General features: G+C 37.8%; 1 protein-coding gene across 1 annotated transcript; it reads right to left on the bottom strand.

Moving 5' to 3' along the window:
- Window positions 1–39,317: 39,317 nt before the first annotated feature.
- LOC126198646 (coatomer subunit epsilon) lies at window positions 39,318–63,738 on the bottom strand. Its single transcript, XM_049935110.1, has 6 exons — window positions 63,583–63,738; window positions 56,599–56,762; window positions 56,365–56,517; window positions 56,079–56,214; window positions 43,003–43,227; window positions 39,318–39,521 (listed from the first exon to the last, which is right to left on the bottom strand). Exons 1-6 carry the CDS (start codon window positions 63,682–63,684, stop codon window positions 39,387–39,389), a joined length of 915 nt encoding a protein of 304 aa, XP_049791067.1. The 5' UTR covers window positions 63,685–63,738; the 3' UTR covers window positions 39,318–39,386.
- Window positions 63,739–72,089: the final 8,351 nt, after the last annotated feature.

The raw sequence follows: 72,089 nt of genomic DNA, 5'->3' as shown, positions 1-72,089 counted from the left end.
ATGTGAACTTAAAAATAAAGAAGTTCATAAAGAAATTAGAGTTGTGGCAAAACCGAATGGAAAATGGCGTGCTAGATATGTCCTCTACCTGTTATTACTGAGACGCCGCGGATAATCCCACACTTCTATCATAATCTTACAACACTAAAAGTTCACTTCGAAAAGTATTTCAGAGACGATTTTGAAAAATTGGATTTGATTAAAAATCCATTCAAAAATGCTCCTGGACCAGGATGTCTAAATATAAGTGAGCAACAGTAACTTATTCACTTCATTTGTGATACTTCACTTGACACGACGTGTGACTTGGTGCCGGGAGATGTTAAAGTTTTCTAAGCGACAGTCTCAGTATATGAATAACATCGTGACAGGTGACGAGACTTGGCTGTACTATTATGATGTGCCGACTAAGACTCAAAACAAACTTTAGATCTTTGAAGATGACGACACATGCCGGCCGCTGGTGCCGAGCGGTTCTGGCGCTACAGTCTGGAACTGCGCGACCGCTACGGACGCAGGTTCGAATCCTGCCTCGGGCATGGATGTGTGTGTTGTCCTTAGGTTAGTTAGGTTTAAGTAGTTCTAAGTTCTAGGGGACTTATGACCTCAGCAGTTGAGTCCCATAGTGCTCAGAGCCATTTGAACCATTTGACGACACATCCATAGCTGTCAGAAAATCCCGATCAGTAAAGAAGAAAATGATTGTCTTTTTTTTATATCAGGAGGGACTGTGGAGCGTGTTGTTTTGACACACAGAAGACAGTCACAGGTACACTGACCAATGCCTGCCCAAAGTCATCCAATCTTTGAAGACCTGCGACCGAAGTCAAGAATGAGCACTTGGTTCCTACATCACGATAACGCTTCAGCTCACCGCGCCAAGGCATGCACCGAATGCGTGTGGGGTACATAACTGAAACTTCTTGAGCACCCTCCTTACAATCCACACCTTGCTCCTTGTGACTTTGCACTGTTCCCGCATGTGAAAATGAAGCTGAAAGGAGTGCGGTTTTCAAGTGATGAGGACCTCACGTGGGTTTGGGACAACGAGTGTGGTTTACTCCCTACAGAAACTTGGGAGATCTGGTTTAGGGATTGGTTTTGGAGGCTGGAGAACTATATTCAATGTGGTGGAAATTACTTCGAAAAATTAAATAAATAAAGCTGTGCTGCAAAACATTACTAGTATCCTTTGTAAATATTGTTATCACATCACTGCAAGGTAATCAGGCAACTGTACAAACATGTGAACTTAAAAATAAAGAAGTTCATAAAGAAATTAGAGTTGTGGCAAAACCGAATGGAAAATGGCGTGCTAGATATGTCCTCTACCTGTTATTACTGAGACGCCGCGGATAATCCCACACTTCTATCATAATCTTACAACACTAAAAGTTCACTTCGAAAAGTATTTCAGAGACGATTTTGAAAAATTGGATTTGATTAAAAATCCATTCAAAAATGCTCCTGGACCAGGATGTCTAAATATAAGTGAGCAACAGTAACTTATTCACTTCATTTGTGATACTTCACTGAAGAGCAAATTTAATGAAGTGTCTTTCTTGGAGTTTTGGATATATATTATCAAAGAATTCCCAACGCCAAACCAAAACACAATCAATATTTTGATTCCTTTTGCAACACTGGTTTTTCAGATATGCACCAAGCGAGGTGGTGCAGTGGTTAGCACACTGGACTCCATTTGGTAGGACGACGGTCCAATCCTGCGTCCGGTCATCCTGGTATAGGTTTTCCGTGATTTCCGTAATTCGCTTCAGGCAAATGCCGGGATGATTCCTTTGAAAGGACAAGAACGACTTCCTTCCCCACCCTTCCCTAATACGATAAGACCAATGACCTCGCAGTTTGGTCTCCTCCCCAAATCAACCCAACCCAATTCAGATTTGCAGCTATGAAGTCGAACTACTGTTCGAAGCTAAATGTAAGCAAAGAACTTCGACTGGCTGTTTCTGCTGTTGCACAACGGCTTGAGAAAATTTCTTCTCAAATGCAAGTTCATCTATCACCTTGAAATTTATAATTCAAATTTTTTTGCTCTTGTAATCCTTGTTTGCTGAATTTTTAAATATTGTTAATTTCATAGTTTTTGAACAAATGAAAATGTGATAAAGATAATCAATTTGTTCCCTATTTTCAATATAATAATTCGCGTAGTTCTGGTTTCTGTTGCGTAAATTCCTTCTAAACTGAACACGGTAAAATATAGAAGAGGGCAAAGAAAATATAAAAGGTTTTTTTTATTAACAAAATAGGCTGGGAGCCTGATACTATTTTTGCCTGTGAAGGGGGGGCGGGGGGGGGGGGGGGGGAAGTTTGAGAACCGCTGGTCCACAGTTAAGAAGGTTGCTTTCTTGCTGAACAATTACTCAATTGTTGTATAACATATTGTGAAGGCAACGTGCATTAAAAGTGTAGGTGTTAACTATCGGTGTTTGATGTGATGATAAAATGTTTTCCTTATAATGCATTTACTGCCGAATATTAGTAAAGATATGTTTTTCACTGAGACACCACTTTTTAATACTACTGCTACAGTTGTGTAGAGCTGGGGGCATATGAGTTACGTTATTCGACCCCCCCTTGCATTTTTCAATATGTCGCTGACGTAAATATTACGTATCAGTGTCGGTCAATTTATTACCACAAGTAGATTTTCTGCTTTCACTTTCGTTGGCTTCGCCAACGCACAGCCAAACTGCAACATTCCAAACTAACCTAGACCTCAGGCTGCGTCGCAGATCAGTCTGTCGCCACTACCAAGTTATTTTTTACCGGGGGGGGGGGGGGATTTCAGAACGTAACTTTATACAGACCGGGTGCCAGGTGCCTCACCATGCAGCCATCTGTAGCCATCTACCCTGGTGGACCCTTGTCTAAATGCAAAGAAGATAATTTCTCTTCATACATTAAACCATTAAAAAGAAGTAGCTCCATAGTATAAAGGCCCTAGGGTAGTAAGCTAAAAGGTTGTGCATTCAATATCTACAGAAAGATAATTTTTTGAAATCCTTAGCAAAATGATTGTGTTCTTTATTTTTATTCATTTAATTTGGTTCTAAATATAATTCTTTTCTTAAATTTAATTTCTGACCCTTGAATACATCATTTCAATCATTGTATTAAGTTTATTATTTTGCACAAATTAATAAAGTGAATTTGTATTAAAAATATGTTTACAGTAAGTTAGCATTTTATTTTCTGATGGTTGCGAAAAGAATTTGTGTTTTAAGTGTTTGTATGATGATAACCATGCAAGAAAATGTGCATATTGCTTTTGGAACAATGCATGACAAATATACAGGCTGTAAAACTTGTAGTGGGCCTAGCCACTCTACTTCCACTTGAAACATGGAAGCGTACCATCATGTGACTAGTTATATGGAACACTTCAGCAATTTAAGTCTTTAACAGCAGAAGAGATCTTGTAAAGAACTCCAGTCATCATCAGTGCTTATTTGGAAAAACATCTAGGTGAATAACTGATGCAGTTTGTTGAGCTGCTCAAAACAGGTGTGGCTGTTGCAACTGATAGGAAAAGCACAAGCTCCTCGAACTCCAATCTGATAAACTTGTAATGATAAATTCATTAGAATCATGTTTCCCAAATGCAGAAATAGTCTTATGCATTTACTTGACTTTGATGATTAACAACTGCAATGGAGGACATTCTTCTTCAACATTAAAACATATTACAAATGGGTTAAGGAACAGTATGGGACAAGAACATCTAAACAACCTCATCTTAATGAGCATGGAATGTCATTAATTATGAAATCAGCTGAAGCTGAGTGCATTTTTAGAAAAATTGAAACCTCAGTCAACGGGTAATAAACGTTTGTTTTGCAACTGGTTGGCTGATTTTTTCAACCTCTTCAGATTTCTGTGTATGTTGCTATTTGACACTGTATAGTATTCATGTACAGTTTTGTTTCAAATAGATATGTTTTCCTTTTTTAGCATGTTTTTTTACATACATGACAACCTCAAGTATATAGACACATGGTAGGGGTAGGATCCAATGTTTTTTTAAATAATAGTTTACATGATTTTTGGCTGTTTGCATTTTTCATTATCCTCACAATCTTTTTTCGTTTCTGGGAAGTCGTTATGCTGCGAGGTGAATATCCCCAGGATATGATGTCACATTTCAAAAGGGAATGTATGCAAAAATAATACACCACTCTAACTGTTTCAGTACTTCTGTTGTTCCATATAATTGTTGTTGCATAGGTCATTGTAGATAGTGTAAAATTTAAGAATGTGCTTTGGGAATTACATTTAAGATTGTCTTGTAAGTAAATGCCAAGGGAATTTTGTTTCAGTGACACTGTTAATTTTTTTGGTTTTCCATAGACATAATTGGTTTTACTGGATTTTTATTTTGCTGTGTATGGAGGTGTATGATGACTATTTTTTGAGGGTTTATCAGTAGCTTATTCCACACGAAACACTATGAATTTTTTTCATTTGTGACTTTAGCATACAGACTAAGAGCCTTTTCATTTTCACCTTCAGTCAGACAGTGGTGATGTCTGCAAATAAGGCTGGTTCAAAGTATTGAACATGTAGAAGGAAGTCAGTTATGAAAACTAAGAAGGGAAAAGGACCTAAAATTGAGCCTTGTGGTACATCATGGCTTAATGGGGAAGGTTTCAAGTGCTAAGCCTGGAGTTAGTTTTTTTTCCATATGTTTGATCTCTGTTATCTGGGAGAGATTTTCTAAGTAGGGTTTCAACGACTCACTTGGCATACCTTTTACACCTCAGCACTCTAACTTTCTTAGAAGAATTTCATGATCTGTTAGGTCAAAGGCTTTGGTTAAATCCCTGAAACATTTGTGCCACTATCCACTGCACTTAAAACACAATTCATGAGGCTGAAAGTGGCTGTTTCAGTACAGCGCTGTGGCCTGAAGCCATGCTGACATCTTGAGATAATATTATTTTTGTTAAAAAAAGCCAGTTAATTGTGGCAGAACTAATTTTTCAATGATTTTTGAAAAGCCTGACAGGAATGTCTCAGGCCTATATAGTTGCCCATCTGTTGCCAATCACCCTTTTTGTAAAGCGACACAACTTATGAAGTTTACAGCTGCTGCAGGAAGATACCACTCAACAGTGAGGAATTGCAGATACGTAGCAGGGATGGGAGAATCCATTCCACCAATATTTTTTATAAATAGTCGGTTATCATCAATTCCGGCTGAATAGTTATTTTTAATGACTTAATGGTGTGTAACATTTTTTCCCTTTTTATTGGTCAAAGGAACATGAATGCACTGTTTACACCTATTTCAGAAATTTCCTCTAATAGTTAGTTTGATGTTTTTTCTCATTTGTCACTTCAATAAAACTAAATAAAATAGAAATAATGTTAAATGACCTAAATGGTATTTCTGTACTATTCTTTACAGAACACTGGGTCAAACAAGATATGTTAGAGCAAACATACATTCCTCAGTTCAAACTTGCAAGCATGTTCTGTAGGAAAACATCAAGTCATGGGGGTACCTGTGTATATGTTAACGAAAATGGTGTCTAAACACCATAAACTGTCCAGTGAAAAAGATATAAAACTCTGTATAGCTGAACTACCAAGTCAAAATACAGTTATTATTTGTGTATAGAGGTCAGCAGATGGAAACAAAAAAGTGTTTTACAATTGCATAGAGGAACTCTTAGATAAAATTCACTCACCCAAGAAAAATATAATTATATATAATGAATTTCATATTGATTTCTGGAAATCCAATAAATTCAGAGATGACATTATAATCATTTAGCGTCGGTGCAACAGTATCTGAACCAACTCGAGAAACACTGCATCTATAATTGATCAAATCTTGATAAATATGTGCAAATATGACTATAATATACAAGTTGTAAACAGGGGTTTTAGTTATCACAATGCTCAAATTCTTGCAATTAATATTTCAGACACTTAGTTCCCAGTAGAATATGACACACTGTAAGGAATTTCAGTACAAAAAATGTGGAATATTTTTGTTCTCTCATAAAGGGTGAAAGTTGGAAAGATGTATATGACTGTAATGATACCAATGAGAAATATGACAAGTTTATGGCTACATTCAAACATTTTTTGAAGTGACCTTTCCCAAGAAAATAACTTCCTTGAACTCTACTCAAAAAACAAACAAGTGGGATACAAAAGGGATAAGGATATCATGTCAAAATAAAAGGAGATTGTATGAGTACTTCAAGCAAAATACTAATCCTGACTTTGTTACATATTTCAAAAGGTGTGAAAGAATACTAACATGAGTTATTTCAAAAGCAAAAAAACTAGAAAATGACAAAATATTCTGTAATTCCAAGAATAAATCGAAAGCAACCTAGCAAGTTATAAAGAAAGGAATGGGCACCATGCCAGTTAATCACAGTAATATAGAGCTGATTATGAATAAAAATAAACTAACTGATCCCAAACATGTGGCTAGTCTTTTCCACAATTATTTCTCTAATATAGCACAACAGTTAATAAACACACACATTGTCGAATAGCCAGCCAGTTACTCAGACCAAAAAATTCATCCAAACACTTTATTCATGTATCCAGCAATACCTGAGGAACTCTCAAGAATCCTAAAAGAATTACCTAATAAATACTCAGTGGTTGTTGATCATATACCAGATGCTATTATCAAAGCTAGTGCAACATTTATTGTGGAACCATTAACAGACATAGTAAATGCATCTTTTGAGAGTGGTGTATTTTCAAATAATCTAAAAGCTGTAAAGGTGCAAAAAGTGATATTGCTATTATAGGCCAGTTTCAGTATTGTCAGGCTTCAGCAAAATTATGGAAAAAATGTTCGTTAGAAGAGTAACAGTTTTCTCAAATAAAGAGAGGCTGATAAGTGACCCCAACAAAGGTACAGAGCTGGAAAGTCAACTCAAGACAGCAAATTTTGCCTTCTTAAATGAAGTATTAAAAGCAGTGGGTGATAAGCAACATATATCTGGGATATTTCTGGATCTAAGTAAAGCCTTCGATGTTATTGATATGGCATTCTCTTGTGTAAATTAAGTAATTATGGAATGAGAGGCCAGTCTGAAAGGTGGCTCCAGTCGTACCTCAGCAATCATCAGCAGATTACAGAAATAAAACATAAGGATAGTGAAACAAAAAAAAATTTCTAGTTGTTACAGTGATGAGGAGAAAATGAAGTAAGGAGTCCCACAAGGGTCAGTTCTGGGACCTGTCCTATTTCTGCTATAAAACGACTTGGCTAATAAAATACACGATGGAGCCACTGTAATCTTTGCAGATGGCGCTAATATTCCAGTTAAATCACAGAATGAGGAAAATCTGCAGAAGACTGCAATATCAATTATGCATGCCTTAATACAGTTCAGAACCAATAGGCTCATCATAAATTCTGAAAAAACTGTGGCAGTTAACTTCCACACCGCACAAAACCTCCAGCCTGCAAACTCTGTTTTCACTATTGAAGGAATAAAATGTGTCGAAGGTCAGTCAAAAAATTTCTAGGCATTCATATTCAGGCAGATCTGATGTGGGGGGTGCACCTAAACAATTTAAATAAGAAACTGAATTCACTTGCATATGCTGTTAGGATCCTCACTCAGAATACAAGCTGTTCAACAGTGCTGACAATGTACCATTGTGGTATACAGTCGCTACTTATGTACGGAATAATTCTTTGGGGGATTCCACAAATCCTACAAAAACATTTAAAATAAACAAAAATATTATCAGGGTGATAAAAAAGCTAAATGGAAGGATTCCTGTAGACCCCATTTTAAAATCCACAAAATATTGCTGCATCCTTGCTTGTATATATACAATATACTAATTTTCACAAAAGGAAGCATATTAATAAAGGAAAATCTCTTCAGACACAACTATGATATACACACATACGAAACAAAGCAGAAGAGGAATCTACACATGAAAACAGTAAATACAAACTTATGCAAAAGAGGAGTGTATCATACTGGAGCTATGTTATATGACCATTTACCTTCCTACCTAAAATGCATACCAACATTAAATGCATTTAAAATAAAGTTAAAACAGTTTTTGCTTGAACACTGCTGCTGTTCTTTGTCAGAATTTATGGAACATCATAATAAGTAAACCTCATTTACCAAATTTTACTAATTGTCAATTCATAATAAAGTTTACATTGTGCTTATCATGTCATCTCACTGCTATAATCACATGTAGAAGCAATGTAGACACCAACCTACATTATTATGCATTTTGATTATGTCAGCAATGTAGTCAAAATGACTGCTGTATTGTAAATTAACTAGGTTTACCACTGTACTATATCGCATGTGCAAAGAATGTACTAAAGTGATTCTTGGACAAATAAATGAATAGACAATAGCTCACCAGCAATTTTGGTATAGTAACTACTCAAGTGATTAGAAATTAATTTTGGATCAGTGCTCTCATTGACAGCATGTGACAGTGCAATATTTTTGTGTATTGCTGCCGTCCCAGTAAATCTCTGTACCATGGTCCACATAGTCCAAGTTTTGTTTCATGACTCCATAATAAATTTGTCGTTCTCTCTTAATTTTCCTCCTTTACGGCATGACTCAGAATTAACTCATATTTCATAAAGTAGTGAAAAAATTCAGGGCTCCTATCTTTTTTTGTTAGTGCAAAAAGTATTTGTTTTGCTTTACATGGTACCGTGATCCCTGATGTGATTCGTGTTTTGTATCTTCTGATGCCTTTACTAATTATTTTCTTTTTTGGAAATGCCATTTCAAAACAATGCCTGTAAATTTCCAGGAAGTTATCCAGTTTTTATCCATGTTGTAATGGTTCTAGATTTTATCCCATGAGTTTAGCATATGTTTGAAGTGTTCAGTATTTTGTTCAATATTTTGCTTACTATATTTCCTTTTGTAGATAACACTTCCATCTCTATGCAAGACATTACTTCCACATCTTCTTCTTCTTCTTCTTCTTCTTCTTCTTCTGCTTTTTCTACGTGATCAGGCCCAGTGGACCACACACTGCTACAAGTTCCCTCCGCAATTGTATTCTGTCCATTACTGCTATCCGCATTCCGCCCACATCTATTGATGCTTGGCTTAAATCTTCATGAAGGCCATCCCTCCAACACTTCTTGGGTCTCCCTGGGGGTCTCTTTCCTGTAGGTGTGAAATCCAGGAGCTTCCGAGGCCATCTGTGATCTTCCATCTGGGCCACATGGCCGGCCCACTGCAGTCATTTGATTTTGACAGTTCCTGCTATGTTGAGCTGCTGGTATAGTTCCTCAAGCTCTTGGCTGTGTCTGATCCTCCATTCCACGGTGTCTGCATCCAGAACCAAACTGAAGATCTTCTGAATCACTTTTCTCTCAAAAACAAGAATTACTTCCACATACAGTCAGTACTTGTGCACTGTGGTCACTGTAGCCAGTATTAAAGTTTTCTGAGATGTTTATATCTGTGTTTACAAAGATCTGATCAATATTTTAGCACTAGTTTTTGCTGTGCCGTACAGAAGTTATACTCCTTAATAATACTAAAGAATTTTTCTCTTGAGGGCTGTGAGTTAAAAGATCAGCATTAAAATCACCAAAGAGAACTACAGTTTTGCAAGTATTTTTAAGTTTTCCTAGTGCAAGGTGAGGTTTTTTTGTTTTTAAATAAGATGCATAAATTGCTATCAGGGGATATGTAATCAAATATTATTATGAGTTCCCTGATGTTACTTAAAATGATTCAAAGTATTTTTCACTGCCTAACTGTATAACATAGTCTAATGTTCCTACTATACTGACCTAAAGAGCAGTTAGTTAGTTAAGCTTTTACCTGATGATTTTTGGAAAAAAGTTGATAATAAGATGATAGTTTAGTTAATTGCATGTGTTGTGGGTCATAATGACAACCTCTTGCTATGATCTGGAATGAGTCAGCTTTACAATTATAGTTTACTTTCTCAATAAAAAAAATGCCAACATGTCTTAACCTAAGTTTCCTTTTTACTTCTTTTTTATAAGCAGATATTTCCACAAGACTCAGTAGTGAGACCCATTCCTTCCTGTCTACATAGGATGTAAATGAAGAATGCATACACTGTACAACAGAGGTGTAGGTGAAATAGAGACTAACAGTTTGATATAGGAGATACTGCCTCAAATTTGCTACAAAAGTCACCCTAGCTACAGTATATGTGTGCCCCTCGAGATTTTGACTGAAATTGTCCCTGAATATTAAAAACCCCTTGTTCTTATGCTTAAAAAACATAAAATTGATATTTATGTAAATCTTGCCTCAAAAGTATTGTGAATTTTAACAGTACAAATTAACAGTTAAATTGTTTTGTTTGCTGGCATCTTACTATAAATAATCCAATAGACATATACAGTCTGACTGGTCACTAATAACAGATCCTGGGTGTTCCATAGAAATGTATTGAATCCAAACTCTTAATTACATGCTTCAGGTATGGGCCATCATGAGACAATCTGTTAAAAAACATTTACATCATGAGCACAAAAATACTTCATGATCCACAGAGTAAGGTAAAAAAAGCGACAGTCAAATTCACTGATTACATACCAATGTACATAATGAAGAAGGGTGCATAAGCACTGACACATAGTGCATGAGATTCCACACAGAAAAACTGTCAGATTCAATGGCTGAACATGAAAGTAAAGTGAACAAACCATGCTAACCAGAGCAAAGTAAACTAAATTGGGTGAAATTATGTATCTGGTTCCCCAAAGTTCAACCTTAGGTCCACTATTGTTCCTCATATATGTAAACAATCTTCTGTCTGGTATACAACAAGCAGAATTATTTCTTTTTGCAGATAACACTAGCATTGTAATCACTCCAACCACATGTACAAAAACAACAGAAATGGTAAACGAAGTTCTTAAAAATATAATTGACTGGTTTTCTATGAATGGTCTCACCCTCAATTTAAAAAACACGACTTATTCACTTCTGCACATCTAGAGGTATTACTCCAGTGATAAGTGTAACACATGGTGAGGAAATAATAAATAGGATGGAAATGTTAAAATTCTTAGGTGTCCCTATTGATGAGAATTTAAATTGTAAAAAAAAATATTTTGGAACTCTTAAAACAACTTAGTTCACCCACAGTTGTGCTTAGAATCATTGCAAATCTTGGGGAGATACAAATTAGTAAGTTGACAAATTTTAGTAACTCATCTTTAAGCAAGAATGTCTTCATTGCACAAAAACATGCTGTAAGAATAATATGTGGTGCTTACCCATGATCATCTTGTAGACATCTCGTTAAGCAGTTGGGCATTCTGACTACTATTTATTCTCTCATGATGTTTGTTGTAGATAATCCTCTAAAGTCCAAAGGGAACAATTAAGTACACAATTACAATACCAGAAGGAAAAATGATATTTGTTACTCCACAGTAAGGTTGTCTTCAGCGCAAAAAAGGGTGCAGAATGCTGCAACAAAATTTTCTTTCACTTACCCAGTGATACAAAATGTCTGACAGACATCAAAGTAAAATTTGGAAACAAACTGAGAACCTCCTTGTATTCTGTGGAAGAATTTCTATTTCTGTACTGTGTAAAAGATGATGGATAGGACTATCTCACAACATCTGCATATCTTCTTTCTTGCCATTTTCTCACATGATATATTGCAAACTACGCAACAGGTAGATTCGAAATACCTACTTTTCTGAAAAGCATTTGACCTGGTACCCCATTGCAGACCATCAATAAAGTTACAAGCTTACAGAATAGTTTCCCATATATATGAGTGGCCCAAAGACTTCTTACGTAATAGAACACAGAATATTGTCCTTGATGATGAGTGTCCATCAGAAACGAGTATTTTCAGGAATGCCCTAGGAAGTGTGACAGGACTGCTATTATTTTCTATACATATAAACGATCTGGCAGACAGAGTGAGCAGCAACCTACAATTGTTTACTAATGATGCTGTGGTGTACAGAAAGGCGTCGAAGATGAGTGACTGTAGGGGGATACCAGATGACTTAGACAAAATCTCTAGATGGTATGATGAATGGCAGCTGGCTCTAAATGTAGCAGACTGTAAGTTAATGTGGATGAATATGGAAAACAAACCTGTAATGTTTGGATACACCATTAATAGTGTCCCACTTGGCACAGTAACTATGTAAAATGCTACAAACATGTGAGGATTGTAGTTGGGAAGGTGAATGGCTGTCTTTGGTTTATTGAGAGAGTTTTAGACACGTGTGTTTCATTATTAAAGGAGACCACATATTGGATGTTAGTGTTATCTAATATTGAGTACTGCTGGAGTGTTTGGGATCCACACCAGGTCATATTAAAGGAAGACACTGAAGAAATTGAGAAGCAGATTACTAGATTTGTTACTTGTAGTTTCAAACAACACACAAGTGTTTGAGCACTCAAATGGAAATCCCAGGAGGGAATGCGATGGTCTTTTCGAGGAACGTTGTTGAGAAAATTAGAGAACCAGTATTTTAAGCTGACTGCAGAACGATCCTACTGCCACCAACATGCATTTAATGTAAGGACCACAACAATAGGATATGAGATATTAGGGCTCATATGGAGGCATATAGACAGTAGTTTTTCCCTTGCTCTGTGTGCGAGTGGAACAGCAAAGGAAACAGCTAGTAATGATACCCTCCAGTACACACCATCCAGTGGCTTGCGGAGTATGTATGTAAATGTAGGTTAGATGTCTTTTGTAGCCCAATTTTAAGTCATTTCCTGGTTTGATAGACCCTAAGTTTCCAACATCAAACTGTTCATCTTAACTTCCCCTGCTGTTATATGCTGTCAACTATTATTGTTTAAACCTTGTATGTTAAAATTTAACACATAAATACAAATGTACAATAAACTGTCATATTTAGTGTTCATGCAACTGTTATGTTGAAAAGGAGATAATAGAGAGAAAGTTAGCAAATTCTATAGGCTTACTCTGTCAAAGATTGACTTAGTATTTGGGAACATAAGACCAACAGCAAGAAATTTATCTTGGTGTATTTTCACGATCAGTCTGTTGTTTATACGTTTATTCACTGCCTAATGCCCTCTGTATGGGAAGTGGATGTTTTTTACCAATACTATGGTTTCTTGTCCACCAGAAGCTTTGAACATTTAAATCTGCATCACCATATTTCTCATGATCTTATCTAGCAATACTGACAAATCACTTAGAATCACTACAGACAGATTCAGAGAGGAAACTGTAAACAAAGCTGACAATTCATTGCTGTTTTCTCTTATTGTATACCATGACCATGAGTGACTACAATCTCTAACATTCACTTTTAATTCATTCTTACAAAAATCTTCCATATATGGATGAAGAAAAATAAGGAGGTAACTATTTTGTAAATGCAAAGGCCATATTAAATGACTTGTCTGATACTGATAAGCCTTCTAGGTTGGTTTGCAGTGAATTTTACACAATATCCTTACTGCATACTTCTGAAGAATAAGTACTTTGGCTGCAGAACAGATAAAAAACAGAGAATTCAGGGTTTGGTTAGAGAAAAGGACACAGTATGCAGTGGAGGAATATGCCAGTTCTTTACATGCATTTACATTTGTCTGTCTACTTAATCTATATATTTCTTCAGTTTACCTTTGCAGCTGAGCAACTTTCCCATCTACTGTTACATACTTCACATACCGCAACCATTGATTTTTTTTTTTTTAAGAAAAGTACTCTGTAGTGCCCAGATAAACTACTTATGAAAATTGCCCACTTACTGTTGTAACATAGCAAACCAAAATACACTCACTGTAGTGTACAATGCATCAAATTACTAAACAATGGGATACTCTGCAATTTTTTGTATATTAAGAATTAAAAATCCTCAAAGTTGAGATCGCAAACAAATTATGTTGTGATTACTAGTGTGGACTACATATGAGCCATCTTCAGATCATAAAAACAGTCTTGATTAGTGTAATTGCCATAATTGCTTAAAAAGCCCTCTTTTTTTAGTTACAACATCCATTCAGAATGTATTAGTGAAATAATTTGACATATCATTTGCATATAATCAATTAGAACAAAAGTCATAAATCTAATTTATTATGTAATTATTGCTGTAATAAAGGCTTTTGTGTAGCCAAAATTAGTGATCACAATAATATTTGTTTGCAATCTTGACTTCGATGTCGTTTTTAATCCTTAATATATAAAAAATTGCAACGTATCACTCATTTCTAATAGGACAGTTTAACAAATATGACACTTATTTTATTTGTTGGTTGTATATTTTTCAGCTTACATTAATTATTGATTAACAGCGTTTGAGATGCTATAGAAAATCCTTTAATACAGTTTTCATGCAAGCCTTATAAAATGACAAACAACTGAACATTGTTCATTGTAAAATCTAATAATAAATATAAAGCAGCCTAGAATGTAGTAGAAAATTAAATAAACATGGATAAGGAAGAAATCTTTACCCCAACTGACTATAATAATCAACAAATATTTTGTAACTTCTGCAAGTTCCCTTGCATCACAAAGTGATGTTACATCTGATGCTGAGGCTTTCTTTTTGCAAGCATAGAATAAAACAAATGATAGTCACTTGGACAAAAGTTACTGTAACAGACATTAATAATTCAGTAAAAAACTGAATTACTCCAGAGCAGAAGACTACTGTGGTTTCATTTACTATGTTATGAACTGAATAATTATGGAAATCAGAATGCCCCTGTTCTATCTTTTAAATACAATTCTATACTTTCTCTGGAGAGAAAGAGTTATGCTCCCAATACACAAAGAGGCAATGATGGAGACATACCAGATAACTTTAGACCAATATTAATTGTCCCTATAATATTTAAAATCACAGAGAGCTGCATACATCATAGATTTACATTTAGTTTGAGAATAACAAGTTACTGAATGAAAGCCAGTTTGGGTTAGACCAAACCTGTCCACCACAAAAGCTACTGAAACCCTGTTAACTGCAGTTCATGATGGTTATGGTAGGAAACTGACCACCTGTGCTGCACAAGACCTCAGTGAGAGCTTTTGTTTCTGTATCACATAAGATTATTGCAATAATGCTAGAACACTACGCTAATGTAGATAAACCACTAAGTTTAGTTAATAATTACCTGAGCAACAGGCAACAATCAGTGCATGGGCTACCAAGTGAAATTTGAGACTGGATTCAGGATTTTTTGGTATAGAGAATGTAGCATGGTATGTTCGATAGAGATTCATTGACAAGTGTAGAAACAACTTCTGGAGTGCCCCAGGGAAGTTTGTTGGGACACTTGCTGTTTATGTTGTATATTAATGACCTTGCAGACAAAATTAGTTTCCTCAGACTTTTTGTGGATGATGCAGTTATCTTTGAAGCACTGTCTGAAAGAGGTTATGTAAATGTTCGGTCGGATCTCCATAAAATTTCAAAGTGGTCCAGAGATTGACAACTTGCTTTAAACGTTCAGAAATGTAAAATTGTGTACTGTACAAACAACTAGAATTCTATGATTATAATATCAACATGTCACAGTTGGAATCAGTCAACTCACATAAATATCTGGAGGTAACACTTTTAGGGACATGAAATGGAATGATCACATAGGCTCAGTTGTGGTTAAAGAAAGTGGTAGACTTTGGTTTATTGGTAGAATACTGGGGAAATGCATTCTACAAAGTCTTGCAAATCACTCCTGCAAATCACCCTTGGAATATTGCTCAAGAGTGTGGAACTCATACCAAACAGCCTAACAGGAGATATCGAATACAGAGAAGGGCAGCATGAATAGTCACAGGTTTGTTTGATCCATGGGATAGTGTCACAGAGATGCTGAAGAAACTGAACTGGCAGACACTTGAAGATAGGTGTAAACTATCCTGAGAAGAATTACTTACAGTGTTTCAAACCTGGCTGTAAAAGAGGACTCTAGGAATGTACTACAACATTGTATGCATCACTCTGTAGGGATCATGAGGACAAGATTAGGTCAATTATAGTATGCACAGATACATTTAAAGCCCTAATAACAGGTACCATTGGGTGTGCCCTCTACTGTCGACTTCACCATTATTTGCAGAATATAGAAGTAGATGCAGATGCATATGCATGTCAACAAGAAGTAGTGCACTAATGGAAATTTAGAGGTGTCTCTCACAAGGCTCTGTTCTCGGACCGTTCCTGTTTATAGTCAGTGATAATTACTTCTCAAACTGCATGCCATATGGCCAGCAAAAATGTCCTATATGCTGACGATATGACTATGATTTCATCCTACTATAATATGTAGCTGGTTACAGACAAAAGTAAGGAACTGTTTGAAAAAAGTAACCATTGGTGTAAATCTAACAGGCTACGTGGAAAAAAACAGGGAAATTTATTTTAATCTAGAGGTACAGAAAGAAGAGAACGAAATGTCAAACTATTGGACTTCATAATAGATCAAACACAATCATGAGAGGAGCATATAAAATATTTGAATGGTAAACTTGAACATGTGACTTTCTTACTAAATAAATTAAGATACTATATAAAAAATAACTGGTTCATTGTTACTATTGTGTTCTCTTAGACACAGTTGCAGTATGGGGAACTGTTAGTGGGAAATTCACTTCATTCAAACTGCTTTTTCAGATGGCAGAAAAAAAAGCAATCAGATGTTTTCAAGGATTGGGTCTGGGGAACCCTACAAGAAAAATTTCAGTTGACTCAATATAGTGACACTCTCAAGTCTCTGTACATATAATTGTTTAATGTATTTTGAAGAAAATGTACACCAAGTGGCGGCAGAACACAAAAATAAAAAACGGTTGTAATTGGCAAGCTTTTGGAGCCAGTAGCTACTTCTTCAGGCAGAAGTGTTGAAGGGAAAGGAAGAGGGGGGAAGAAAAAGGACTGGAGAGGTGTAGGAAAAGGGCCAGATTTCGGGAAAGTCACCCAGAACTGTGGGTCTGGGGAGACTTACCGTATATAATGAGAAGGAAAGACTGATTGTTGGAGACTGCATCGGATGAGATTTGAAAACCTAAGAGCTTAAAGGTGGAAGACAGGGTAATATGCAGACAGAGATTACTGCTTAAACATCATGCACAAGTTAATAAGAGTGAAAAGCTAAGTACATTGTATGTAACAAAGGTGGGAGGGGGGTGGTGAAAAAAAAAATAGAAGGGGAAGAAAGATGTAGAAAACTAAAACAGAGAGAAGCAAAGAGTAGTTACAGTGAAGAAACGATGAGATGGAAGAAATTAATATAAATTAAGGCCAGTTAGGTGGTGAGAACCAAGGACATGTTGTTGTGCTTCTGAGGAACTGGATGAAGACTCTAGATAGCGAGTGTGGTGAAACAGGTGCCGAGGTCACGAATGTCATGTTGTACAGCATCCTCTGCAACAGGATATTGCACATTGCCAATATACCGTTCATGCTAATTGATAATTTGGTGGTAGTCATGCCAATGTAGAAGGCCAGACAGTGTTTACATAAAAGCTAGTATATGATGTGTCGTTTTGCAGGTGGCTCTCCCTTTGATAGTATATGTTTTGCCACTTACAGAACTGTTATGGAAAGTGGTAAGAGGGTGCATAGGGCAAGCCTTGCAGTGGAGACGGTTATGGGTGTAGGACCCATAGGATAGGGAGATGGGTGGAGAAGGAGCATAGAGTCTGACGAGAATATTGCAGAGATTGGGAGTTGCCCACCACACCTAGAACAGCTTTCCTTCACCCTCCCGATCTCCACAATACCCAGTTTCCTAGACCTCTCCAGTCCTTTTCCTTCCCCTTTAACCCTTCTGCCTGAAGGAGGAGCCACTGGTTCCGAAAGCTTGCCAATTACAACCATCTTTTATGTGTGTGTTCTGCCACCACTTGGTGAGTGGATTTTTTATCTATTCAATTAAATAATTTTGTCAATAAAAGAAAATGTATAGAAATTTACTGAGAGTATGTATGACTTGTATAGAACCCACTGTATGCATACTCCAGGAGATGAAGTGTTCCATGCATTATGAAACCACAGTCTGGTCACAATGCAAACCTGATATCACATTTTTGCCCATCCTGCACTGGACTTTCATGTCAACAGCCAGTACAATGTTGGAGCCATTTCAGTCATAATACAGTCCAAAGCTTCCCATTCACTATGTCAACAGGACTGCTCCCTTCCCATTACAGCAGCTGTCTCCAATTCAGTAACTCATGATGATATTTTCATCTCCAATTCAGTTACTCATGACAATATCTTCTATATCAAATCTAAATAAATAAAACATAGTCAGCCTCTTTATAACAAGAACAGTTTCACATAAGCAGTTAATTCTGTCCACCCTTCCTACTATGTGTAGTAATAGCTGCATATAGCTGTTTAGCTGAACATCTTAATACATGGAGAAATCTGCACAAGTTCTTCAACCAGCAGTGAATGTCGAATTCAAATAGCAAGGGGGGGGGGGGGGGGGGGGAGAGAGTGATAATTTACTTACAAAAGAATGTGCAGTTTTCTTCAACTGATAGATTTATTTATTCATCCAGGGATCATTTCAGAGTGATAAAGACTTTGTCGTCATAATACAATGAAAATGATTAGCTTTAATATGCGTACACACAGAGGGAAATGTGTGTGTGTGCGAGTGTATACCCGTCCTTTTTTTCCCCCTAAGGTAAGTCTTTCCGCTCCCGGGATTGGAATGACTCCTTACACTCTCCCTTAAAAACCCACATCCTTTCGTCTTTCCCTCTCCTTCCCTCTTTCCTGATGAGGCAACAGTTTGTTGAGAAAGCTTGAATTTTGTGTGTGTGTTTGTGTTTGTTTGTGTGTCTATCGACCTACCAGCGCTTTCGTTCGGTAAGTCACATTATCTTTGTTTTTATATATATATATATATATAGGGAAACATTCCACGTGGGAAAAATATATCTAAAAAAAAAGATGATGTGACTTACCAAACGAAAGCGCTGGCACGTCGATAGACACACAAACAAATACAAACATACACACAAAATTCAAGCTTTCGCAACAAACTGTTGCCTCATCAGGAAAGAGGGAAGGAGAGGGAAAGACGAAAGGATGTGGGTTTTAAGGGAGAGGGTAAGGAGTCATTCCAATCCCGGGAGCGGAAAGACTTACCTTAGGGGGAAAAAAGGACAGGTATACACTCGCACACACACACACATATCCAACCACACATATACAGACACAAGCAGACATATTTAAAGACAAAGAGTTTGGGCAGAGATGTCAGTCGAGGCGGAAGTGAAGAGGCAAAGATGATGTTGAATAACAGGTGAGGTATGAGTGGCAGCAACTTGAAATTAGAGGAGATTGAGGCCTGGTGGGTAACGGGAAGAGAGGATATATTGAAGAGCAAGTTCCCATCTCCGGAGTTCGGATAGGTTGGTGTTGGTGGGAAGTATCCAGATAACCCGGACGCTGTAACACTGTGCCAAGATGTGCTGGCTGTGCACCAAGGCATGTTTAGCCACAGGGTGATCCTCATTACCAACAAACACTGTCTGCCTGTGTCCATTCATGCGAATGGACAGTTTGTTGCTGGTCATTCCCACATAGAATGCATCACAGTGTAGGCAGGTCAGTTGGTAAATCAGGGGCGGTTACAAGGATAGGAGCCAGAGGGTAGGGAAGGTGGTTTGGGGATTTCATAGGGATGAACTAACAGGTTACAAAGGTTAGGTGGACGGCGGAAAGACACTCTTGGTGGAGTGGGGAGGATTTAATGAAGGATGGATCTCATTTCAGGGCAGGATTTGAGGAAGTCGTATCCCTGCTGGAGAGCCACATTCAGAGTCTGGTCCAGTCCCGGAAAGTACCCTGTCACAAGTGGGGCACTTTTGTGGTTCTTCTGTGGGGGATTCTGGGTTCAAGGGGATGAGGAAGTGGCTCTGGTTATTTGCTTCTGTACCAGGTTGGGAGGGTAGTTGCGAGATGCGAAAGCTGTTGTCAGGTTGTTGGTGTAATGGTTCAGGGATTCCGGACTGGAGCAGATTCGTTTGCCACAAAGACCTAGGCAGTAGGGAAGGGACCGTTTGTAATTGAACCCTGCCTGGAACAGTTCCGTCCTCCGTCGCAGCGGGACCCACCTCCTCTTCCTCAAAATCACCCTCTCCAAACCTTCCAGTAATTTCTGACTTCCAGCCTTGCATCTCAATCCTTCTAAAAAAACCTTAATCCTACTCCCAACATCACCACTGCTGAAGCCCAGGCTATCCGTGATCTGAAGGCTGACCGATCCATCGTCATTCTTCCGGCGGACAAGGATTCCACGACTGTGGTACTTGATCGTCGGGAGTATGTGGCTGAGGGACTGCATCAGCTTTCAGACAACACCACATACAAAGTTTGCCAGGGTAACCCCATTCCCGATGTCCAGGAGGAGCTTCAAGAAATCCTCAGAACCTTAGGCCCCCTGCAAAACCTTTCACCTGACTCCATCAACCTCCTGACCCCACCGACACCCCGCACCGCTACCTTCTACCTTCTTCCTAAAATCCACAAACCCAATCATCCCGGCCGCCCCATTGTAGCCGGTTACCAAGCCCCCACAGAACGTATCTCTGCCTACGTTGATCGACACCTTCAACCCATTACATGCAGTCTCCCATCCTTCATCAAAGACACCAACCACTTTCTCGAACGCCTGGAATCCTTACCCAATCTGTTACCCCCGGAAACCATCCTTGTAACCATTGATGCCATTTCCTTATACACAAATATTCCGCACGTCCAGGGCCTCGCTGTGATGGAGCACTTCCTTTCATGCCGATCACCTGCCACCCTACCTAAAACCTCTTTCCTCATCACCTTAGCCAGCTTCATCCTGACCCACAACTTCTTCACTTTTGAAGGCCAGACATACCAACAATTAAAGGGAACAGCCATGGGTACCAGGATGGCCCCCTTATACGCCAACCTATTCATGGGTCGCTTAGAGGAACCCTTCTTGGTTACCCAGGCCTGCCAACCCAAAGTTTGGTACAGATTTATTGATGACATCTTCATGATCTGGACTCACAGTGAAGAAGAACTTCAGAATTTCCTCACCAACCTCAACTCCTTTGGTTCCATCAGATTCACCTGGTCCTACTCCAAGTCCCATGCCACTTTCCTTGACGTTGACCTCCACCTGTCCAATGGCCAGCTTCACACGTCCGTCCACATCAAACCCACCAACAAGCAACAGTACCTCCATTATGACAGCTGCCACCCATTCCACATCAAACGGTCCCTTCCCTACAGCCTAGGTCTTTGTGGCAAACGAATCTGCTCCAGTCCGGAATCCCTGAACCATTACACCAACAACCTGACAACAGCTTTCGCATCTCGCAACTACCCTCCCAACCTGGTACAGAAGCAAATAACCAGAGCCACTTCCTCATCCCCTCGAACCCAGAATCCCCCACAGAAGAACCACAAAAGTGCCCCACTTGTGACAGGATACTTTCCGGGACTGGACCAGACTCTGAATGTGGCTCTCCAGCAGGGATACGACTTCCTCAAATCCTGCCCTGAAATGAGATCCATCCTTCATGAAATCCTCCCCACTCCACCAAGAGTGTCTTTCCACCATCCATCTAACCTTCGTAACCTGTTAGTTCATCCCTATGAAATCCCCAAACCACCTTCCCTACCCTCTGGCTCCTATCCTTGTAACCGCCCCCGGTGTAAAACCTGTCCCATGCACCCTCCCACCACCACCTACTCCAGTCCTGTAACCCGGAAGGTGTACACAATCAAAGGCAGAGCCACATGTGAAAGCACCCACGTGATTTACCAACTGACCTGCCTACACTGTGATGCATTCTATGTGGGAATGACCAGCAACAAACTGTCCATTCGCATGAATGGACACAGGCAGACAGTGTTTGTTGGTAATGAGGATCACCCTGTGGCTAAACATGCCTTGGTGCACAGCCAGCACATCTTGGCACAGTGTTACAGCGTCCGGGTTATCTGGATACTTCCCACCAACACCAACCTATCCGAACTCCGGAGATGGGAACTTGCTCTTCAATATATCCTCTCTTCCCGTTACCCACCAGGCCTCAATCTCCGCTAATTTCAAGTTGCCGCCACTCATACCTCACCTGTCATTCTGTCATTCAACATCATCTTTGCCTCGTCACTTCCGCCTCGACTGACATCTCTGCCCAAACTCTTTGTCTTTAAATATGTCTGCTTGTGTCTGTATATATGTGGATGGATATGTGTGTGTGTGCGAGTGTATACCTGTCCTTTTTTCCCCCTAAGGTAAGTCTTTCCGCTCCCGGGATTGGAATGACTCCTTACCCTCTCCCTTAAAACCCACATCCTTTCGTCTTTCCCTCTCCTTCCCTCTTTCCTGATGAGACAACAGTTTGTTGCGAAAGCTTGGATTTTGTGTGTGTGTTTGTTTGTGTGTCTATCGACCTGCCAGCACTTTCGTTCGGTAAGTCACATCATCTTTGTATTTAGATATATTTTTCCCACGTGGAATGTATCCCACGTGGGAAAAATATATCTCAAAACAAAGATGTCTGCTTGTGTCTGTATATGTGTGGATGGATATGTGTGTGTGTGCGAGTGTATACCCGTCCTTTTTTCCCCCTAAGGTAAGTCTTTCCGCTCCCGGGATTGGAATGACTCCTTACCCTCTCCCTTAAAACCCACATCCTTTCGTCTTTCCCTCTCCTTCCCTCTTTCCTGATGAGGCAACAGTTTGTTGCGAAAGCTTGAATTTTGTGTGTATGTTTGTGTTTGTTTGTGTGTCTATCGACGTGCCAGCGCTTTCGTTTGGTAAGTCACATCATCTTTGTTTTTGTGTGTGTGTGTGTGTGTGTGTGTGTGTGTGTGTGTGTGTGTGTGTGTGTGTTTACAAGGAAAGGACCGGTGGTTAGCCTTGGCCTTGCTGAAGGAACCTCCCAGTCATTTGCCTGAAATGATTTAGGAGAACTATGGAAAACCTAAATCAGGATGGTCATACAGAGCAAACTCCATCACTCAGCATCATATGGTTGGTCCCTAATGTATATGTTCCTTTGGTCACACAAAATTTGCACCAGATAACTTAGGGCCTATAAAATAAAATACAGTTTTGCAGACACTATGGATACCTACTGGCAACTCCAGGACGTCGAGCATGCTGCTATGCCCCTTGCACTCTCTTAAGTCCGCTTGGAAAACTGACTCCAGGCTCATAAACATGTTGCTATACCCCATGCAGGGCTCCATGACCTCCATTCAGTCTATCTGGAAAACTGAGCCAGCATCCCCATGATGAGTGAGATGTTGAGCTCAGGAGAATGAGAAGACATTACTATCACTATAAGACTAACTACAGATCTTGGCACATTTTGTTGTAAAAGCATTACATTGTGATCATATACTGTAATGTGATGGGTTGTTGTAGTTATCCCTACTCTGAGCTCTCTAAGTAATCTTTACTTGTGTAGTATGCACTATTTATGAAGTACATTTTTGATGCCTTTTTAAAGAGATATATTTTAATAACTTACTTCATCTCCTTGAGCAATTTGTTATACACAAATAACCTTATAGGTTGGGCAACCACAAGCTAAAAAAAATGTACATAATGTGGAGGAAAATCAAATAATTTAAAATCAGAAATGGTATAATAGTCTATAATAATCCACAATAGCTGTTTATTGCATTTTCACATTACAGCAACCAGTTTCATACCCTGATGGTATATCTTCAGGCCACATAAACTAATACTTCATGAGCCACAAAATCCAAGTACAAATTTGCATAAAAACATGTCACTTTTCAGTAAAACCTTGGATGAAATGGCAGCTGGGTATCTGATCCGAACCATGCATGATCATTAATACATCTCCAAAACAAAGTCAAAAGAAGAGCCCAGACAGCACATGACAATCCATAAATGAAAATACAATAAACAGCTATTGCGGATTTGGACATTCACTCAATTTTAGTATAGACTATTTTACCATCTCTGATTTTAAATTCTTTGATTGATCTTCATATTATGTATTTGTTATACAATCAAATTAGCTCTTATCCATGATTATGTGTAGAATTATTAGTGAAATACTTACTAGCATAATGTTTTGCATTACACGCGCAACAGATTGTTAGATATACTCACTTGGTGCAATAAGACTACACCTATGGAAATTCCCACATCCTTTTCTGCAATTTAAAATCTATGTCCACGTTTTTTGCCTTTGATCCCCAGAACAGAATCCTATAACTAAGAACTGAGTGTGTGCAGGAATAGTATGTCATAACAAGACATTGGTTGTTACAAACAACTGCTAAAACCCTAGGAGCATAGTGTGCCAGTGACATTCTTTTTTGCCTGTATCTCTGTGTGTGCATTCCATGTTAACTGACCGTCAATATTGATCCCTAAAAACTGTGGGTTTGTTGAACAGTCTGTGTGTTTATCATCTATGCTTAATGCAATACAGTTGTTTTCCCTCTTTGTGCTAAAGTGCATGCTTTTTTTTTTTATTATTCATTAGATATTGCCACCTGTAAACATCCTTAAAGGTTTCATTTGCCTTCTCTATTAGGAGTTCTGGTGTTTTATTAGCAACTATGATGTTACTGTCATCAGCAAAGAGAACATTCTCTCCATGTCTTATGCTGTCTGGAAAGCCATTGAGTTACAGAGTGTAATAGGTGTATACATGCTGATATTTTTATTTGTGGTACTGTAATATGTACATTCATCAGAGTGCTGTTTTTTTTTCTCTTGTCGAACAGTCTTCCAACAAACACATGACAAATTTTACTACCTGGTGTTTTTTTCTGTATGATCGTAACTGCACCACTAAGTGGACTACACCTGCCACTATAGATTAACTGTTTTGTGTTCATGTTTCACTGCCTGACCTGCTGCCCAGGGTAAAATAAGCATTAGTGACTTGCTCTTGCCACACGTACTTGGAGGTGTACCAGCCTAAGTCAATAAGTTTCATGTTCCACGGATCATTTTGTATGATAGATTATAATGATGTGGAACAAATCAATTTACATTCACATCACAAATTAATTTGTACAAATTCTTCTACAGAATTTGTTTTCTGATTTTACTTTGCTGTCTGTCAGATATTTTATAGTGGGTGAGTGAACAAAATTATTTATTTATTTATTTTTGCAAAATTGTGCTCCCCTTTTTGTGCTAAAAACAACCTGAATGTGGAGTAATGAATACCATTTATCCTTCTGGCATTCTAATTATGTACATCATTGTTCCTTTTGAACTGTAGTGGACTACAGTATTTGTAAAAAAACTCGTGAGGGAATAAATATACTGTGAAGCGGTAATAAGAATGTCAAACTCCTTAAATGGATGTCTACAAGATGATTGTAGGTGAGCACCACATATTCTTAAGCACATTTTTGAGCAATTAAGACTGTCTTTGTTAAAGATGATTTGCCGCAGAACTTTATTATATTACATTATTGAATGAACGTATGCAAAGTGTGGTAACTCACTGATCTGTCTCTCCCCAACATTTGCAATGATTAAAACTGCAACTGTGGCTGAACTAAGTTGGCTTAGGAGTTCCAAAGTGTGCTTTTTCCAATTTAAATTCTCATCAGTATGAACATCTAAGAATTTTGAATTCTAATGCTATTTATTATTTCCTTGGCATGTACTACACTTATCATTGATGTAGTACCTCTAGATGTGCAGAACCAAATATGTTGCTTCATTTACAGTTGAGTGAGAGACCATACCCAGAAAACCAGTCAGTGATACTTTTAAGAAATTTGTTTACCATGCAACTTGTAATAGCTATAATTATAGTCTGCAAATGATGTAACTACTGATGTAATATTGTTCAGTACACTGTTCTCTATCGCTAATAGAAGTATCTGCACTTATATTCATTACACACTGCATATTAAGAATGGAACTGGACCCAATACGCTACCTGGAGACACACCTACCATTTATATATTTCTTGCTTAGCAATTACTTAACTAAAAATTTTTATCATTGGCAGACGTGTGAGCTATCTCTACCATTTGCACTAAATTATCCAGGTAAGGCTGGATCCACTCATTTGCTATTTCTCTTACACCTAGTGTTTCTACATTGTTTAGTAGTATTTTATAATAAATGGTGCGAAAAGCCCTGCAAAATTGTAAGAATATGCCTGGAAGACAGTCATGCTTGTCAAGAGCTTCAAGTATCATTTTTGTGAACTCTATAATGGCCGATATTGAACGTCTCTCACTTCAGAAACCGAACTGTATTTTGTTAAAAAGGTTGTATTTTCCATGTAACCTATTAGTCCAACTTTCATGATCAATTCATTTATTTCTGAGAATGTGGATGGCAGTGAAACTGGCATGCAGTTTTCTAAACTTTCTGCATTATCTATCTTTAGTACAAGCACAACTTGTATATTCTTTTGGTACTAATGAAAAATATCTGAACTAAAGGATGAATTAAGGATGGGTCCGCCTTTTCACAAGTACACAAATTATTTTTTATCACCCCAACATGTTTCACCACAATTGTGGCACACTCAGAGGGATTTTTATTATTTTCCTTTTAATTTACATTGTGTGTGTCCTGTGGCTGCCACCAAAATCAGCCACAGGCATAAATTAGTACAACATGTCATCATTGCAGTATTTTGCTAGTCCTTAGCTGTGACAAGTTTGTTTATACGTACCTAACGTGCTTTTGTGTAGTTGAGCTGAATGTTTTCTCCAGATGATTTGTAAATACTGTATCCTCTTATGTTGCTGTGTGCTGAATGGTGAATGTGCATCCAAGCCACAGCAACATAACAGCAGGACACAATACTGACAAACAAGCAGGAGAAAATGTCCAGCTCAACTACACAAAAATGACGTGGTGTGGCTGATTTTGGTTGGCAGCCACAGGACACACAGAATGGGGGGGGGGAAGAGAACATTGACAATGCTGCAACTGTGGTGGAACATATTTGAGTGATAAAACAAAACAATAATTTGTATACCTGCAAAATGGTGCAGCCATCCTTCATTCATTATTATTTTTCTGCAAGCACGGGAACTAAGCTCAAAACTCCAGTATGACTGGCTCAGTAATTTATTTGTTAATGAAGTCTGTATGCTGCCTATGCACATCTTCAGAGTAGAGACTGAAACATCATCTATGCATGTTAACTTCTTATTTTTAATTTCAGAATTGTCTACCTGTTTTCAAGTGCTCTTTTGAAACATATCACTGTGCTTGCTTTGTATCCTATTTCATTGTGGGTAATCAATGTTTGACACTGTAATGTAACTGGATAGATAAAAAATTGACTCACCAAGTGGCAGCAGGAGAACACAAACATAAAAAAAGGGTTTTACTTATCAAGCTTTTGGAGCCAGTGGCTCCTTCCTCCAGCAAAAGGGTTGAAGGGGAAGGAAGAGAGCTGAAGGGAATGTCTTTTCTTCTCATCCCATCCGGAAGTCTCTCCTGACCCGGGGTTCTGGGTGACTTTTTTGAACTTACCTCTTTCCCTTCCCCCCTCCTCCTTCCCTTTCAGCCATTCTGCTGAAGAAGGAACCACTGGCTCCAAAAACTTGCATAAGTGAAACCTTGTTTTTTTTTTTTTGTGTGTGTGTGTGTGTGTGTGTGTGTGTGTGTGTGTGTGTGTGTGCGCGCACGCTCTCCTGCTACTTGGTGAGTAAATTTTTTTATCTATCCAATTACATTCTATTTCATTGTGGGTGCTACATGTGTTTTAGGAATATTTTATTGCAACTTCTCCACAATACCAGAGAAATAGTCATTTACAAAATTTGCTATTACCTGGGGATTTCTGTTACTCTCATAATTGATTTGTATGTCCATCTTTCTTTCCCAGTTTCATATTTCATAACATCCCATACTAATTTTCATATATCTTCTGCATTACATATTATTTTGTCAATAAATGGTGTTATGTGGAGCAAGCAGTTCCGTCCTTTATTTCTTTTTGAACCTGTGAAAGTAATTTAAGAACTGTGGATTGATATAGTGTTTTTGCAGTGAACTGAGAAATTAAAAGTTTGTGGGAGGATTTATAGTACTTTTAGTTATCCATCCATTTTCTGTAGCTGCTGCTGTTAAAGTGGCCACTTTTGGAAATGCATCCCCAAAACTTAAAGTAAACAGAGGGTAGAACTTGGGATCTACATTGTTTTCCATATACACTTCATCCCAGGTTTGATTTGCCTATGCGCTATAAAATGTTTGTATTTTATGTACCAAGAACACCTGTTCATCAATGGTAGGCAATGAAAACTTCATAACTCCATTTTGATACATTTTACGGGAGCAGCAAAAACAGTTTCTTAAAAAATATGTAAAGTGATACAGATGATGTTGCTACACGTGTGACTATATAGTAGAAGCCTAGTTATTGACAGATTAGAGAAATCCATTACTTTCAAATCTCACTTTGATATTGGAGCCTACTGGTTACTGGAATCACGGACATACGAAGTTAAAAGATTTTCATTGCCTACCATTGACATATTCCTACGTTTTTGTGGGTTTTACCGAGCCTGTCTTTAGCTTTATCATCTGACAGTAATGATCAAAGCAGCCAAGATAAATGCTTTACAAATTTCCCTGTCAATATCTGTAAGTGCATGATGTAAGACTAATGCTGAACTTTTTGATTCCCTTTGTAGCAGTGATTACTAGTTGTGCCAGACAAAGTGGCCAAAATCTTTAGGAAGTTATTACTAATTTCACTTTCTATATTTATATTAATATTCATGTCTTCACAAATTATTATGTTAGACTTTGGAGTTGAGATTCTTTCAAAAACACAGTTAATTTGTTGCAGACAGTGTTCACACTACCACTAATATAATACATGCATAGAATGTTCAACTTTCCATGGACGTCTAGCTTTGTTAGTTCAATGGCTGTCAGTTCAAAATGTTTATCTCCATTACATGTGATCATATATTCTGTAGCTTTAAAATGCACAAGACTTCTGATACAATTCCCCAATCCCCCCTTCTTTAGATAGTTCTACAGTAGTAACTTGCACAACCATATGCTGATATCACTATCTGCGGTACTTCAGTGTGTCTGCACCAATGCTCTGTAATGAATACCACTGTGCTGTTCAAAGACTGTAATACTGATTCAAGTAGGTGTGCTTTACTCTTAATAAATTGCATATTTTGATGAAGAATTGATAATTCTGAGATAATTTGTGTGTTGTTTGTCCTTATGATACCTTTTTCTCTCTGCTCATAATTGACGAGTATACATTCCAATGTGGTAGATTCTATTTTCTGCGTACATGTTGAAGAAATTTCTTGACTGGTTGAGACACTATCAAGGGAGTGCTGTTGTCCTGAATTACCCTAAAAAGGCCTAGTTACCCTACCTATTACTACAGGTGTTTGACCATACATAGCTCCTTACCTACCTGCTATACTCAAGCTAATTAACACCATCTTCATCCATTTAAAACAAAGATGTAAGGTACTGAAACAATCATCTGCACATGAACTGCTATATTCTGTGTCATCATTGAAATGTTGTCCTCCTAACACCTCCTTCATTTGCACAACCCTGTGGCAGTCACACTGAATGCGCTTTGTCATAGCTGATTGTATGGGTTTTTGCTGTAGCAGTTCTCACAGCATGTTATCTGGAGCATCTTTAGTTCATGTTGGACATTATTAGCATCATTTATTTGGCGGGCTCACACTGTCAATGTACATAACCTATGTCTACAAATCCCTACTCTGCAAACCACTGTGAGCTGCATGGCTGAGGGTACTTTCCATTGTACCAACTTACTAGGGCTTCTTCCGTTTCCATTCACATATGGAGTGTGGGAAGTGTGATTGCTTAAAAGCTTCTGTGTATTCTGTAATGTAATCTTGTCCTCCATATGGGAGCAATTCATAGGGGTTTGCAATATATTCTGAGAGTCGTCATTTAAAGCTGGTTCTTGAAACTTTGTAATTACTCTCTCTCAGGATAGTTTGCTCTTATCTTCAAGTGTCTGCCAGGTCAGATTCTTCAACACACTACCACAGTTTGGGCACAACATGTGACCATTCATGCTGTCTTTCTCTACATAAAATATTTTCTAAGATTCTACAACAAATGGCTGTCAAGGTTATTGGATGGCATTTTTGTGAATCACTTCAGCTATCCTTCTTGCAGAAAGGTGTGGACTGTGCTTTCTTCCAACTATAGGGCACAGTTTTTTGTTCTTTGGGTCTACAGTAGATTATAGTTGGAAGAGGGGCTAATTCAGCCACAAACTCAGTATGGAATCTGATTGTGGTTCCATCTGGCATTGGATCTTTGTTCAGTTTTAACAATTTAAGCAACACTAGTGAGACTAATATCTGTATCACTCACCTTTGCAGTGGTGTGAGAATTAAACTGGGGCAACACTATTGAATTTTAATTTGTAAAGGGACATTTGAAATTGGTGTTTAGAGTTGCTTGTTGTGATATGACACTTCTTCCTCTTTATCTGGTTTGCTGAGCAAATAAATCCTCCTATTTGTTTTAACTGCCCTTTTTACTTCGTTAATCACTGCTTCTACAACTGCCTCATGGTCACTGATAACAGTTTCTATTTGGACATCCTCAAATATATCAGGTCTATTCATTGATATTATATCAAATATAATATCATCATGAGTGGCCATCAGAACAATCTGTTCTAAGTAGTTCTCACAGAACACATTTAGTAATGTTTCACAGGATGCCTTGTCACACCCACCAATATAAAACAGTAATTTTTCCAATTGACTGTTGGTGATTAAAGTCTCATCCAATGATGATGGTATGATTGGGGACCTTATGTACTGGTGAACTTGGGTTTTCTATGAAGCTTTTGATTTTCTCTGGAGGTGAGTCTGGTGGTCAATAAAAGGACCTAATTGTAAGTTTATGCCCAGCCTTCCAAAGTCTTCCGCAGACAATCTGACATGGAGTTTCAATTTCTAACTTGGTGGACATGAGCTTCTTGTTTACTGTGACAAATACACCATTTACTATTAGCCTCTCCTTTTGATACATGCCTAAATTTTCCCCAAAAATCTCTTTGCTATCACTTGTTTTAACCAGCTTCCAGGACACAGTAGGTATCCCAAAAGGTGAAGAGAGTCTAGCTCCATTTCAGTTTAAGGCATCACCTCGAGCTTGTTAATTACCATAGGGAGACAGATATAACACATTGAGTTCTCCTTGGTCCCGGTTTACGCTGCTAAGGTTGCGTAGCCTTAGCACTGTCACACCACTCTCAGTCATGTGGACGAATAGTGAAGATCCCTTACATCCTGTCGAGGACATAACTCATCCAATGTTCGAGAACACAGTGGGGCTGCACTGTAGGCTGGTACAATGTGTTACTGAAAAGCAAGCAAATAAATTTAAAGTAAGCCTGCTGATTCTCCTTTAATCTGTTTAGTAATTCTTCTAGCTTATTTCCTTTAACACAGTATTATTTGAACTTGATGGCAGTGTGACTCTATATGCTGATATCATTTGTTTGTTTGTGTGTGTGTGTGTTATACACGTTCTATCTGACTTTACAGTTAGGTGTTCTACATACTGGTACATACAAGAATGGAACTGCGTCATTATTCTTTATTTCTAGTGTGAAATAGGTTTTTATATAATATAATCATTGGTATCAAACAGTTCATTTATAGTTTAGGAATGAAGTATCATGTATTACGTGTATTTCTTATGTGAGTGTGGTGCTGTCTATCTACTTAATTTTAGTCACATATAAATTAGGCAGACTAAAATTCATAAATTATACAGATATACGTGACTATGTTGTCAGTAATTGACTAATTATGTAATTAAAATTTTATTAGAAGTATTGTAGAATCCTACTTTCAAATCTGAAAATAACAAAGTATGTTTGAAAAGCTTGCCTATAGAAAAATGATAAAGCCATAAAATCAACTCTTGTTTTGTATTTACTTTTCTGTCTTTATTGCATTCATTGCCACACATGTGACGTACTAGTTAGTTTTAAGGTGAAGCTTGTAAGAACTTCTTTGAGAGAGATCATACAGTGGAGTGTTTAGGGAGACCTCACGAAATGTGAGACCACGTGAAATGTTTGATAATAGTAACAAGATGTTTGAATTAAGAATGTTCATGTCCTTGAGTATAAGGAAGTTGTAGGAAGTTATTGTAAATAGTGGATGGCATGCTGATGAACTAATAAAGAGAAGACGTACATAATTTGAGCTTTTTATTTTCTACATGACAATGTGAGCCTGATACCTTAGATTTGCCTGTGCCACTCAAGCTTCAGACCATGGAGAAGAGAATTTCTCCTAAGAAGCATTGGCAAGTTGCAGTAGGCCACTAAGCTGCTGCTGAAATTTATGTAGTTCTGCTGCCATGTGCAGCCATATGACAACTGTGTCATCCACGTGTTTCAACCAACATCGGCACAACACACTATTGCTTTTCATCTGACAACATCCATATCCACATCAGCCACTATAGATGAAAGGGAGCTATCCATTGTCACTCTGTGTCTATTCAAAGAATTTGTCTTGTCACTACAGTGACATGCACAACTTCACAATGCTGTAAATGTCTGTCAGTGTTTGCTTCTGTAATACATTAAAGCTATCAACTATAGGCATGTTCACTGAAAGAGATGCTACGTCAAAGCTGAACGTTAAATCTGTACCTTACTAGTGGCTTTTCCTGTACAATTTCAATGAAATGTATGGATTTCTCAACGTATGACTCTGTGTGATGCGGGCTTTCACTAATATATGATGAAATGATGTGGCCCTCAACTGCGTACCCTCCAACTCAGAGTTGCAATAATAAAAGTTTTGGCTGGTTTCATTGTCTAGGGGTTGGGGATACATAGTTGCCACATTACAGGCCAAATACTGCTGAGGCTACAGTATATAATAAGAATACACAAATGAATCGAATGGTCGAAGGTTTCTATCACTTAGCAATTGCGAATTATGAATGTAACATATAAATTTATAAATGAAAGACTGCAATTAAATAAATTCTGCAGGTACTATCTTAACACCTTTACATGATGAGTACGATAGTTGAAGTACTTTTGAGAATGCAGTATATTTCTATGAAACACTTATTGGTTCAAAATGGTCTAGGAATTAAATAAAATATAAGGTGAATTACAGGGAAACAATAGATTCCTACTTCACGTAATTAGTTATGAACAACAACATAGCTAGCAAGATATTCTCTTCTAAACACATACTATGTCTTCACTGTAGAAACCTTGGAAATCTCACAAGTTCACAAGTCCGCACTCCGAAGTATTTCTACCTCTCGCGACCATGCGCAAACCGCTCCACACTCCAATTCCTTCCTCATGACCATTGCATGCAGCACCTCCCCTGTACTCTTCTTTACTCCACTGTCCTCTCTCCCGAACTTGCTTCCATCCAGTCTCCCCATTCACGGGCACTGTGATTGGCTAGAGCGCTCCCTCCATGTCTTCAAGCCAACGCGCCCACACAAACATAATGAAACACATTCGAAATACTGGATTTACAATTAAATAACTTGAAATTAAATAAATATTCCTAAAGCTGGACCATAAACACATTCTAACACACATTATTAGATACATAAACAAATTAAATAAACATATATCAAAGGAATAGAACAAAAGGTAGGTCAGTAGCCTAATGTCTCTGTTCTTTCTAAAACACAGTAGATTTGTAACCAATTTCTTCATGAATAATATATATCAGATATAAACAAAAACATAGATGAATAAATATATTTATAAGCATGCTGCTACTGCTTTTTCACGTAACTGTGGAGTACTTATAGCCTGACGCGATCGATAGTAATCGGCCGCTTTGACCTCCAATAACTCATGTACCATTCAAGTTACATGCCTGTAATTCATACCAATTTAGGTTTACACTAATAGCTTTCTAAAGACATGGCTATCGACAAAATCAGACGAAGTGTTTATATTTTGGAAATTCGTTGTTGGGTGTTACTTGTATAATTTACTGTCAGATACTCAACCTTAAACTAATAAAGATATAGAAAATCTGATTACACCATCAGAATCGCCGTGCAAATAATAGTAAAGCAAGTTTCTTTTTGAGGTATCATGATTCATATGGCTACTATTAATTTCTATATGAATTGTGAAATGCCTGCCATTAAGGTTTCTTTGGCCCTCACGGCGCACAGCATCATCAAGGAATCCCCACCCACGTGCTCGATGGACCACGTGCTGGGGCTCCCCTCATGCTCAGCTAACATTTGGCACCATGTGGTTGCTGCCGGGCTGTGGCTTTGACAAGCGTCCTGTGCGGCCGCCCCAACTCCGAACATATAATATTTCCAGGGCGCCACAACTCGCCCATTACCTCACAGTGACCAACCAGGCAACTTAACTTACGGACCAAATATTTCAGCAGATACTATGTGAGTCAGTTCTGTTTTTGACTGGTTTGACAGCACAGTCCTTCTTATGTACTTTAGTACCCCACATACTCTTGGTGGCACGAACTTTGATGTGAGCCAGTTAGTTCTGTCAGCATAAATTCTGCAACCATTAATTAAGGCCTGCACCTTCTTTACTGTCTTCGCTGTGGAGTCACTGATTTTGTCTTCATATGTTGTAGTGTCCATTATTATGTGACATTTACTTTATCTGCATTTAAACTCTCAATATCTTGTTATTTATGACGGCTGTTTCTTCACGTGATCTAGTCTGCTTCATTGATTTCACACGCACCAAGAGTCTGTGACTTGCCACATCTCAGCTTCTAGTTGAGGCAGTTTTTGGAATGACACTTTCATGGATTGTACATCATCTTCTGTAGGTATGCACTGGAGCATCAGTGAGTAATTTAAACCTTTTAACAGAACATCAGTAATTGCTTTGCTGATGGTCCGCACCAATAGATTCACCACAGCTCATGCTCAGTTTTGGCTCAGTATTTCATTTGTGTGAGCACTATAAATTTCTGCTTTTGGCTACTCCTTATTGATTCACTTGATACTTAAGCTTTTCTGTCTATTTTGTTAATGTTTTCCTAGTCAGTTGTTGATAATCTGTCACCTAGCCATAGATATTACCTAAAGAAAGACCTGATCACAAAAATTCAAGACAATGGAGGTGAAGGGCTATTTCTCTAAGTAATGAATGATTTGCAAGTTTGTAGATTTATTTGTTTTTCCAGTTCCAAAGTACAATGAAAGGAATTTTGGTACAGTATCATGGCCCTGGTCTAGCAACCAGAATTGAGTGAGACCGGAGCACATCAGCCAGTGAGCCAACGGCATCAATGGAAAATCGCTGGTACAATGCAGTCACACACAACAGGGATGACTGACAACACAGACCACACGGTGAAATACCAAGACCGGAGAGCAAAACCAAATCAGATACAAGAAGTAACAACTATCAGCAACCAGAGCAACAATGAATAGATAAATGATCACGAGTGATGTCTGAACATGACTGCAGTCTGCACTCCTGGCTTTATCGGACCACCATGTGCACAGATAGGCCAGTGTGACAGGCATGCTCTGTGCATAGCTCTGTGATGGTGACAACAGCACTCTTAGATTACTGGGGCGTCACCTAGTGGCCGTTGTCTATGTCCATGCCTTCTGGCGAGCTGGAAAAAATGTCGGACCCGGATACCAGATCTGGTACCTCTCGAGGAAGCTGAGGTTGTTCAGCAGTTTCTCATTTGGCATCTTCAGCTGTTGCAACTTACATGGCAGGCGAAATAGGACAGTATGTAGAAAATATCATCACAACAACGCAGCAGTTTAGTCAAACTGCTGCAAACAATGTCAAAACACCAGTTTTATATTTGTTTTTATCATTTTATATTATAAACATGAGGGCTGGAACTTATATAGTGGCAATTATTTACTCACAACCGATACAAAAGAGTTACATGTTTGCACCTGTTACTGTCCTTCAAAGTAGTCACCAGCATTGCATAGAATGCGTTTCCAGTGATGTGGAAGGCGTAGTATTCCGTTAGCAGAGCCTGTTCTGTTGATGGTGCAAATGGAGCAGTCTACTGCCTGTCGAATCTCTGGAACAGTTCTGAAGCGAATGCCATGAAGTGGTTCCTTCATCTTCAGAATCAAATCAAAGTCACAAGGACGTAAGTCCATGGAGTATGGTGGATGGTACAGTACTTCGCAGTTCCATTGACTGAACAGAGCAGCCACAGCTTGTGCTGTATGCGCCCGCACTTTGTTGTGCAAAATGATGGGTGGGTTGCGCAGAAAGTGTCGCCACTTCTTTCGCAATGCTGGTCGCAGCTGGTGCTCCAAAAATGAACAGTAATATGACTTAAGTCCTTGTGACTGATGTGATTCCAAAGATGAGGCAACCACTTCGTGGCATTCGCTTCAGAACTATTCCAGAGATTCGACAGGCAGTAGACTGCTCCATTCGCACCATCAACAGAACAGGCTCTGCTAACGCTATAGTAGGCCTTCCAAATCGCTGGCAATGGGATCTACACAATGCTGGTTACCACTTTGAAGGACAGTTGCAGGTGCAAACATGTAACTCTTTTGTATAAAATGTGAATAAATAGTTGCCACTATTTAAGTTACAACCCTCGTATTTGCAACCACCTTCAATGTCACAGATGTCTATCATTTCATCTGAAACAAGAAGTGGAACAATTCTTGCTTTTAAGTTCTAAATTTTGTAAATTAAATATTTGCTGAACTTAAAACTGGAAAACTCACACTGTAAACTTGTTAAAACGTTTGGTTTCAGTTACTTTTCCATAAACACACACACACACACACACACACACACACACACACACACACACACACACACACTCTCTCTCTGCATCCCAACATTACAATTTCATATCTTCTCAACAATATACTGACAATAACAGATATATAAATACAACACTACAAGAAAATGTAAGCTACATGTCGCCCCCCCCCCCCCCCCCCATACTGTTCAATGCTTAAAGTTTGCTAGTGATACTCTTCCGTTAGTTAGTAGCAAAGACATTAGGGTTCAGATAGAAGATATTTGGAATACCATTCCTTAGGCAGATAGAAAAAGCCCACTTGACTCAATTCCCTAACATGTAATATTATTTCCTCCAGATATTTTAATATCCCTGTAATTTATTAAGAATCCAAATTACAGGTTTTGTTACTTGACAGAATATTTGGAGAGATCGGTTTGCAAAATATTCATTTCACTTATTCTCAAGTTATGTAGGTGGATACCAAAGTGCTGCAAAGATATAAAATTAAAGTGGCAGGGAAGGTTTTATTTAATGAGACACTGACTTGAATATCACTACAGATAGAGTAAAACATGTGAATGGAGATGAATGACTTGGCAGTCATTTCAAAGAAACTAAGGTGATTTTGAGCATTTAAACATCTTCCTGCAGCTGAGTTCAATGTTGTAACAACCACACCACATAACACGGTTTGTAAAATACAGCACTGAACTCAGTGAGAAGGTATCTCAAGCCATATAAAGACATTACAAACATTGTGTCTGCTCTTCCTATGCAGATAGTTTCAAAATTCCGGGAAGCATGCATGGACAAACAGAAAAATTACGTGCAATTTTCTCTCAGTTCCATCTGCATTCACAAGTTTGTAGCATCGAAATTTGAAGTTACAGACATCCAAGTTGAAACATAGCGTGCTGTACTTCTATTGCATACACCAGGTGCCTGTCGGCTCTCTCTTGGTTAGGTGCAGCTAGAACAAGCAACCTGTCAGGCAGGCTAATATCACACATTTTGCCCATACCTGAGGTTCTTTGTCACCCTGCCCAAGTCTGTTCAGTAGCACTGCTTAGGCTACAGCACAGCTGCCTGCCTGCATGTCAGGTGTTCACCCAACCTGCTCACCTGTGCTTGCTGGTGGGCATGTGAGCTAGAAAAGCCTGGCATACACTTTTAGTATCATCCCTGTCATGTCATTTTTCTGGTTAATCCACAATCCTCGTGATAAGTTGTAACCCCAGGCATTCAGTGTTTAACCTCCCATGCATCACTCACAAATGGCCTAATTCCCAATTGTGCTACTAAAGTATATAAATGTCAAATTCATAAAGTGATTACAACACACAGAATGAGAAAACATATGTTGCTAATTTCCTTGGTTTTCAGACAGCAACAGGTGTGCCAATATTTATCTTAATTTTCAGCAAATTTCATTTCTTTCCTGGTGATAATGTTTAGTATCTACTGAGTTTTGGTAACAATACAGCATCTCCAACAGACATTGTAATTTGAAATGTTTACATTACACTGATGAGATTAATGAAAGCTAATCATCTCTACCATGTCCAAGCATTTTCCTATCAGTATCAAAGAGAAGAAATGTGGTGGCATGCTGAAAAGTAATGCCTCTGAATTTGTGTGAAAACTCCAAGCTTCTTAAATAAACCAAATGTTATTAACATTCTATATTGTTATTCTTCATATCTACATATTTATTATTCAACAGCCACCCTGCTGACGGACACATTTTGCCAATGAAAGACCAGTTTGTTGATACTGTACAGTAGAATGTTTGACTTTGTCAACTGAGACACAACCTCACATCTGCTTGCACTCCATCACTATCAAAGTGGAGTCCTTGGAGGCGTCTTTAAATTTTGGAAACAGATGAAAATTGGATGGGGCCAAGTTGGGATTGTATGGAAGATAATCAATGACAACGAATCCAAGGCATCGGATTGTTACATATGTTGCAGTGTTCATGTGTTAACTGACATGGTCATGCAGAAGGAGATGGTGCTCCAAATGTGAACAAACTCTTTGAATTTGTACTTTTAGTTTTCTGAGGCTCTCACAGTACACAGACATTGTTAACGTTACACACCATCATGTTACATGCTACAATTCGGAGCCCACTAATGGCACAGAGTCTTAACCATCATCAGTGAAGCAGGAAGGTAAACTGAGTAATAGGCATGACATGTAATCTCAACTGATACTGAGAACAGAATAAAAAATTTGGAAGCATTACTTTTCTGAATTCCCTTGTATATATGATAATGCCATCATTCAAATTCATCTGGAGCAACAACACCGAAGATTAGGGTTTAATGCACCTTTGACAATTAGGTCACAAGAGATGGAGCTAAAACTCAGGTTGGGAAAGGAAATCAACCATGTCCTTTCCAGTGGAGAGATGATTTGCTTTAACACATTTAGGGAAACCATGGAGGATTTAAATAAAAATGGCTGGATGTGGATTGGAACTGTCACACTCCAAAATTCTGAAATCTGCGTGCTTCTCCAAGGAAATATTCATGCAACAGGAATATGCAAATGACAGTTTTTGCCGTTTATGTACAAATTTATTCAAATTAATATTTTTAAATCAATTTATTATAAACATATAACATTATGAAGGAGTTGCATATTCTTGTGCAAACTGCTGTGCTAACCGGTCAAATTCTGCTTCTTTTTGAAAGTAATCTTTCACAAATGGGTGATCTGTATGAGAATCTTTCAGCTGGCTCAAGTAGCGGTTGCTCACCTGAAACAAAATAAAAATATTAAATTCTGTGGCAGTGTCGTGGCAGTGTTAAGTTAATAAGACTTATCAAGGTAAAAGATCTGCAACGCCTCCAAAAATCCCACACAGAGTGCAAGGAGAAGAAAGTGCTATATAGAGCCACTGATCTAAATGTTTTTAAGTATGTTGTGCTACAGCAAAAATCTTATGATCTTCACTCTCATCCATTAGCAGAACATGTGTAAGTACAATTAACATGCAGCATACCATAATCATTTATGCTAAACGAGAATGGGGGAGGGAGAAGCTGGTTGATACTGAGAAAAAAGAGGAGCTAATCATCCTGACATATTACCTCGCCCCAACAAATTACAATTGACTGCAAATAATGCAAAATTTTTGTTTGTCTCTCATGTATATAATGGAGAGCATAAAGACATTTGCCTCATAAATTAAAGGCAATAGTCCAAAGTGGGGTTGTTATGACAGTACAACAGAGCACTAGAAGCCTTTGATACTCCCACAACAGGAGGAAGTTAATGGCCTTATATTAAAAGTTTCTTTCTGAGGCTTGTTCCTATGAAAGTGTGGCTGCTCACTTTCTCACAGATATTCATCCCTGAAAGTGAAAGTATGGAGATGTTACAGTGTCTTGTCTTGTCCTATCCCCCACAAATGTTCTGAACTGCTATGGCAATTAGCTAATTTCCTTTCATTTCAGAATACTCAATATTTTCTTTGTTATTTTATCTATTGTGTGTCACACAGACAAGAAAATTCCTTTCTGCACGCTTCATTTGTGTTAACACCCTCTGAACTGTGCAGAGTTGTCACTGCAACTCATTAAATTTGCTCAACACACTAACTCCTCAGACACAGATTGCGACAGTACAAGGTTCACTTAATCACTGTAAAATTACGATTGGTTTGTAGGCCATCCTTCACTCTGGCAACTCACAAAACAGCTGGGACCTTTTACTACATGAGTAAGACGATTTATTCCAAGTGTACTAAGAATTTTAGTATGTTCTGCATACAATATGTAAATAGTCTCATTGCTCAAGGACACAATTGAAAAGTCACTGAACTGTAAAGAATGCAACGGGCTACAAGAAAGAAGGATGAGGGACATGTATCATCTTCAATTACTGTCACTTAATGAAGAAAGGTCAGCGCCTGGACTTCCATTTGCTAATGCAGTACAACACATTTCCCAAAGAAATTTGAAAAAGAAATCACTTCTGAAGACACTGTAGTGCTGTATCAAACATTTAAGGGAGCCACTGTTATTTGGAAATTTGTGTAAGTTCCTAGGGGACCAAACTGCTGAGGTCATTGCTCCCTAGGCTTACACACTACTGAATCTAACTTAAAGTAACTTATGCTAAAGACAACAAACACACTCATGCCTGAGGGAGGACTCAAACTTCCAGGGGGGGGGGGGGGGGGGGGGGGGGAAGGTAGCCACACAAACCAGGGCAAGGCGCCTCAGACCGGACGGCTACTCTGAGTGGCTTGAGCCACTGTTAACTAAGTGTGTAGCAGAGAAGTCACAACTGCAAAATTGGTGGTTCCATTCTTGATAGTTGCAATTTTTTCTATCACCATCATCATTTATTTTTTTTTTTATTTTATTTGAACTGTAGATTTATTTTCAAATGGAAATGTTTATTAACAAGTAACGAATCCTAATTTTTAAATAAAAAATAACATTTTGTATATTTACTAATCATCTGAAAATAATATTAAAATTTATGCAGCAATGCAAAATGTCTTATCGTTAAGAGAAGAATACAATTCAATCTTTACAAGCAAGAAAGTATTTATTTTTTATTTGATGTTTCATATTTTTGTACCAAATTTTAATTTATCGTAAATTCTCACTTTTTTATGCGATTAGTAACTAAAATCAAAAATTATTTTTATTAAAAATTATGATTCAGTGCCTGTTAATATAAAATATACATTAAAGGTAAAATATGTTGATATAGTTGAGAATGAAACCAGCAAATTCACAATTATAATACTTCTATGCTACGTACTCGGCTAACGGTGCCTCTGTTAAAACACATAAAACATTTTGTACTTAACAGTGTTCCACAGATCTTCAAAGACAATCATTTCATGTTTGTTGGATGACTACATCAAACTGCTTTAGGAAATTTATGTCTAGGCAAGGTCCCCTTGAGAAACAACACCCCAAAATAGAATTCTAGTACCATAAATAGGCGTGCACATTCCCCAGATGAGATTTCACAACTCCAGCCCCTGTACCATGTGTTGGCAGAAATAAGTGATTTGAAGACTAAACTATTGTGGATAATATATACTTCACAGCTGCACAAAAGGCAAATAGCATCACAAAGAACAAACTAACAGAAGGAAATGGAAATGGTACTACAGTGCCATACAATCAGGTACTTTCAAAAGGTACTGTGAACAGGCTTAACAGCTTTTGCACTTACAGTGTAAGGCGGAAGAAGCATGAAATGTGTTGTGATGTTTTGTTTGCCATTACGCTTCAATTCAAAATGACACTTCACCGGTACTAATTACGGGCAGAATTGACAAGCAAGTTGGCAAATTATGATGTACCTGAGATATTGCAAAAACCTCAACTACTAATTATAAAAGGGCACCACCACATTAACTAAGCTTAGAAGGCTGGAAAGTAAAAATAAATATGATTATCACAGTACATTCCTTTGACATATATTTGAAGTCACTACTCAACTTTTTCCTCCCTACAAGACCCATGCCTTCTCTGACTTGCTCGTGTGGTTTAAATACCGAAAATAAGGAATAGTGCAAGTACAATCTGTATAAAAATTTACAACTTGCGTCACTACCAGTGAGTTGTGGGCTGACTGAAAAACTGTTATAAGTAATAAATAAAGAGACATCAAATTATGTAAATTGAAGGTGGAGGAGGAAGAAAGGAAAGGAAAGGAAATTAAATGAAGGGGACTAATCAACTGTCTCATTTAATGGCATGGTATAATGAGTATTTGAGTGCAACCTCATGGAGCAATGTAATATACCCACTTTCAGCAAATGTGTAGTTGCACTATTGTGATGAACATGTATAAATATCATCATTTGCTTAAGATGATATAACTGTTATATTTCTCTAACAATTGTCCTACTTTTTGGGTGTAACAATGAATCAGCTGATGAGGGAAAGAGTCACTCTTAAAACAAATCTCTAAGAGCAACGTTTCTTTGAGTGTTCAGCCTGTTCGAAAGATTATTCATACCTAACATTTCTATCAATATTATATGGAACAGATGAGCATGCCACTCAGCATGAGATTACGCCCAAAATTAGTGAAACATACTTAATTAAATTAAACACTTCATTAATTTTTACACTTCACTTGTTGCTAGCAAATACATTTAAATTTAACAACAAAAGTAAACACATTTATCTTCTGTACAACATGAGTTACTCTCACTTCAAAGGATGGATTTACAAATACTTGTGATCTTGGCAGCTACTCACCTCTTCTGGTTTGGACATGTGTTGTGACAGAACAATCAAGTTAATAAGTGTATCAGGATGATTGCTGTCTTTTTCCAATGCTTCCTGCAATGCTGCATCTGCTTCCTCATATTTTGCCATGCCAATAAAGCAGACAGCCTGACCATTTAGCAATAAAGGTGTGCTTACATATTTGTCACACATTTCTTGGAATATGTAGTACGCCTCTTGCAACTTTTCACCACCCTAGAAAATCGAAAATTAAAGTGTTAAAATCTCAATAATGTTTCTACATCTAAGGTATACCCCACAAGCTTCTATATGGTGTGTGGCACAGGGTACTTCTGGTACCACTTTCAATCTGCCCTGGCCAGCCCCTTTTCCTCCACTCCATTCATGAATTGTGCATAGGAAGAACAACTGAGAGTAAGACTCCCATGTCTTGTACATTCTCCAATTTTCTTGCTGTGATCATTTAACATGATTTATGTGGGAGGAAACACTACACCGCCAATTTCTTCCTGGAACACACATTCTTTGAATTTCAACACTACACCTCTCCATAGTGCAAATGCCTTTCTTCAAGAACCTATCACCGAAGACTGCTGAGCATCTGTGTAACACTCTCATACTAAGCAATCCTGTGTCTAAACCCACCACTCTTTGTTGGATCTGGATCTGGATCTCTCTCTCTCTCTCTCTCTCTCTCTCTCTCAATCCTACTTGATAAAGATCTCAGACTGATGAGCAATACTCAAGACTTGGTCAAATAAGTGTTTTTAAGTCACCTTCTTTGCAAATGAATTACATTTCATTAAGATTCATCCACTGAACCTCTGCCTGGCATCTGCTCTTTCTAAAACTAGTTTTATTTTTACATCATTACAGATGATATACTTAATAATACAACTCCCTCAATGAGAAAGTATCAGGTACTGCAAATACACAATTACTCTGCAATTTACACTAAGTGCTTGAACAGTGTGTGGGAAAAACACTTAAATCTTTCTGTGTGAGTTCCAATTTCCCATATTTTATTACAATGATATTTCTCCCTATGTAGGAATGCATCAATAAAATATTTTCGCATTCAGCGGAGAGAGTTGGTGATTTAAATTTTGTGAAAAGATCCTGCTCCAACAAAAAATGCCTTTGTTTTAATGACTGCCATTGATACTCGCGAGTATCCACAATAATACAGAACAGGCTGCTCTTCTTTGAATATTTCTGATGTGCCCCATCCATACACCTGGTAAGGGTGCCGTACCATGCACCAATACTCCACTATAGGACGGACAAGGGTAGTGCAGGCAGCTTCTTTAGTAGAACTGCTGCATCTTCTAAGTGTTTCACCAATAACACACAATCTTTGGTTCATGCATCCCACAACATTTTCTATTTGATGGTTCCAATTTTTTACTGCTTAGAGACAACTGCCACTTTTCACACCATACAGATGTCTTGTCTGCATCATTTTGCAATTGGTTTTGATCTTACGATTTCACTATATGTTATATGACAGCGACATCTGCAAACAATCTAAGAGGACTGCTCAGATTGTCTCCTAAATAATGATTAGCAATAGCAGAATAAAAATTCCTTGGGAAACACTAAACATCACATCCATTTTATTCAATGACTTTCCATCAATTACCATAAATTGTGATCTTTCTGACAGAAATCATGAACCCAGTCACACAATTGAGATGATACTCCACAGGAGTGCTATTTAATTAGAAGCTATTTGTGAGGAATGGTGTAATATGGCTTCTGGAAATCTATAAATAAGGAACCAATGCGAGATCCTCTGCTGACAGCACTCATTACTTCATACTGAATAAAGAGCAACAAAGAACAATAATTTCTGAACCATAGTAGTGGAACATTTGAAGGAAAACTTGAGGAAGATTTTGTGTAATTTTTTTGGTCACGTTATCATATTAGATGGTGATTTCAATTTACCATCTACAGACAGACTCAAGTGATTAAGACGAGTAGTTGGAATAGGAATCATGTGAAATTGTTCTAAATGCTTCATCTGAAAACTGCCTTGACCAGCTAATCAGAGAACTGACAAGCTGATCTCATGGTCACAAACAAGCCTGAACTTCTCAATTCAGTCAGCATAGAACAGGGCATTAGAGATTATAAGGCTGCTACGGTATCACTGAATACAGCTGTAAATAGGAATGTAAAGAAAGGAAGAAAGATATTTCTGCTTATCAATATATATTTAAAAGCAGATTTCAGATTACTTGAGCGATCAACATGAAAAATTCATCTCCAGGACCAAAAATGCTGAGCATCAATGGACAAAATTCAAAAGTATTGTACAATATGCCTTAAACAGGCATGTGCTATGCAAAGGTGTGAAGGATGAGAAAAACCTGCCTGATATGACAGCTGTGTTAGAAAGGAGCTATGAAAGCAAAGAGAGAGTCACTTCAAATTCAAACAAAGGCAAAACCTCACAGTCAAACAAAAACTGGACAAAACCAAAACTAGTACAGGGACAGCCTTGCTTGAATGGTGTAACAAATCTGAAAGTAAAATTCTCCCACTGACTTCAGAGAAAATTCTATCAAGTTTTGGTCTTATGTTCAATCAATAAGTGGACTGAAGCCACTTTTCACACACACTGTGAAATGAAGGCTGACAGAGAGAAGTCTGAAATACTAAGCATCTTTTTACCAACTATTACACTGAGAAAGATTGTATTGCAGTTCTTCCTATAAATCATTGTAAAAATGTCAAAATGACATATCGAAATAAAGTGACAATAAGGAAAAAAGCAACCAAAATCAATCAACAGGGGAAAGGCCACTGGACCTGATGAGATACCATCACTCTCTTCATCTATGAGATCCAGAAAGCAATAGATACCAACACCCAGTTCGAAGCCACGTTCCGTGGTTTCCAGAAGACTTTCGATACAGTGTATCTTGAGAAAAGACCATGAACATAAGCATAAAATGAGATAGATTTGAGCTCACTTGGAGGCTCTCCAAAATCATACTTCCTGTGAACCATTCATAACTGGAACACAAAAGAGGGAAGTGACATGACTTGTAGAGTACAGATCTAGATATGTAAGCATTAACACATTGACTGTCACATGAGCCAATGGTGGCTCACAGTTATACAGGTTGTGACGCCAGGTGAGCCATATTTGGTTCACGTATACATTTTACTGTGGGCCACGTGAGCCATAACTAATTCACATGCAGAGTTGTGTTTAGAGGCCTCGTGAGCCTAATAGGGCTCACAGATAATGCGTTTCAACTATGGGTTTAAAAGTGGTGGCTCCACTGAACACTCTTATATTTGTAGCACTCAATATTTTTACAATTGGTAGCCATGGTGTCTACTAACTTCTGTTAAATGGTACAGAAAGATCATTTTTGAAATCTTTTTTGGAACATGTCTGTAAATGCTCAAGTGCTGTGCAACTTGGCAAACAAAGGATCAAAGACTCGCATACAAATAATTCCTTTCAGGGGGCACTTGACTCTACTGCTATTGAATGCCAAAGATCCACAACCATGAACAACACTACAACCATTCCATGAAGATAACAGCCATCGCCTTGTGACAGTAGAGGGACCAAAGCACAGCAGTCAAAGATGATGTTATAAACAGTCTGCGAACAGAAGAAAGAAAGGATGCTGCTAAGAAAGTTAAGAGGGTGTGCACTAAATGTTTTAGTGATATTGAAATACTGTGTTGAAGTAGAATATTCCGAGATCTTTATTCATGAACACTGTCATTTTTTATACCTATGTGGTTTTAAATTGTGTGAGCCACACGTGCCACAGATTATAATTGTGTTAAAATGTCGTTGGGCAATGAGAGCCATATATGGCTCACACCTGTTATCTGTCCAGATAAGTCATAAATTGACATTTCATCAACCAACTTAATTCTACATGTTCAAAAGAAGACATCTCACGCAAAAAATCTATTTGGCTTCAGAAGTAATATTCGTGATTTCAATGTGGCATAGCAACGCATGGTACAAATTTCATCATGGCGATCAATGTGTTAATTATATCAAAAGTCATATTGCTTCAGCTGGCATACTCCATCTGCTTGTGCATTATTTAGTGCTAGCTAGCACAAATGCTAAATACTCATTTCACCTACTTCTACTCAACAGTAACTGTGTAACGTCACAAGTAGATAACTGTATGTCATATCTGATTTATTTTTTAAAGTGAATAAATTGATCTAAAACTATACTCTGTTCATCATAAGAATAAACCTCATGTAAACATGACACTATGTATTTTTCCGCATTTGCTGGAACCTTATTGGATTTCATTTCACATGGAGCAGAAGCCAAGCTGTCTCGATTACAGTCAAATACGACAATGAGGATATGTTTTATGCTGTGGTTCACGCGTACATCAACTCAGCGATAATATGGGACAACAGCTTTACCAGCACATTTAACTTGGACAGCAATGGCCAGGCACCTGGTCCAACTAACCTGCAGTGATGTGAACAATTGTAGTAAAGATGTAAAAAGAGATGAGCAGAGAACAACATAGCCTTGAACGTCATTTAATTTTTGAACATAAGGAAATAAGGGTACAATCAGGTGATTTGCAAACATAGTACTGTAATTAAAAACAAGGGTGATGAAGATTCATGACTTTAACAAGGGTAGTTTTTTTGCACAAGCTACCTGTGGCATAAAGCACTGCTGGGATTTCACCACATAGTTAAATATTTAAGTCACTGAATGTATTACGGTCAGTTGTTTGGTAATCTTTGAACTTCTTCCATATTGGACTCCACGAAGTCTTGTTATTTCTTGTGACAGATCCCTTAACTTTGCTCCAGATCAGTTCCATTGGTCTCAGATTGCAGTGTTAAGGTGACAAATGTAAAAATGCATCATTTGTACAGTGTGCACGACACTGTGAAAATTATTGTATTCCATTTTTCTACAACACTTACCACTCTGGATCGTGTGAGACCACATCTGTCCTACAAAAACAATGGGCACAGTCTAACAACAAGTATTTGATTTTTCATTTTTCTCCAAAAAGTTTAATAGTGTAATGTTCTATTAACTTCAAGATCTATAAAAATCTATTTTAAAATATTGATAATTAAGAATGTGTATCTGCAATGAAAACCAGAATTTTGTGTGCAAAATAGGTACAGTGTTATCCGATATACCTATCTGAATGAATGGCAATGTTTTCCAGAAATCACAAGATAACAATAAAACCTCATCAAGCCCTTTTAACCCATTTTTCCTCACTAAAATACTGAAGAGTCATGTTCAAGACTTCAACTCATACTTGTTGAACATGAGGTTTATGATGGGCCATCATTTTATTTGCATTAGCTTTCTGAAGTATGCTCAGCATCTTTTACAGCGTTCAGCTGAATTTGCTGTTGACAGTCTTCTTAACATTCATTGTTCCACAAAGAGAAAATTATTTCATGATATTATATGAATTTTCTGTTGACAGTCTTCTTCAGATTCATTGTTCCACAGAGAGAAAATTATTTCATGACATGACAGTTAAAGAAAAAATTTAAAACCATACTATCAATGGTTGTGTCTTAAATAACAGAAAGTTAAAACAATAAAATCCAACACAAACACTGAAAATGAATTTGAAAAAAGAAGATATTGACTGAACCCAGCAGTTAATTAAAGAGAGTTAGAAAGACAAGTAGTTCAGTTGCAGCACACTGCATTTTCTGGTGACAATGAGGAACCAACAAACCAGTCACAGAGAACATGGTTGTGCCACTACTGATGTCAACTGAAGGAATCCTTACACTTTTAGACCAAAATCTACAACATATTGTTCACATTAACCTCTTCACATTGTCTCTCTGTGGATCCTGATCATGTAACAACTGGTGCTTTGCTTGTCACTGTTAACACCACCTTCCTCTGCACCAACATTTCGAATGTCCATAATTCATCATCACTCAACATTACTTCTGCCAACAACCAGCTGACTACAAAGTTGCAACCCATTTCCAGGAAACTTTGACTTGACAATACACTCACTCACAACTAATGTGCTCCTGAAATTATCCCCTGCAAACAAATATGCAGCACTGTTATAGATTCTCAAATGCAATGTCCTATGAAATCCTGTATGTGGACAAACATGGCCCACCCAGGATCTCAACCACTCACCTTGTTCCCATGCACTGATGATATCTTTATGATCTGACCTAAATGCACGGACGCCCTATTCTCATTCCTCCAGAGCATCAAAACTTCTCCTTTAGCTGTGTTTGCTGGTCCTCAATAGTGCAGTAAGTGCCATCTTCTTGGATGTTGACCACTACCTCACTGAGGGGACCAGTATAACCTCTATTCAAATAAAACTTAGCAGTGAGTCACAGTACATCCACTTCAACAACTGCCACCCGAGACACACACAACTTCCATCTCATACAGGTGAGCCATATGAAGGCACCACATTTGCAATGACAATTAGTCCCTCTAAAAGTAAGGGGAAAGTCTTGGCATGGCCTTCACAAAAAACAAAACCATTCTCCCAACACTGTCTGGAAACAGATCTTCAGTGCCTTATGTTCACACACACCCAACAACTCTCAAACATTGAATAACCACCCGCAAAAAAACGACCCCCACATGACTCAGTATCACCCTACACAGAAACAACTGAAGCACATTTACCACAAAGGCTTTGGTCACTTCTCATTATATGCTGAAATAACAAATACCCTCCCATATATCCTCCTCATCCCTCACTCATAGATGTAATCCACAGGCCACTCAACTTTCAAAATATCACTGTCTGTCGCTCTTCTCCCTTTATAATATCCAATCCCGTTGGCTGTATCCTGTGGAAGACCCAAGTGTGAGACCTGACTAATAGATCTTCCAGTCACCCATATTCCAGCCTTGTAAGTGTCATACTCTTATCACAGGAAGCAAAACCTGTGAAAGCAGCTGGCATATTAATGTAACATCTGCACCTCATTCTCCAATGGTATGATGATAAATTATTAACCCCAATTGTTACTGACAACCTGTGGCAATGGGCCAAGCAAACTTCTCAGTTGCAGAGCACGCAGTGCAGAGTGATTTTACTTCTATGGCTGGTTCAAAACCCATAAAAACAGCAGTTTTCCTAGACTTCTCAATTGGGAATTCTATGACCAACCTTTGCAATCCTATTAGTAACCGTTGTAACCCTATTAGCCTCAATCACCAGTCCTACATCTGTCATTATCTCACCACCTGTTCCCACCCCATATCCATCATACTGCCCTTACATGAGATTCATGCATCCCATTACTATTCTACTACACCCTAGCTTGCCATTGTAATCTTCCCTTATCTTTCTCCGAGTACATATCCCTTGCTTTCGATATGTACAATTTTTTTCTTTCTTTCTCCAAGGGATACCACAAATACACCCTGTGCTGGGGTCTGCTAACTCCTCTGCATGCATTACTTTTTCTATCCGTATTCCATCTAGACTGTTGCCCTTCTCACTCTACACCAATTTTCAGTTGCCCACCACTCTCTCCAACTACATAGTCAGGAGGCTTCGAATCGTGTGTGTGTGTGTGTGTGTGTGTGTGTGTGTGTGTGTGTGTGTGTGTGTGTGTGGAGGGTCTAGGAATGCTCTCTCTCTCTCTCTCTCTCTCAAGCATGATTTGATCTTAAAGCTAACGAATTTTTCATCCATTCTACATTCCTGTCCACTGTTCACCACCTCTTATTTAGTGAGTAGTGCTTTATCCACACACAAACACCTTGTAATTTGACCACCATCTATGTTCAGAGTCAACGTGCATTAACAACTCACAGACGGCAGGTGGCAGCACTAGCAGTGGAGGGTATATAAAAAGTGCAGTTGTCCTAAGGCAGAAACGGAGCGATTTATCTGATGTTCAAAAGGGTCTAATCACTGGCTTTTGGGCCAAGGGTGGAACCATTTCTGAAACAGCTAAGCCTGTACACCGTTTGCATGCCACTGTGGTAAAAGTATGCTGTTTATGGCAAAATGGCACTATCCAAAATCGACACCACGGTAACTGTCATACACCACAGGCCATAGATGACAGGGATGCACTGACAGCTGCAGAAGTGTGTATGAGAAAATAGATGTGCAACCACTGAGCAACTGATTACCCAGATGAATGTAACGGCCATTCAGCAAATGAATCTTGCTGCTTATGGGCCTCTGCAGCAGGCACCGGTTCATGCACCCAAGGTGACTGCTGTCTATTGACGACGAAGGCTGGAATTTGCACACCAATACTGCAAATGGAGGTCCACTTATGGTTACAGGTGGCATTTTCAGATAAATCATATTTTATGCTCCATCAGACAGATGGTCGTTGATGTGTATGGCCCTGCAATGATCAACAGAAGGGTCCAGGCCTGAGGAGGGAGTATAATGGACTGGGGAATGTTTTTATGGCATTCCCAGGGTGACGTTATTCTGGAAGGCACACTGGATCAACACAAGGTATGCATCTGTTCTCGGGGACCAAGTCCCTACATGAAGTTTTTTTTCTTCCTCACCTTGATGGCACCTATCAGCAGGACAATGCAACAGGTCACACAGCTATGAGTGTATGTGCATAGCTCGAAGAGCACCATGATGAATTTACCATACTCCTTTGGTTTCCAAACTCCTCCAATTTAAACCCAATCAAGAATCTGTGGGACCACCTTGATCAGACTGTTCGCAACTTTGATCATCTGAGAAACCTAACACAGCTGGCCACAGCACTGGATGATACCACATCCCTGTTGGCACCTTCCAGAACCTCATTAAGTCCATTCCTGCATGTCTGTGCTCCAAAAGATGCTTACTCACTCTTTTGATATGTGGTCACACTAATGTGACAGGATTGAGCATATTACAGGGCACCAGACTGAAACGTACAGTTGCTCCACATACAGAGTGAGAAGCAGGTCAACAAAAGTTTCAGAAAAAAGGACCGACTAGAAAACCTTATGAACAGAATACTCTAAGCAGAAGTATTTACTTTAATGTGCACGTAAACTGTAGGTGTCTCAAAATTGTGCCCAGGTTTTTCCATCATATCAAGTGCGACTGGATTTTAAAACAAATATACTCTTTCTCAAATGTCATATAATTCATTTTTAAGAAAGTCTCTGACAAATAAGTGATGTGACATCACTGCAAAATAGGGAACATGGTACTAGCTCACACTCTGGACCACTTGTGAAGGAAGTTTAATGGTAATGCTGTACTTCCATCTATCAAAGGCTCTGCATTTGAAGCTCATCATTTCCTACCAATGTATTTTTTTCAAATAGCTTTCCATTGTAAATTTATCTAACTCTACATATGATTTGATTTTGACGCAGGACTATAGCAAGCATACTGTTCATCAATTACACAAAGGTAGTGCTCAATGCTAATTTCAACACTATCATAACCACAACAGCATAGCCATTTACAATCTCTCTCTCTCTCTCTCTCTCTCTCTCTCTCTCTCTCTCTCTCTCACACACACACACACACACACACACACACAAAGTATTTACATCAGTTCACAATTTTATTTATATTTGTTTCCATGGAAAGCAATATATGCCTTAAACAGATGCATAATGTGGGTGTGAACATTCTGGCACACGGCAGCACCAATGGTACTAATGACTGCTTGGAAAAGTAGCCTCAAGAGCATTGTTGTTATTGAACATGGATGCCCTAAATTCTAAAATGGTATCGAAGGTACTATTTCTGTTTTTTATGTAACATGTCTTCACTCTTTGTGAGTCTCCATCCTGCAGAATTGCCACTTTTCTCAGAGGTTTTCTCACAAATCCAGGACCATGAGATATTTTAACAAAGTGTATTTTTGTTTTAAAATCTCTTGGCACATCTCACGGCGCAGAGCTTGGGTGTTAATTTAAATACACACTGTGTGTGTCTGGTGGGTGTTATGGATCAAGGCAGACAGGTAGAAGCAGCATTTCTTGACTTCCAAAAAGCATTTGACTTGGTACCACACCAACACTTATTAATGTATGATCACATGGGGTACCAAATGAAATTTCTGAGGTTTTATCAATGGAGATTGCAGATGTTACCTTGGATGGAGTGTCACCGACAAAGTGTTTTGGGAACCTTGCAGTTCACATTTTTTGTTACTGATCTGGCAGACTAGTTTAATACTAACCTCAAAGTTTTAGCAGATGAAGCAGTTATCTAAATTAGCTACTGACTAAAAAAGGTACAGAAACAGTCAGATCCCGAAAATATTTAAAATATGCGAAAACTGGCAACTTACTTCACATGTTTAGAAATGTAAAATTGTGCAGCACACAAAACGAAGAACTATGGCATCCTTGACTACAATATCAATGAGTAACAATTGGAGTTATTCAAGTCACACACAAGGGGGGGGGGGGCGGCTAACAATTTGTAAGGTTATAAAATGGGAGAGATTGCTTACAAAGCACTCATGCACCACATTCTGAAATACTGCTCATCTGTGAGAGACCCGTACCAAATACGAGTAACTCATACTGATTTAGTTTTTCAACTTACTGACATGACTTTGGTGCCCTTTTATATCAAAATACTTAACTTTTTTTTTACCTTATACCTAAACAGTTTCAAAATGTGACTTCCATTAGTTATGCACCACACACCCCATCCGAAGTCTATTTCTTGCCAAATTCATTGAAGTGTATCAGGCTTGACTTGTTCAGTTATCAGGTAGATTCTAGCTCAGCTCTGGTAGAGAAGCCGATGACGGTGGAACAAACACTTTGGCCCATCCACTCGCTGAAAAGCACAAATTTAGGAAATTCCAGATGTCTGACAGGTAGTGTGATGGTGCACCATTTTGCATAAACTGTACACTGCATTATTTGCCAGCAATGTCAAAATGGGTAGATTGAAAAGGTTTCCAGCATATTTAAGTACCTAGTCTGCTGAAGGTTTTCTCTTGGAAAAGGAAAGGTCTGTAAACATTGCTCCTCTTCAATGCACAAAACACATTCAGTTTCAGCCTATTATGTTCCAGGGATTTTTGTGAATTTTCCCTGTTCCAAATCCTGCAGTTGCATCTATTAACCTCACCACTCAAATAAAAAGTTGACTCATCACTAAAAATAATTTTTCCAATGAAATCTTTGTCCAACTGAGGTAACATTTCCGCACAAAAGCCCTTAAGAGGAATCTTATCAGTGTCTTCCAGTTCTTGCATCATTGTGTACTTAAATGGTCTGAGATGCAATCATTTCCTTAACACATATCAGTCATATGTGGGATGTCCAGCTCTTGAGAAGAATGCTCGGTTAATTATTTTTCTTCCTTCGTTCCGTAAGCAAATGGAATGGGAAGAAATCCTAATATGCAGTACAACAAACAGACTGTACCATCTGCTATGCACAGTGCAGTTATTTAAGGAGTACAGATGTAGATATCAAAGCCTGGAAAAAAATGAGGATAAGGAAAACACAAAATATATAATGACCATGCCAAAGATGCTGATCATGTCAAACCGTAGGCTGCAGGCAGAGCATATATTTAAGTAGTGTTGTATCATTACAGACTGTGCCACAAAGCTGGAAAAAACTGAATTGAAAAATTTTTTCTGGTGATAGATACAAGTGCAAGCTGTTCACAGGAAGATGAACAAATGTGCATATGTTACGCAGTGCTGGTACAATTTTTGCATTCACATATCAGTTTATGCTTCAAGTGGTGGCAACAGCGTCACCTACTGGCCACAGAACCAGTTATCAACTGCCGTATATTGTATGCCTACACAACTAAAAACTGAGGCGAGAGCATAACGAAAGTTTAAAGGATTTGCGAAATCAAAACAGATAGTTTCATGTTGAATGATTGTGTTTCTTGCTACTAATTCCATATCAGTTCTCACAGTCAATTTGAAATTAAAAAAGACCCAGTAGTAAAACAACTGTCATTACTGTTTATCCAAGTTTTACTGAGAGATTATTTCTGTGGTGGCTTCCCTAATACGTTTCATTTCCAAAATGAAATGTGACTGCCAATCAAAAATCTCTCGATGTTCTAGCAACAAAGACCCCTCTGTGCACAGTGAGGTTCCCACGGATTTCACTGATATTTTAAAACCATCCACACAACTCTGTGGGTATCACAACACGCAGCCACAGTTAACTGAACAAAAATAATGATGACAAACACTTCTCTAAAGAAGTAAAAAGAGCTGTTAATGAGAGGACTTGAACCCACTACTTTTAGCATACCAGCCACATAACCTCACCACTAAGCTACAAGGAAGTTTCAAAAATCAATGTTGTTATCAGTGCTTTAGTCTCCTGCCGGATTGCAGGAAATTCATTTTTGTTTATTACTCACAAATGAGAGCCCACCAGGGTAAATGATTGCAGGGTGTCATATAATATGTGGGATCCTACACTACACAACTGCACACGTGGCTCCAGAAAGTCTACCACTATCCTGCGGACCTCCTCTTGTAAGGGAAACAGTCCCAGGAGTTCGTACAATAAAAAAATCAATGTTGTTTTTACACACACAAACAAAATTACCATTTTAAAGAAATTAAGACAAAGGCGAAGGCAGTTTCAAAGCACTGACAAACTGAAAAATTTGAAATTAAATTTACCTCTTTTTTGCTGATAGTTTCCGGTGATTTCCCACTATTATTTTTGCAAAAATTCTAAATTCTTCTGACTGTTCATCTCACTGGTTGAGAGAGAGAGGGTAGGGCAACTCTAATATTTTTGCTCTCCTGTCCACAACATTCAGCAATGTTGTTATTTTTCTAGCTTCACTCCATTAAGTACTAAAACTTCTCTTTCTCTGAGGAGTGAAAAGAGTATCTGGCTGTGCCCATAATGGGACAGGAATCACGTTGGGACTCATAAAAGTATTAATTTGTGACAACATAACACAACAATCATTTTGCAGTGGCTACATGTGGAATGTTCTGTATTAGATCACCAAGGCTGGAAGAGACCTAACAAATCCCGAACATGCCAAAGTCGACTGACTTGTACTGATCCAAAACCATGCAGCTCTTGCTCATCTGTTTGCATTTTAGAACACTTGTAATAAAGTTGCTGGCAAGGTTCTTACCATGTAGATATTAACCCAAGCCTGTGCCAATTGAGTCAAAGTAGCATCATCATCCTTCTCCTGCATGACTTTTAATTCTTTTTGTGCAAGATCTGGGCGATCCATTTTTAGGTATATCTGCAGCATAAGTGCTGAGCTGAAAATGTGGAAACCATTATAAAAACAATACATCGTTCAGCTATAGTTAATTCTGAACACACTTCATTATTGCTTAAAATGTGGAAACTATTGAAGAAAACAATCGCTAAGTTACAGTTAATGATGAAAACATTTCAGTATTGCTTACCATTCCAAATGATCTGTATTATGCAAGATTCTCAGAGCTGAATCAAAGTTTTCTTCTTCATAATATATAGTTGCTGCTGATATTATGAAATTCACATTTTTGGGATCTATGTTGCCAGATGTTTGATCATCTAACTTTGTTACGATTGAAAGTCTGAAAGGAAAACACAAGAAACACAGTAATTGCACGGCTGAACTATACTTTCATAAATTTGTTGAGGGCATTAATACAAACCTTTTATGTTTGTCACTGAAATATTCAGCAAGTACTTTCAATGGCTGTAGTTCAGCAGGAGATGCTGCACTGATTTCATCGATAACAACACGGTACTTCTTTTGCGCTATGTAAGCTCTGTACAAGAAGGAGTCACGCTCAGTCTGCAATGCTGGATTTGACACCTGTAATTTGGGCAGCAATAAATAATCATAATTCAGGAGACATAAACCACCATAATAAAGCTAACTGTTGCAACACACTTCCTATTTTACAGAGAGAGAAAAAAAAGTGCTGCACTTTGTCTTTGGGGAGGTAGATGCAAAAGTTTTTAGATTAAAAAGCAATATAAATAAATCAGTCTTTTCCAGGTATTAACACTCCTTTCCTTTCATTTGTATCTCTCCTGATTCATTTATTAGATCAGCTCCCACTTTTCTCCAATACTTGTGTCTCTTATTCTTTCTTTTTCGTACTTCTATTATCTGCCTTTCTTTCCCATGATACTGGGACAATCTAAGACTCTGATCACTACAAATGATATCACTACTTTTTATATCTATAACCTTGTTGCAGTTATATCTCTTAAAAAATTGTCAGTTTACTTACATCATAATGGACAAATATGTTTAGAAAGTTAATATTCCAATTAAAATACAGTCATTACATTTGTTAGATAATTATTAAATGAACGAAAATCCTGGGTTTGATATTAGCTTCTGGATTCACTTATTTGACATAGTAAAGGTGTAACTTCATAAAAAGATAAGAAATTACATCAACTCACATGGCACCCTTCAACTTTGAAATACAAATTCCTTCATCAAAACAGTAAAGGAGATTGGATGAGATTGTGGTGGTGGGGTGCACGACATAGTTGTGTAGGGGATTATGTCACTCTAAAATTCAGGAGTAAGTAACAAACACATCATTTTTTGTTTTCTCCAAAAAAATTCCTGCCCCGAGATAAAGGCCTCCAAAGATGACACTGTGAACACCATTTTGAAGATGCGAATTTCGGATTTTTTTTTTTTTAAATGCTGTTTCTCTGTAACAGTTCTAAATATTTTGTTAGAGGTTTTTTTATTTGAAAGATAAATGCTTTATGATTACAATGGTATCCTCCATTTGGACATATCTGTCAAAGTTCTTTTCCTGTCACATTTTGAATTTTTTAAAAATTTACAGGAACATTTTTATCAAAAATGTCTATCAAGAAAAGTTAGATTTTTTTCTGTTGATTAGTACCATGTAGTACTATATTCTCTGTACAGGAGAGCTTTCACTTTTAAGTTGGACAGGTTTTATTTTAAAAAATCATTTTTTTAATACTCGAGGGTAATGTATGTTTTCACTGAAGTTGTCTCTTACTAATTTCTCTGTTACAATGTCTATTTCTATTGTCTTTGTTGCAGTTATTTCTTATCACTTTCTTTGTTGCAGTTATTTCTTTTCACTTTCATGGTTGCAGTTATTTCTTACACTTTTTTGTAGTTTCTTTGTCATGGTTGTTCATTGCAGGTTTCTGTACTTTTTGTGTTCCAAATGTTTTGGCAGAATAACAACAATGTTAGTATCTGAACAAGGTGAAGCCTCCAATGGTGCAGATTTTGCATCAACAGCGGAAGAATTAAATACTGTGAACCACTCAACTACAGAGGTAGGTGTTAGTCATGTTAAGAAACCATGGTCAGTGAAGCTGAAGCATAAGCTCTATGCCTCAAGAAGTGCAGAGAAATTACTACAGCTATGGATGAATACTACAGCAAAACTGACCACACTCTTCAAAGTATAAATTTCATCTTCAGAAGAAAATGAACCAAAGCACTCTTGCACTTCTTGCCAGGAATTTTAAACAAATATCAATTCAGCTGTTGAATATTCTGCATCCACATGCAAAAAGGTGCAAGTTTTAACTATTATTCCAAAGACATTTTCAAAGAAAACAATTTTGAATCATGTTCCATCAGTATCAAAGTACATGGTAGACAAATCAAGAAATGAGAGGTCTGTAAAAGGAGTCTTTGGAAGATCAGATCCCTATTATGGTCATCCTGTAGAAGCAACTCAAGTTCAAACAGTGCAGTCATTTTATATGGAAGATAAATGCAACTGTCCTCTCCAGAGTGGGGAGAAAAAAAAACCTCTAATTGTAACAGTTGAAGGTCAAAAAGTTGTGAAAGTGAAGAGGTACATGACTTGCAGTATTAAAGGAACTTTTACAATTTATAACAGCAACTCTACAACTTCACATATTGGAAGAGCAAAATTTTATGCACTACGGCATAGTAGTAGTTCCACACCCACCCACAGATGCCTGTTTATGTGTGTACTATGCGAATTTTTGACTTTGTGTGGTAACTTTGAAAAACTCACTGGAGCATGTGACATATGAGACCTTGGTTGAGCTTGTGAAGTCATTAGTAATCTGTGACGTAAAGCGAGAGACTTGTTTGTTTCAAGAACGTGGTGACTGACCTGGAAAGGGAGGACTGTCTTTACAGACACTTGGCCTGGAAGACATAGCAGATAACTGCAGAAATTACATATGTGACATGGGACAAAAATGAACTAATTAAGAAAACTGTTGCCTTTGACATTTTCATTGCTGAACTTTGTAAATGGTCAGTGAAAACAGTAACACACCAGTATCTGAAGAAATTGCAACAACAACACACTGCAGACGTGAAAGGGTGTGTACAGGCTGAAGAACTATGTTTAGTGCTTCACTGTGATTTTGCTAAGATCTGGTCTGTAGTTCTCCCACAAGAGGTACAACGGTATCATAGGTGTAATGACCAGGTTTCAATTTTTACAGGAGTGACATATTTTCAAAACAAGACCACAAGTGTTGCAGTTATGAGTGATGACACAGGTCATAACTCTACACATGCTTTGCTAGCAATGTGCAAAATTCTTCAACTGCAAACAGGAGCAGAGATGATCATCATTATTTATGATGGTGCTCCTAGTCATTTTATAAATTGTTACCATCTGTTTGAATTGAGTAAGTTGCTTGTGCCAACTGAATGGGTATACAGTGCTACAGGTTACGGGAAGAGGCCTTGTGATGATGTAGGAGGCCTGCTGAAGCACCATGCGACAAACCATAATCTTTCCAGACCAAATACAGCTGCGATTCACAATGCTCAGGATTTTATGAGAGTTGTGACATCTTACATGTCCACAGCCCTCATTCTTTTGTCCAAAGAGGAAATCGAAGAAAGAGCAGAAAAAAGAAGAATGTTCCAAACAAACTATTCACGTGAATGGAATTCAGAAGACACATTTTTGGAGTCAAAGTAATGGCCGAACTCTTACTGCACGCACTTTAAAGAGCAAGAAAGAAGAAATTTTGTATGTTCGGCCAACACCTCGGAAACAGCAGGATAACATTCAGATTCACAACCTGAGAAGGGGGATGTTTGTGGCGTGTGTATGTATGACTGTGACCGGTGGATTGCAGAGATTATGGACACCAGTTATGAGTTAAACGAAACTGTAGTGAACTATATGCTACCATATGGACCAGCTGCTGGATATAGGTTTCCAGCTGAAGGACAGCAACAACACCATGAGTGCTCACTTCCCGTTCACAATGTTTTGAAAACTAAGTGCTCCAGTTCCTGTTGGTACAACAGGAATGCATCACTCTATCAACGGAAGATACTGAAGCAGTGAAAAACATTTTCAGTTCATTGACTGGCTAATTTCAGTACAAAACAGAGTGCACAGAAGTTGTAAAAATTGAAACCTTTAAGTGTTTGGACCTTCCACATACATTTTCGAACCATTTAAAATGCTTGAAAAAATGAGTCATTTACTAATCTTTTAAAGCTAAAATTATGTTAAATAAAGCTAGGTTTTGATTTTTATGAGCCTGTTATGTGATAATGTAGTAATAAAACAGGTTCTACGTATGGCAAAAATTTCAATTGTTTATAAAACCTGTTCAATCTAAAGGTGGACGTTCTCTTTTTCAGGGAATGTGGACTATATGGTACTAATAAACAGGAAGAAGGGGAAAAAAAAATTATGGATCGGCATTTTTGAAAGAAAAATTCCATAAATTATAAAAAGTTCAGAACACTATTTTTCTTGACTTCCGGAAGGCGTTCGATACAGTTCCGCACTGTCGCCTGATAAACAAAGTAAGAGCCTACGGAATATCAGACCAGCTGTGTGGCTGGATTGAAGATTTTTTAGCAAACAGAACGCAGCATGTTGTTATCAATGGAGAGACGTCTACAGACGTTAAGGTAACCTCTGGCGTGCCACAGGGGAGTGTTATGGGACCATTGCTTTTCACAATATATATAAATGACCTAGTAGATAGTGTCGGAAGTTCCATGCGGCTTTTCGCGGATGATGCTGTAGTATACAGAGAAGTTGCAGCATTAGAAAATTGTAGCGAAATGCAGGAAGATCTGCAGCGGATAGGCACTTGGTGCAGGGAGTGGCAACTGTCCCTTAACATAGACAAATGTAATGTATTGCGAATACATAGAAAGAAGGATCCTTTATTGTATGATTATATGCTAGCGGAACAAACACTGGTAGCAGTTACTTCTGTAAAATATCTGGGAGTATGCGTGCGGAACGATTTGAAGTGGAATGATCATATAAAATTAATTGTTGGTAAGGCGGGTACGAGGTTGAGATTCATTGGGAGAGTGCTTAGAAAATGTAGTCCAGCAACAAAGGAGGTGGCTTACAAAACACTCGTTCGACCTATACTTGAGTATTGCTCACCAGTGTGGGATCTGTACCAGATCGGGTTGACGGAGGAGATAGAGAAGATCCAAAGAAGAGCGGCGTGTTTTGTCACAGGGTTATTTGGCAATCGTGATAGCGTTACGGAGATGTTTAATAAACTCAAGTGGCAGACTCTGCAAGAGAGGCGCTCTGCATCGCGGTGTAGCTTGCTCGCCAGGTTTCGAGAGGGTGCGTTTCTGGATGAGGTATCGAGTATATTGCTTCCCCCTACTTATACCTCCCAAGGAGATCACGAATGTAAAATTAGAGAGATTAGAGCGCGCACGGAGGCTTTCAGACAGTCGTTCTTCCCGCGAACCATACGCGACTGGAACAGGAAAGGGAGGTAATGACAGTGGCACGTAAAGTGCCCTCCACCACACACCGTTGGGTGGCTTGCGGAGTATGAATGTAGATGCAGATATAAGAACTTTGACAGATAAGTCCAAATGGAGGATTTATTTGTAATCATAAAGCAATTATGTTAAAAAAAATAAATAAATAAATAAAAAATAGAATTGTTCCAGAGATACAGCATTTTAATTTTTTTTCCAAAATTCGCATCTTCAAAATGGTATAAGTAGTGTCATCTTTGGAGGGCTGTATCTCGGAGCAGAAAGTTTTTTGGAGAAAACAAACAAAAAAATGTGTGTTCCTTACTTAGTCCTTCATTTTAACATACGCTAAATTCAATAACATCCAAGACTATGAAAGTAAGATTTTTTCCTAGGCTGCCTGAGTTGATATGGACTACACCAAATGAACAGTAAACACAGTTAGCACCAGTAAACCACAATCTGACAATAAGGTGATCAATCTCACTTCATGGAGGCTTCAGAAAAGTGACCGATTTAAATACTACAGTACTCTTCGATTTTGTTTGACACTTATTTCTCATTACTGTTAACTTTGCTAATAGGTGGATGCAAATGTTTCCCTCTTGCGAATATTCTCTTGGAGGGTGCAAGTACAATTTTTCTACAAGTTAAATAGAATAAAAGCGTGATGTGTATTAAGAGATTTGATATACTGGAACGCTGGATTAATGATTATCAAAAAGAATTCTAATCGCAGTGCAGTTACCAAGGTTTTATGAACCTGATAGCAAATCCACAATTTATGTAGGATTTAGTAAACAATGCAAGAAGGTGCCAATAGACCAATGACAAGATGGTGAAGATACGAACCTCAAGACATGACCAATATATGACTTTTCACAACTCCAAGTTGAACATTAGAATATATTTATACTGCTAAGGCATTACTTTCATCTCATATATTTTCATTCACCTAACAGCTCTACTGTTCACTAATTGTTTTTATGGCACTGGACAGTGTTGGTGTCTTATGGTTGGTGAATATTTGTGTTTTCTTGCTATACTGAATTGTAGATATTTGGATGTTACCTTTCTGCATCTGTTTTGTCACACTTGCTGAAAGACTGTTTGCATGCAGCCCGAGAACAATTCTGGATACATGAAATACACTACAGTCAGTGGTAATTATCCACATCTGAAAATGAGTATTTGATCTCCACTTGGTATAATCTGTTATTTTGGGGTTCCCCTTAGGCTGCAATGGCTCAGGGCTGAGAGATATTTAGGGTAAGTTTTAATACCAAAATTTAATATTAATGCAGAGTTATCTTTGCTATTATGTAATATCATAACGGTACTTTTAACGTGTGGTAACTTAGATAGCAGGCCACTAAAGCCCTGTAATTAGTAAGACTATGCTCTCCCTCCCTGTGTCTCTGTGCATGGGTGTTCTTTCTTTCCGAACGCAATTTGGGAGAACTGCATTTCCAGTGCAGTGACACAATTTACGCTTCCATAATTTTTCTGTTGCAGTGGAAAATGAAGGCAGAAACTGAGGATGGCAGGGAAGGAGAAATACTAATTCACTAATCTATTCCAACTTCATTTGTTAGAAATAGGCCTAACACTACAGCTAAGGAGATACAATTATTGTAACTAAATAATGGATCAGTGAACATACGTTATTTGGCGATTCTTTATTCAAGTTTGTTGATGTAAACAAATTCGAGGTAACGTGACAACGCACGTTTCATGAAAAAAAGTCATCACGACAGTAAAACTCCAGTAGCACACACTGATAAAATTACGGTTTACTGCTATTTGAATTTTGGTCGTGGCGGTGGGTGCATCATATATTAAGTTACATGACTTTCTCAGGTTAAGGAAACAGAAAGACAGGTCAACAACCAGAAAAGTCTATATTTGTTCTTACCTTAAGTTTCTGAGCTTCATTTATACACTGTTGATAGTTTCCAATATAAAATGAATTTTTGACATCAAATAATTCGTCTACCTCTCCCTGCTGACGTGCCATTTCAAAACAAATCTGTCGTCGCAGACGCTACGCCACCTCTCTGATGGGAATCAAAGTATTTACAACATTGGAGCTAAAATCGATTGTGATGGGGAAATTCGGAAGCAACAACACTAGAACAGCATTTCCAGAATCAATACTGGAGAGTTTGCTAACCACAAACGGTTTAGGAAATCCAGTAATGGGAGCCCCGTGTAAGTGCAGTGAGTGGAATCTTGTATATATGAAGTGCACCGTTCGAAAGCACTAAGGTGCATTCTCAGCAGCTTCAATCTTTTGAAAGACAATAGTCTGGTTCACTTAGCCATAATTACTCCACTACTACCACTAGGGAGCAGTGGTGGAAGGAAAGTGGCGCAACAAAGTACAATCAAGTTGAACTTTTTGTGGCATAAGAGAAGTTGCGTCACTGAAAACTGAGAGTTCACACATGCAATTTCAGTATGGCACTATCTCGGGAGGCACTTTTATTGTATGTTTGAAATTGGATAAACTTCTTCTAGTATAGTGGTTGTCAAACTTTTTTGCTCAAGAGCCAATAGTGACATTGAGGCAGTACCTCAGGCCACATATGTACCAGTCTTATTATTAATTAGTGTTGTTGTTGTGGTCTTTAGTCCAAAGACTGATTTGATGCAGCTCTCCATGCTACCCTATCCTGTGCAAGCCTCTTCATCTCCGAGTAACTAGTGTGACCTAGATCCTTCTGAATCTGCTTACTGTATTCATCTCTTGGGCTCCCTCTACAATTTTTACTCCTCCTCTCGCTTCCCTCCAGTACTAAACTGGTGATCCCTTCTTTTAGTTAGGTTGTACCACAAATTTCTCTTCTCCCCAGCTCTACTCAGTACCTCCTCATCAGTTACGTGATCTACTCGTCTAATCTTCAGCATTCTTCTGTAGCACCACGTCTCAAAAGCTTGTCTAAACTGTTTATCGTCCATGTTTCATTTACACACATAGCTACACTCCATACAAATAATTTCAGAAAAAACTTCGTAACACTTAAATCTATATGCGATCTTAACAAATTTCACTTCTTCACAATGCTTTTCTTGCCATTGCCACTCTATATTTATATTCTCGCTACTTCGGCCATCACCAGTGGTTTTGGTTCCCAAATGGCAAAACTCTTCTACTGTTTTAAATGTCACATTTCCTACTCTAATTCACTCATTATCACCTGCCATTTGACTACATTCCTTTATTCTCGTTTCACTTATGTTAATGTTCATTTTACATCCTCCTTTGAAGAAATTGTCCATTCTGTTCAACTGTTCTTCCAAGTCCTTTGCTGTCTCTGACAGATTTACAATGTCATCAGTGAACCTTAAAGTTGTTATTTCTGCTCCCTAGACTTTAATTCCTACTCAATTTTTTTTTTTTGTTCCTTTACTGCTTGCTCAATGTTCAGATTGAATAACATTGGCGAGAGACTAAAACCCTGTGTCACTCTCTTCTCAACCACTGCTTCCGTTTCATGCCTCTCAACTCTCATAACTGCCATCTGGTTTTCTGCACAAATAGTAAATACCCTTTCAGACCCTATATTTTACCCCTGCATCCTTTAGAATTTGAAGGAGAGTATTCCAGTCAACATTGTCAAAAACTTTCTCTAAGTCTACAAATGCTGTAAATGTGCATTTGCCTTTCCTTAACCTATCTTCTGTGAGGAGTCTTAGGGTCAATATTGCCTCACATGTTCCTAAATTTCTCCGGAATCCAAACTGATCTTCGCTGAGGTCAGTATTCGCCATCTGTGTGATCGACTGAATGTTAGAGTAAGTGCCTGCATTGCTGCACATGGAAGGTACACCACACACTAATGTGGATGTTTCAGCAATGGTCGATACCTCGTATTTCAGAAAACCCTTGTGCTATTGATCTGTAAATGTAATTATTTCATTCGTTTCATATGCACTGTTGCAACAATGAATCTTGAGCGATTTGGGAACCGCTAAAAGGGTGTACTAATTTTTTCTGGCAGTGTATTTAATACATGATAGCAATATGTCATCGTGTTTTACATTTTTTGCCTCGGAAAAATTGTTTTTGAACATGTTACGTATGTATGTACCATACATTTTGCAGTATACTTCACAGCTGCAGAACATAAAGTTTTCATGTAACATAATTGTCTTCATTTCTTAAAATTCCATTCTTGCTTATTTAAATGGATGTGTTATTACTAATTCGTTCTTGTGCACATGTGGTAACCATAGTATTGCGTTTATGTATGAGCACATGACATGTCCTTTCATATAATGTACTTGATTTCCACATTGAGCATAATGTTCCCTTAATGTTGTTCATAATTTCCGACACTTGTTAAAATTGCATTTGTGGATGTGTAAATGATATGATCAGTGATTTGTTCTTGTATGTATGGGTTAAACACACAATTTTAAGTATTAGAGAATAAAACAGCTTTGTTTTTAAAGTGCAATGAGACTACCACACTGTGGTTGTGACCATTCTTTTTGACATCTTTGTGGTGTTATTGAAGGCTCCAGCTTGTGTAGAATAGGCTATTTCACTGGCAAGTAAACTGTTGTGAGTTACTTGCGGAACTTACTTCTGCAAATTATTTGATGTGGAAACACCTCCAGCAAGTCGACTTCTGCAAGTTTTGTCAAACTGCTGAAGTAGGCTGAACAAAATGTTTGTGGTGATATCTTCCTACATAGTATTTTGTCTGAGTAACAATAGTTACAAATAACATGGCAGTTTGTATTTTAGAAATCTTTCTCTACAGAGAGTGCCATTTACATGTTCATTTACCAGATTTTACAAGTATTAAATAACAAAATAGTGCCACTTAGTATTTTCCATGACCTGCCCAAAGCATTTGAGTGAATCACAATATTCTCCAAGATAAACGAAAGTTTTTATGGAATTGATGGTACAGCTAACCGATAGATAATGACTTATCTAACCAAAAGAATACAGAAAATTTAACATAGCAAATCAACCACTGTAATCAGGGAGATTCTTCTGACTGGGAGAAATAACATATGTGATTCTCCAAGTCTCGGTTTTAGGTACTATATTGTTCCTCATACACATGAAGTATCTGCCATCTAATATACAAGAAACAGAATTAGTTCTTTTTGCAGATGACACATACAGGAGCAGAAGGAATGTTACACAAGGTTCTTAAAAGTATCATTGACTGGTTTTGAGCACATGATCTCACCATCAATTTTGAAAATATATGGCATATTAAGTTCTGCATTTTGCGGGATACAACGCCAATGCCACCTGTAACACATGAGAGGAAATAATAAATAGTGTGGAAAGTTCAAAATTCTTAGGTGTCCATAGTCATGAGAATGTAAACTGGAAAAAGCACATTTTGGGATTCCTACAACTACTTAGTTCAGCCACATTTCCACTGAGAATCATTGAAAATCTTGGGAAGAGAAATCAGTAAGATCACTTATTTTGCATATTTCATTCAATATTCTGGACTAACTCATCTTTAAGGAAGAAAGTCTTCATTGCTTGAAAACACATTGCAATAAAAGTACGTGGTGTGCAACAAGGATCATTTTTTAGACATCTGATTAAGGAGTTAGAATTCTAACTGCTGCTTCACAGTGTATTTATTTCATCATGGTGTTTGTTGTAAATAATTTACTGCAGCTCAAAAGAAAAATTATGTACATAATTATAATACCAGAAGGACAAATTATCTTCATTACTGCATATTAAGGTGGTCTTAAGCATTAAAAGGGGTGCACAATAATGAAAATAAAAATTTTGATCACTTAACCAGTGATATAAAATGTTCGGGAGAGCCAGCTGATAAAGTTTCTTCTTGAGAACTCTTTTTATTCCATAGGAAAATTGCTATTATTGTAATGCGTTAAAGGTGGTGGGTAAGAATTATGAAGTCATATCTGTATATTTAATAATAATAATAATATAATAAACTTGTTCATGATTAGCATGTAGGCATATTTGCGAAATAATTTGTGATGTGAATGTAAAATGACTAGTTTCACATCATTATGATTTATTGTGCAAATGATCCATGGAACAGTGAACTAACTAACCAACTAACAAGTTAGTGGGACAGTTTAGCTCATCATTCTGCAACTACTTACTGGTTGCTGAAGTTTCTTTCGAATTTTCAGCAGTTTTGTGTGTATATACAGGTATGAAAATGCCAATATCACTGTTTAAATGTGACAAATGCTCATGGAATTGTGGAAAATGCAATTGTTAATTCAAGAAATGAAACACTTTGTTGTATAAGTCACGAACTTTATGGACATTAAAAACAGAATTAGAAGCACAACATTTTTAAAAGTATTGTGGCAGGTTTCATAACAACATACGCTGAAACGCAGAAAAATGATCAGGAAATTCATAAAATGGAAAAATGGAAAAATGGATGTACTACGGAAGATGTGCTTAACAGCAAATGAGAATATCTTTATTCAGTGAAGTTTATGTCTCACATGTACATGCCCAAGGAAACAGAGGATAACGTGGTAAATGATACAAATTAAACATTCTACAAATAGAATTTTTGAACTTTACTCCAAACATAATTTATGCTAAGATTAGAAACTTACCAAAAATTGAAAGACATTTATATAGTCTTTCCATTTCCCTTTATGGTGAAGAGATATAACTGATAAATTCATTTCGTGGTACCCATGATGACTGTGGTCAATAATGTATTTATAAGGGTTCCAGTGGTACATTTGTTCTGACCATTTCTATTTTCACCTTTCTCTTGGGTTTGTGAAGCTTGAGAGTCAAATGCACCAAGTGGTGCATAATAAGAGTCTTTGAAAATTTATCTCAATTTTTCTGGGTTTAAAAGAATTGAAGTTGGTACAATTCGAAAATGTGTCCAAAGAAGTACAAAAAAGTTTGTACAGACGATTAGTGATGTAGAGAGCTGATAATCAAACACTCGATTTTACATTAGTTGACCTCTGTAAAAGGTTAGGGATTCATAATATATGTTTTCTGAAGCAAATGTATGATCAGCAATAATAAAATATAGTGTCTGGTTCAGTCTGGTGAAGTTTGAGGAAGTGATAAATTCAAAGGATGGCACTCAAGACATTCTGATAGTTTACAATTATTATTAAAAACCCCACCATCAAATATTTTACCATTACTGCCCACATCGAATTATGCAACACTGTAGTCAGATACTATCAGTGATAAATAATAGCATAATACTGTAAGTGCCTTTATAATTTATGTACAAACTGTCTTCTTTTTTGAATTAATGCAACTATATATTTTCTATCCACAGCGTCAATACAGTTTGGAAAATGCCATTGATTTACAAATTCATTAGCAATTTATAAACATTCTTCTTCTGTTAAAGGTACCTAAAATTGTAGAAAACAACAGTTGTATCTGAAATTTATCCTTTTGAATAATAAGACATATACTTCATTATGAAACTTATTTGAGGTATCAAAGAACGAAAATAAGGAAAATAAATGTTATATAAATTCACTTTTGGTGAAAAATTCTACTGAAACAAAAACCTCAACAATCCTTTTGAAAGGAAGGAAGTCGGTTAGGGAAACACTTATGCTATTCATCAGAATGCAATAGAAATGACAAGGAAGCCCACTGATAAATATCCAGTGTTTGGAGGCTACGCGGTATCTGAGCTTAGATCATTATCACAATCATCAAATAAAAAGATTAAAATGTTTAATACAACAAGAAATTATTAGAAGTTTCTTCAGAGAATGACGATTTAACTGCTTGCAGTAATAGTTGGATTTCTGATGAGAGAAATTTCATTTAGACGATGTGTACACCTTTACACAATGTAATTATTTTATCTGATACTGCCAAAATGTATAAACAACTGTAACGGAAACCACAATAATCGTTTCGAAAATAAGGTCATTTAGGAAAATTCTGATACTATTCAACAGAATACGATTAAAATGATGAGGAAGCCTGCTGACAAATATCTGGTGTTTGGAAACTGTGTGTCATCTGAGCTTAGATCATTAGCACAAACATCAAGTAAAAACCTTAAAATATATAATACAAAAAGAAATTTTGGAGGTTTCTTTGGAGGATGATAATTTAATTACTTCCAGTACCAGTTCGATTTCTGATGACAGAAACTTCATTTTGACAATGTATACAGTGTCACATAATGTAATTATTTTGTCTAATATTGCCAAAACGGATCATTCACAAGGTAATTGTTCTGTAAATGTTTGGACTAAGTGAATCATTTGAGTGAACTTATGAAGTATCAAAATACTAACCTTTGAATATCCTCTTTTCAGACATTAAAATAAAGCCTCACAGCAAATGAAAACAATGTGAGAAATTGTGCACATAGAGGCTCGAGGGATATGTGTAAGAGGAAAGCATCTCGTAATAATAAATAATGAATGAATCTGTTGATGTAAATGCACTAATTAATCAAAATAATTTCATGAGTAGCAGAATCACATAGACAAGTGGAAGTGAATCCACACTCAGCAGGGTAATAATTTTTCCCACGCAAATGAAGAGCCAATTGTAGCACAAAATCCTCTTGAATCTAATGTCTCAGAAGAAATCACGACTCAAGTAGCAGGTGACTTATCGCCTCCATTACTGAATCAAATTCTGTTGCTTGAAACAGTCTTGAGGAAGAAGAAGCAGAGATTGGATATTTCTGTCAGTCAGATACACAGAAAACTAGTAACGTTTAAAGGAAAATTCCTATCACCAATGATCGATGATGCAGCCTTAAATGAGCCAGCTGGTGCAAATTTGCTACTGCAGTATATGTAATGAATGTAGCCTGGCAATATTCCTTCTCCTCGGAGCTTCCACAAATGGATACAACCATTGTGACACTATATGCAGAAATGGGATTCGTTTCAAGGTCACTGCTGTGTCCAGTCTTTGGGCACACCACTGTTTACAGAGAAGTAAAATACTTTACCAATCGCTCATGACGATTTGACAAAAAGAAGTCTGTGGTTCAGCCAGATGAATCTGAACTGCAGGAAATTTCCCAATAGGGTACAAAAATTGTCAGAAGAAGTGGGTTTCTTCAAGCTTGTGGTGAAACATGTCAATCATGATTTAAAGAAACTTAATTATCGCACTGAGGTATGAGGTTTTGATAGTGGTACTATTCTCAGTAAAAAGATAGTACACCAACACTGAACTTGTCTTGAAGGGCTTGAAAGCTAATACCTGACAAAGAGGGTGAAATTATTACAAGGGTGGACAATGAAATTAAAGCTGCGGTACAACACATATGTTCTGAAATAGCTTCATGCAAAATCAGTCCACCTGAATCAACTACAGTTGACCTTGGGAATATATACAGAGGTCAGCTTCATTTGTAGGTAGGTTCTCATTCAGTCCACTGATACATAATGATAGAGAAGGAGACACTGGCACATGTAAACATTTTCTGATGTAATCAACGATTCATGTAGAGTACCAAGTATAGCCATCTTTTGTCATGCCACAATCACTGGGGGGCAAGGCCCTCACTTTCATCAGTATTACTCAATGCGAGTTTACTGAAACATCGGCAATTTCAGGTTTTTTCCTCTGTGACAGAAAAGGTACAGCCTACAGTATTTACAAAATCTTTTCATAACGTGCTTTCTGATAACTGGTTGAGGCACAGAAGATACATTACGTGGTAAGGTTTATTCAAGGTAATGCCTTACTTTGGGCTGCACACACAGCCAAGGACAAATTCTGATCCAGTTCCAAACAAGAACGCCATCATAAAGATGATCCTTTTACTAGTTAGCAAGGGGGCTTACACAAGTACTTCAAGCATTACGTCAACAAAACAAAGTATCGGAGTAAACCAACCTCACATGTTGATATCCTCCAAGTTCATATGAGGAAGTTACCAACTAAGGAGATCTCTTAAGAGGAAGTATCAGCTGACCACTGATAGTCTTAAGCCAAAATGCAGAACAGTGACAGGTTCTTGACAAAAAGCTAAAATCCACCTGTGAATATTTGGTTACAGAAGAATTCTCCTCTGAGCACCCAATATTCTGCATCCGAGATGTTATCTTAAGCACATCCCAAGCTGCACAAAGAAATTTGTGCATTGAGGTCTTGCCCTACTATGCAAAAAAACATAAGTAGAGGAGCATGGACAGAATGCAGGAATTATTTTAGTTGTAATGCATGCAAAGATAATGACAAATGAATCCCAATTTAGACGCAGTATACAACAGTATTAGTTTTTTTCTGACATATAATGCAGTCGTAAAGAGAAATTTATTTTCTAAGAACTTACAGGTTACTACAAATAGCGTATGAAGGTAAACTGCACCAGAAAACAAACATGTTGTTAATAAAATAAATTTAAGCTTAGAATGTAAGCCCTACCCCCATGAACCATGGACCTTACCGTTGGTGGGGAGGCT

The sequence above is a fragment of the Schistocerca nitens genome, chromosome 8 (genome assembly GCF_023898315.1).
Source record: "Schistocerca nitens isolate TAMUIC-IGC-003100 chromosome 8, iqSchNite1.1, whole genome shotgun sequence".
Taxonomy (NCBI): Eukaryota; Metazoa; Arthropoda; class Insecta; order Orthoptera; family Acrididae; genus Schistocerca; species Schistocerca nitens.
This window is presented reverse-complemented; position numbering and strand designations above follow the sequence as displayed.

Bases quoted from the DNA above. Each gene is read 5' to 3' on its own strand.
- LOC126198646 (XM_049935110.1), bottom strand. From the start codon at position 63,684: ATGGCACGTCAGCAGGGAGAGGTAGACGAATTATTTGATGTCAAAAAT. The intron at 56,518-56,598 runs GTTTGTATTAAT...TTTTCCTTTCAG, and splicing joins TTCAGTGACAAACATAAAAG to ACTTTCAATCGTAACAAAGT. The intron at 43,228-56,078 runs GTAAGAACCTTG...TCGATTTTCTAG, and splicing joins CTTGGGTTAATATCTACATG to GGTGGTGAAAAGTTGCAAGA.